Genomic DNA, 72,089 nt, shown 5'->3' with positions numbered 1-72,089 from the left:
AAACGGATGGCCCAACACAGAAGGCCAAACTCTTCAGGACAAGACTCAGCAGTCTATCTACCCCTAAAGGAGAAGACACACTCCTTCAAGGACAGCAACGTACACACTTTGGACAGAGAAGATAGATGGTTTGAAAGAGGGGTGAAGGAAGCCATCTATGCGAAACTGGAAAAACCATCCCTCAACAGAGGAGGAGGTCTGCGACACCACCTATCTCCCACTTACAATGCCGTCCTTTAATCTCTACCCAGGAGACTCAAGAAGCCTAGCCTCCAAGAACAACAGTCAGTCACTAACGGCTCCAACGACTCTCATGACCACTGAACAATGAAGTCAAAACTAACACCCCCAACGACCGTCGCTGCTAAACAAAAGCAAATCAATAGCTCCGATGGCGACGGGCATGGCTGGACATCGGTACACAAAAGAGCCACTCATATCTATGGCTCGGTTAGCGACGGGTGTTGGTAAACATCGGGACACAAAGAGCCATGGACATCTATAGCTCTGACAACGACTCCTAGAGGAAAAATTCTGAGTCTCATCACCAGCCAGTCAGACTAGCTTGGTCTAGTCAGAAAGGCACGAACTGAGGAAGCCTCTTGGATGAGAGGCGAAACGTCTTCACGGATATATACCAAGTCCAGTTGCACTTGATTCAACTCCTTTGGATAGATGGCCTATGACGAGGGAACGACTATACCTCTAGTTAATGGTCACGTCCATATTTGCATATGAAACCGACCGTTGGCTTCAGTCGTTATGCTGTTGTATTGTTTATAAGGGTTGGGATACCTGCATTCAGTTGATACTGAAGAGGTCACTTAGATGAGTGATGAAACGTTTCTCTCAATAAATGTTGTGTCCAGATGAACTGATTCAACTTTCTTTGAGTTTCCAATGACTATTATTAATTAATTAATTAATTCATTCATTCATTCATTCACTTTCTGTACCTGCTTAATCAAATTCGGTGTCACAGGTGGTTGGAGTCCAACCTAGCAGACCGCAGGTGGAAGGCAGAAAGACCTGGACATGTCCCCAGTCCATGGCAGTGCCCATACACAAATGGTTCCCACATGCCCATAAGCAGGCTTGAACCCTTTTTGCGGTGGGATAATAGTGCAAACCGCTAAGCCGCACCACTTGGACTGCCGCTGCCGGCCTTTATCTGTTCCTTTATTTGGCCGAACTCCTGCTGTCATGAGCAGGTTGAGTGCGTGTGGTTCCTAGCGCGCCTCTGAGCTAATGTTCCACAGTGACGCGTGTCTGTATGTGTTAATCACAGATGTCTGTTTCTCTCCCCGCTTGAACTCGTTCCAGACCTCCCACAGCTCCCTCTCTCTCCCTGTCTCCCTGCCCAGAGCGATCGAGGCCCTAGTGACACCAGGCGGCATGACTAGCATGTCACACATCCATCAGACCATGGCAATCAGTGGGGGGAGCCAACTGAGGTGTGTGTTTGTGTATATATATATATATATATATATATATATATATATATATATATATATATATAGGAAATGAATACTAACTATGACCAGACTGCTCCGATTTAAGTTACGCCATGAGAGGGTAGCTCATTGCTCACCAAGTTCAAGGGAAAACAAAGCGATTGGAGACAATTGTGAATTGTGCCACTTCCATCAGTAAGTGTAAGACAACCTTTTGTGTGTTTCTCCCAATTTTTATATTTGCTTACCACATTACTTTTGCTCTCTTCATTATCAACAATATGTCTGTGTGTTAATGTCTGTGCGATTACGTCCTGTATGAAATGCCCTATCCTGTAAAGCGTGGGCGTAAAGCCGAGGTTACCGTCTCCTTTTTGACACGCGCCCTCTCCAGTACTGTAATGTAACACACACACACACACACACACACCTACCGTCATGAGAGTCACGTGGTCTCAGCTGACTGCCACCCACGCTTCCAACAGGCAGGGTTTTTTTTTCTTCCGGAATATGAAAATTCTTCTACTTTGGAAAGTTCTGCATATCAAACACATTTGGTATCTTTTTTTTCTTTTCTTCAAAGGAATCTGTTGAGCTGTTTTATTCCGTGCTCTTCATTCATTTGTTTTCTGGCCCTGTTTGATTATAATCACCTCTTCATTGTATGATTGCATTTTGTGTTAAACCAACTAGCATGTGAATTTCCATATAAAGTTTATCATTTATAGGGCGTCCATGTAGCGTAGCGGTGTATTCCGTTGCCTACCAATACGGGGATCGCCGGTTCGAATCCCCGTGTTACCTCCGGCTTGGACGGGTATACGGACACAATTGGCCGTGTCTGCGGGTTGGACGCCGGATATGGGTATGTGTCCTGGTCGCTGCACTAGCGCCTCCTCCGGTCGGTCGGGGCTCTTGTTCGGGGGGGCGGACTGGGGGGAATAGCGTGATCCTCCCATGCGCTACATCCCCCTGGTGAAACTCCTCACTGTCAGGTGAAAAGAAGCAGCTGGCGACTCCACATGTATCGGAGGAAGCATGTGGTAGTCTGCAGCCCTCCCCGGATCGGCAGAGGTGGTGGACCAACAACCAGGATGGCTCGGAAGAGTGGGGTAATTGGCCAAATACAACTGGGGAGAGAAAGGGGTAAAAAAAATGTTTTTTAAAAAGTTTAGCAGTTATGAATAACAACTGTGACATAACAGTGGGGCTAACCTTTACAAAACTATCCACCCTGCCTTCACAACCTTTGGAAATATCCATGTCAGGGATGATGGAGATTATAGGGCTATTTAGAACAGGGCACAAAATGCATAACAAATGCTGTGTAGTGATGCTGCAGCAGACAGCTGCCACTGCCTCCCTGGTACACAAGAGTCTGAATCTCAACTAATGTTTTGTGTCTTCAGCTGTTGTTTGATATGTGGTGCTGCCGACACTGCAGACTGAGTTAAGTACAGACCTTTATGATTACTGATGTCTGTTTTTACATTTCCATTTCGAATGTGTCAGGGAGAATATATTGAATTTGTGCCGGGCCTGTTGCCATGCAAAGCCTATTTCCAGAGGAATGTGGGCTTTGTACATGAACTGTCCAAATAGGTGTTCAGACAGCCTGAGACCAGACACTGCTTAAACCAACGAATTTACACCGAGGAAGAGGATGGGCAACTCTTAACTCAGTAATGAAATATAGACGTGGTCTTTCATAGTGCTTTTGATATTAGAAATATGTAGTCTTTTTTAAGTGTTTTAATATTAAGAAATTCATTGTTTTTTATGGTGTTTCTATGTTAAAAGTATTTAGTCATTATCTTTTCAAACTATTTTTTCCCACTGAGCGAGTTTTGCATTCTGTGTTTATATATATATATATATATATATATATATATATATATATATATATATATATATATATATATATTTTTTTTTACCATGTGTTTCAGCCATTCTTCCTCTGTGCACTTAGCGACAGAGCATCATTAATTTAAACATGACCTTTGCAGCTATCCCTATGTCTGGAAAGGCATTCATGAATTTAAAAATTGAAATGGTCTAAGCGGATTATGCTCAGTTGCTAGGATCTGTTGATAGTGTATGCATGTGGAGGGTGGGTAATAACGTAGGGTTGCCAACCTCCCTGTAAAATACAGAATCATCCTGTAATTTGAAACTAAAATACATGTCCTATATTGAACTGATAGAGAACGTGCTTTGTTCCTCTTGTTTTGTTTTTTTTCTTCCAATTTTCCCTTTTTTTCTCCCCAATTATATCTGGCCAATTACCCCGCTCTTTTTGAGCCATCTCGGTCGCTACTCCACCCCCTCTCTGCCGATCCGGGGGGGCGCCCCGACCGACCAGAGGAGGCGCTAGTGCAGCGACCAGGACAAATACCCACATCCGATTTCCCACCCACAGACACGGCCAATTGTGTCTGTAGAAACGCCCGACCAAGCCGGAGGTAACACGGGGATTCGAAACGCCGCTCCCTGTGTTGGTAGGCAACAGAATAGACCGCTACGGTACCCGAGCGCCCGTGTTCCACATTTCTGAGAATGAATTCAGTGCAAATCTATGGGAGAGAAATATTACAGGTTAAGACTATTAAGACAGGGTGATTTGTATGAGATAGAAGGGAACCGTCCTGTTCTGTTGTCCCACAGCCTGTCTGTCATATTCTGTTCCACTATCAAACGGAGAGTGTCAGTCATGACTCGTGAGGGACAGCGCTATGATACGACTGACAGCGACACGAGATTTAAAAAAATGGCAACCGGACGCAGACCTCTCTCGTCACTGCCAGTTGTTTCCGGCTTCCGCCTTCGTGGATTCGGCTTTGTGAGATCGATAACTGTTGTTTATTTTCTTACTCTTGCTTCCTCTCCTCTATAGTCCGCATAAACTGTCTCAATTTCCTGTTTTGAATTCAGATAAAACTGAGATGCTGGTCGTTGGCCCTGCTAGACACAGACAGCAGTTAGATCAAGTAACAACAATCGACAACTCGGATTTCACAAAGTGTCAAATGACAAAATGTCAAAGCAGCCAAAAATCTTGGTGTTACGTTTGATCCCGGCCTTTCCTTTGATAAGCACATTAAATAAATCACCAAGACTGCCCTTTTTCACGTACATAACATAGCTAAAATTCGGTCTTTCCTGTCCATGGCTGATGCAGAGACTCTTAATACATGCATTTGTTTCATCCAGGCTTGATTATTGTAATGTTCTGTTTTCAGGTCTGCCACATGCTAGTGTAAACTACTAATAAGACACGTTAGCCCCTAGCTAACGGGTCTGACCCTTTAGCCGAGCGGTTAGTGATGTCGCCTTGTGGTGCAGTACACTCCGTATCGAATCCCGCACCGGGCAAGAAAATAACCGGTTACATTGGTGGCAGCGGTGGGATCCGGAAGTGTGCAGATCCTCAGAAGTCTCTTCGGAGCGCGGGAATAACAAAGCGCGAGGGCGCGCTTCCGGGAGAGGGTGACGACTGTAAACTACTAATAAGTCACGTTAGCCCCTAGCTAACGGGTCTGACCCTTTAGCCGAGCGGTTAGTGATGTGGCCTTGTGGTGCAGTACACTCGTATCGAATCCCGCACCGGGCAAGAAAATAACCGGTTACACTAGTATGAAAAAAGTCTTCAGATGGTTCAAAATGCTGCAGCTGGAATCCTAACTAAAACTAGAAAATTTGACCAAATTACCCAATTCCTGCCTCCCTTAATTGCAGCATTATCTTTCTACTCTCAAAATACAGGGCTTCTGTGTGTAATCCAGACTTAAAACTCATCTTTTTGCCTAAACCTACAATTAGTTACGTTTAAGTTTATTTATTTAACTTTTATTACTCTATTAATCCCTGTGGGGAAATTCTTCCTCTGCATTTAACCCATCCTAGCTGTGTAGCTAGGAGCAGTGGGCAGGCGCCATGAAGCACCCGGGGACCAACTCCAGTTCATATTGCCATGCCTCAGTCAGGGGCACAGACAGGAGTACTAACCCTAACATACATGTCTTTTTGATGGTGGGGGAAACCGGAGCACACCCACGCAGACATGAGGAGAACATGCAAACTCCACACAGAAAGGACCTGGGATGACCCCCCCCCCCCCCAAGGTTGGACAACCCCGGGATTCGAACCTAGGACCTTCTTGCTGTGAGGCGACAACGCTAACCACTGCGCCACCATGCGGCCCAAAGTTGAGTGCTTCACAACCTGTACTGCATGGTGGGTCGGTTTTTGTCTCAATGAATTTACCATTCACTGTTCTGCCGATGAGATTATAGCGTATAGATTATTAACTATTGCAAATTGTTCTCTCCTCTCATGTCCTTTCTCTCTCTGAATGATGTCTTCTCCTTTCTTTTCTTCTGTTTGTGTGAATGGTGTGATGTGAGTCTCCCCCATGTGCACGTGTAATCTGTCCTCCTCCCAGGTCTCCATTGTGATGTTGGTTGCCACCTTTACACAGCTTGGCATACTCTTCATAACAATTTTTATATATCTTATAAATCCAATCCTGTTTCAATGTTATATACTTCTCTCACTCCGATGTGTGACTAATGTGTTTTCTTGTCTCATCTCCCATGTATGTGAATGGTATGATGTTAGTCTCCTGTGGGTGCGTGTGTAGTCTGTCCTCCTGTCAGGTCTCCATGGTGATGCTGGTCACATAACTCGGGTCCTGGGCTGTTCCGGTGACATCTGGACACCTCTTGGCATCCTCCTCATCATATTCTTCATTTATCTTATAATTCCATTATAATCCTGTTATTCTCTTTCAATGTTGTATCCTGTAAATTGTGTAAACACAACATCCATTGCACGTTGTCCATCTTGGGAGAGAGAGCCCTCCTCTGTTGCTCTCCCTGAGGTTTCTTCCTATTTTTTCTCCCTGTTAAAGGGCTTTTTTAGGGAATTGTTCCTTATCCGATGCAAGGATCTAAGGACAGGAACTTGTATTGCTGTAAAGCCCACTGAGGCAAATTTGTAATTTGTGATAATGGGCTATACAAATAAAACTGACTTGACTGGAATTTACAACCTGTGAGTATAGTCCCAAAAAAACAAATAAATAAATAAAAAGAAGCGATGACAAAAATACAGAAGGGGATGGGAAAATGATTTCCAATGACTGGGATGCATGAGTGAGAATGTGTACAAGGCCAACTGCATCATCTGCTACCGGGTTTTCTCCACTAGTTATGGAGGAGCTATTGTAATTTCCTTGAAGTGATTATGTATGGTATGGCTAGGACTTTTCACAACCAAGTCTTCTTTCGGCTGCTCCCTTTAGGGGTTGCCACAGCGGATCATCTGTTTCCATAGCTTCCTGTCCTCTACATCATCCTCTGTGAGGCCAACCACCTTCATTCATGTCCTCCCTCACTTCATTCATAAACCTCCTCTTTGGCCTTCCTCTTATTATCTTGCCTGGAAGCTCCATATTCAGCATCCTCCTCCCAATATACCCAACATCTCTCCTCTGCACATGGCCAAACCCTCTTAATCTCTCCTTTCTTGGTTTGTCTCCAAACTGTCCAACCTGAACTGTCCCTCTAATATACTCATTCCTAACCATGTTCATCTTCATCAATCCCATTGAAAATCTTAGCATCTTCAACTCTGCCACCTCCAGCTCCACCTCCTGTCTTTTCATCAGTGCCACCATCTCTAAACTATGCAACATAGCTGGTCTCACTACCATCTTGTAAACCTTCCCTTTCATTCTCGCTGGTACCCTTCTGTCGCAAATCACTCCTGACACTCTTCTCCACCCACTCCACCCTGCCTGCACTCTCTTCTTCATCTCTCTTCTGCACTCTCTGTTACTTTGAATATTTGGCCCCAAGTATTTAAAATCATCCACCATCATCACCTCTACTCCTTGCATCCTCACCATTCCATTGTCCTCCCTCTTATTCACGTATATTTATTCTGTTTTGCTCCTACTGACTTTCATTCCTCTTCTCTCCAGTGCATACCTCTACGGGCTCTCCTCAACCTGCTCCCTACCCTCACTACAGATCACAATGTCATCCCCGAACATCATAGTCCACGGAGACTCCTGCCTGATCTCGTCCGTCAACCTGTCCATCACCATTGCAAACAAGTAAGGGGTAAGGGCTCAGACCTGATCCTTGATGTAATCCCACCTCCACTTTAATCCATCTGTCATTCCAACCGCACACCTCACTACTGTCACACTGCCCTCATACATAGTATTTTGCACCACTCTTACATATTTCGCTGCCACTCCCGACTTCCTCATCCAAAACCATACCTCCTCTCTTGGCATCCTGTCATATGCTTTCTCTGAATCCTCAAAGACAAAATGTAGCTCCTTCTGACCTTCTCTGTATGTATCCATCAACATTTTCAAAGCAAACATCGCATCTGTAGTGCTCTTTCCTGGCATGAAACCATACTGCTACTCAGTAATCATCACCTCACCTCTTAACCTAGCTTCCAATATCTTGATGCTGTTTCTGATCAACTTTATACCTCTGTAGTTACTACAGCACCCTTATTCTGGAAAATCAGTACGAGTACATTCCTTCTGTATTTCTTACTTTTCAAGATTGTGTTAAACAATCTAGTTAAAAACTCGACTGCCATCTCTCCTAAACATCTCCATGCCTCCACAGGTATGTCCTCTTGACCAACCACTTTTCCACTCTTCATCTCTTCATAGCTGCACTCACTTCCTCCTTACTAATCCACCACACTTCCTGATTCACTATCCCCACCTCATCCAACCCTCTGTCTCTCTCATTTTCTTTATTTATCAGCCCCTCAAAGTACTCCTTCCAGCCTCTCAACACACTCACTCTCCTCACTTGTCAGCACATTTCCATCTCTATCCTTCATCACACTAACCTGCTGCACATCCTTTCCAGCTCAGTCCCTCTGTCTTTCCAATCAGCACAAGTCATTTTCTCCTTCCTTATTGTCCAACCTCTCATACAACTCGCTATATGTGTTTTCCTTTGCCTTCACTACCTCTCTCTTCACTTTGCATTGCATCTTCATGCACTGCTGTCTACTTTCTTCATCTATCTGACTAGCCCACTTCTTTGCCAACTTCTTCCACTTTGCTGTACATTGTCATTCCACTACCAAATGTCCTTGTCTTCCTTTCTCTTTCCAGATGACACACCAAGTACCTTCTTAGCTGTCTCCCTCAACATTACTACAGTAGTTGCCCAGCCATCCGGCAACTCTTCACTACCTACCACCCAATGCCTGTCTTCACGCCTCTCTGAACTCGACACAACAGTCTTCATTCTTCAGCTTCCACCATTTGATCCTTGGCTCTGCCTTCACTCTCTTCCTCTTCTTGATCTCCAAAATCAACCTACACCAACATCTGATGCTTCCTAGTTACGTTCTCCCCTGTCACCACCTTGCAGTCTCCAATCTCTCTCAGATTGCACCTCCCACATAAAATATAGTCCACCTGTGTGCACCTCCCTCCGCTCTTGTGTTCCTCCCTCTTCTTGAAATGTGTATCCTCACAGCCATTTTCATCCTTTTTGCAAAATCCACCACCATCTGTCCTTCCACATTCCTCTCATTGACACCATACCTACCCATTAACTCCGCATTACCTCTATTCCCTTCACCAGCATGACCATAGAACTTCTCACAACCAAGTATGTGGGCATTTTTATGTTACATCTTTAGATAAGTCTACTACTGAAGGGTAATGCAGGTGTAAGAGCAAGACCCGTCATTTTGGACAAAATGAGCATGATGCAATAATCAAATATTTGTTATAGGTCGACAGTAGTTGGAGCTCTTCAGTCTAAGGTAATATAGTACCCCCCCCCCCCGCCGTTCCTTATTTCCATTTCTGAAAGTTAGCCACACTATAGTAACGGGGTACAAATAATGCAAATGAGTGAAAAAAAATTTTACAAGTTTTGTTTTTCACATTCCTCATTAAAAATTATACTTTGACTCTACTCAAGTATTTTTATGAGCTGGTAATCTACTTTTTACTTCACTACATTTTTCATCTCTGCCTTCATTATCTCAGCCTCTGCTGTCTCTGCGTTATCATTGTCATTAGACCTTTTTTCTCCCCCTACCTCTTCCGAAGAAACTCTCAAGCGACGTCTGTTTTTTTACCTGTACTCATGGTAGCTAACTAGCTGCTAGTATCGAGTTGACTGCGTGCATCTCTTGAGTTATGAAGTCAGTTACCATTAGTCTGCCGAATGCCATGCGAATGAGTGATAAAATTACATCATTGTACATACTTCAAGTTTCCATTTCAAATTAAAAGCCCTCTAGCATTACACAGTCCAACCTGGACCGGGCGTTTATTTGAATATTGTATATCATATTGTTTCCTTGCGGCCCGGTAGCAAATGCTTTGCGGCCCAGTGCCGGTCCGTAGCCCGGTGGTTGGGGACCCCTGCTGTATGCTATATGCTGTATCTTGTGTGGTATGGAGACGTAGCGGTTGACGTCACAAACCTTATCCCGGCCATACTGGCAGGAAAAATTTCCGTGCAGCACCAGTCTGTCAGCTGTAGTTCAATCAGCTGATTTGTAGCAACACGGTATCATAAACATGATAGACAGTTGCTGTGCCCCATGGTGTAAATATAAACGTACTAAAGGCAATGGGAAGTCGTTTTACCGTCTTCTTAGGCATCCACAAAGAAGAAGTCAATGGATTGCTGCCATCAAACGGGCGAAGAGTGCGAGTGATGAAAACAAAAGATGGGACCCGACTGCCAATGGAAATCGCTTGTGGAGTGATCATTTTATATCAGGCAAGCTTGCTAGCTTACAGTTAATAATGATAATGATAAAAGTAGGCTACTTTTTTGTGATAGTAGGCCTAAACAATTTAAAAACAGCACCTGGGGAAAACGGCACCTGTGGAAAATTTTAGCCAATGGCACGAGTGCTTGTTATCATGTATCATCTTTTTGGAAACCACAACATATAATCTGTCTAGTTGCCTGTTTTCTGGTGACTGACATTCTCTTAAACGCAATTTCCACTTGGTCCTGCAACTCTGCTAAGCTGATGTTTCTTGCTTCGTTGTCATACAGACTTGTGAGCAGCTGTGGCAGATCTAATGTAAGGCATTTCGGTTGACAACACCACAGGTTTTATGACCTTCCCGTCTTTTTTACAGCAGTTTGCAAGGGTGTCATACAACTGAGCTCTTTCAGCGTTGGTCATGGATTGAAAATCTGAGCTGCTGGTTGTCTGCTTTTTGCTGTGTTGAGAGTCGTTAAAAAGTATGTTCTTTGCCTTCTGGTAAGGCACTTTTGTCACAGGTCCCTCGCTTGGTATTGACCATTTGCTTTTTTTTTTTTTATGTCACTGCTATCTCTTCTGTGGCATGGTTGCGCTGCCAAAGCAAAACAGCACAGCTGAAGCATGAGAGCAACTCTCACCTAAACCAGCTGTGCAGTTACAGTGAGCACCCAGCACAACCCCATCCTTACCAGTGACAACCCACGGCTTCAGCTGCAGTTCATTAAGCCTCTGTGAATGATTCACCTGTTGTAGAAATTAGATTGAAACATTTATGTAGAATACATTCATTGAAAATACCGATATGGTTTGATCAACGGTTTTAAGGGGGTGGGGGGTGAGGGAGGCTGCTGAATTATTCTTTACTACAGCTAACGTTAGCCTCAAGGGCTAATGTTTTTAGCCACAATGCTAACCTAACCAAGGTAATCTAACAAAGTGCTTCGTTTCGAGATTACGTCACACTTACTTGTCCTGTAACAACAGAGAGGCCTTTTGCGCGGTTATTCCAAAATTGGATCCCTGACACAAACCCCGATTTTGTCCATTTACAGCCTTCCAGACTTTTTTAAGCCTTTTAAAGAGCTGCCGGTGCAGACGGAGGGGTAGTTGATCAAGTAATTGTATGTCAGGGTATTGGAGGTCGGGAACGTCATTTGTAACCTCAGTCGATTTAAAAAGGATGCTAGGAAGGTTATAGGGATCGGGTATTTGTAATTTTTTTATAATATAGTTCAATTTCGTGACTTTCAAAATGGGAAGTGTACTCAGACGCCATCTTCTTGGCGCCGTCCATTGTACTGCTCTGTCAGTCGTTTTTTCCTGCCAGTGGGTTAAAATTATATTTTTTGTGACGTAACCACTACAGCTCTATGGATTGCCATTTTATTTAGGCCTGTGGTGTTTCAATTCTATTTTTGCAAGGTGTTGTACAAAAGTGTGATGGGTACTGTATTATGGTGTATTATCATAGTGAAGTTGCCTTCAGCCAGTGGCGGCTGGCCAGTACAGGACGCTGGGGTGCCGCCCCTTCAAATATCAAGAGATGAAAACCTACTTAAACATCCATCCATCCATTATCTGAACCGCTTATCGTGCTCTCAGGGTCACGGGAGCCTATTCCAGCAGTCATTAGGCGGCAGGTGGGTAAACACCCTGGATAGGCCGCCAGGCCATCACAGCCCCCCCCCCCACACACACACACACACACACACACACACACACACACCTAGGGACAATTTAGTATGGCCGATTCACCTAACTTACATGTCTTTGGACTGTGGGAGGAAATCGGAGCCCCCGGAGGAAACCCACACAGACACAGGGAGAACATGCAAACTCCACACAGAGGACGACCCGGGATGACCCACCATGGTTGGACTACCCCGGGGCTTGAACCCAGGAACCTTCTTGCTGTGAGGCGACCGCGCTAACTGCGCCTCCGTGTACTTAAACATGATAAATATAATTTAGTTGTATAATGCAAATAATTATGAAATTAAAGTGTTTTTCAGTCTGTGAGCACCTGCCAGCAACCATTAAATATTGGTTCCAAATGGTATTTGGTTGATTTCTGCCTGAATACATACACTTCCTGGGTGAGGGGCGCCAGCCAAACGATATCTTATGTAAGCCCTCAAACCTTTGGCGAGCAGGTGACCTGAGGCTGCTGTCTAATTGGTTTCTTCAGATTTTCCATGGGGCGCAGACACTCCCAGTTTTATTGGCAGTGAATTGGTAGTGTTTTAATGTTTTTTGATCTAATGTGATTGGACAATTCTCGTGGCTGTCAATCATGTTCACATCCACAACCACGCCTCGTCTCGACTGTCAGTCATCCACCGTCTACGGACCCTAATAAAATCTATAGGCTACATTGTCCTTCTTAATAACTCTGTGACTGTGTGGACATTAAAGCAGCTGTCAGGCATGCTGTACCAAGGTAAACTGCGCCCCCCCCCAAAAAAAACAAAAAAACAAACAAACAAAAAAAAAATTTTTTAGCACCAGCCGCCACTGCCTCCAGCATGTTTTTCTATCCAGTAGGCATTTCCGTGTTGTGTTTTAGAGTGTGGCTGTTGTCTTGCTAGACTATGTTTTGTGTAAGACCAACAGCTGAGGCTGTGAGCATGTTCCCATGTTGTCATGTGATATAGCCTAGGCCTGGTCTGTTTAGAAGCGTAGCGCAAACAACTGGCTGATCCACTGTGGATTTTTTGTTGTTCGAGTGATATAAAAACATTGCAACAGGGAATTATTTTTTCTGTCACTTTGTGTTACTTGCATGACTAGATTTTCTCTGTATGCAGTTAAATGTTATCGACAGAATTAAGTGTATGTCGTAACAGTAGAATGCTTTTAACAGTAACCCTGCAATTGGACCGTGCATGCGCGTGCATGTGACACGTGTAGTAGCGCACTGGCAGTGCTCCCCTGAATGCCACTGTGTAACCCAAACCCTGCTAGCTCGTACAGTGAAAATGTAGGCTAGTTAACATTAACTAGCTAGACACGTAACTTTAGTTATGCTAATCTTTAACTTTAGACTAACTCCTTAACTAGATGCTAATAGTCCGGTTGCTTTTTGCATCCATGCGCCTTAACAAACGTCAGCCAGTCGAGCCATGATAAGCTTTAGCTAACATTAGCTAGATAGCACTGTGGTTAGGAATAAGGTTAACTGATATTCAAGGTGCAAGTTCATGTGAAAGCAGTAAACATCCCTACTGTCAGTGCTGGTAGACCTTCATAACAACAGATTTTTTTTTACATTTCATAGAAATATAAACATGGGTGAAGCTAACAACATTAATTCTGGATTGTTTTAATTTAGCCTGTGAGTTTCTATGTGTCAGCATGGACAGCTCCTGTAACGGTGACCTCATGCTGGCACACAGCGACTCCTAAATGAGCCAGAGCTCCAATCCATGTCATATCTTCAGGAGCTTCATAATCCTGCTATTGAATGTCACAATGTCTGCTGGGAAAAACGGTATTTTACGGGAAGGTACTGGCGATGAAACATAGGTACTGTTAATGTAGTGTAATGACCATGAATGACTAGACTTGCTAGCCAGTTGGCTTGGATGGGATCATTTAGTCGACTGGCTAACGTAGTTGCCTGTGGTGCGTGAGACCCGAGTTCGCGTCCCGGCTGCGTCGGTTCCCGGCTGCCCCCCTGCCCCCCCATGGATGCTACTCGTCTTATTAAAAAAGTGTTATGGAGTGCTTTTGCACTGGCCCACATGCAAGCAATATTAAAATGCATAGTAACTTGTACTACGAGTGGTTTATTAACAAAATATTGTTTAATTTAACTCGAGTTGGTTTCTCATTTGGTGCCTTTTAGTTCAGTAATTTTTTTATTGTAGTTCTTTTGCAAATTTGCAGTACTATACCTAACCCTGGTTTATGTCAAGTGTGATGTTCATCAATTTCACAATCAGCAAAGTTGTGTTTGTCTTGATCTGTTGCAGTTGTGTCTCTTTGATCTTGTTGTGAATGACTGAATTGGATGAGCAGAGGTTACACAAGTAAATTCAGGCGAGATGTTGGCACGTAGAAATGTGCAGAAAGTTGCAGAATCTTTGCTAGCAGTAATGAGAAACACACTAGTAGTGAATTCTGCATATGTTACATTTGAAAAGAAATTCTGCATTCATGTTCTTTCATTTGTAAACAGATTTTTTTGGGGGCCCTTATCTTGCACAAACTTTCACAAAATTGGCTGCCGATGTTTACCCACAGACATGTTTGTGTGGCAACATAATTGAATGCCATTAATTCAGCAAGTGCTGCCTCTAAGCTAAAAAAAAAACCCAGTTTGATCTTTGATTAAAGTGTGTCAGCTTTTTAGCCCTCTAATAGTTAGTTCTTCTTCGGGGTTTGTGCAAAACACTAGGGAGACATGGCTTTGAAAGGTCATTAATGTACTCAGCCTGCTGAAGAGAAAAAAAAGAGGCAAGTTGGATGTTTGTTTATGCGTTTGTTTGTTTTTTTAGCTGCCTTTTCACTGGATTCCCGGGAGATCTAGCTGTGCATCATGTAAGAGAGAGCGATGGAGTTTTCACTCTGAGAGGAGCTGCAGAGACAGAGAAAGTGAAAAAAATGTTCACTGTGCTGCATCTTGACCTTCCATGATCTGCTCTATCTCCTGTCTCCACGCCTGCAGCGGCATGCGAGGACCAGGACAGACTGTGATCAGACATTTATAAAGAAGAAAGTCATGGAGAGAGAAGCTGAAATTCTGCGGAGGCGCACATGGCGAAGGCAGAGACAGAAACCCATCCACTAAGGTTAGAGGCGTCTGATGTTCTTTGAGTAAACTCATTGGTGCTTTGGCTGTGAATTCATTTGTATAACGCTGACCAGTGTTGAAAATGTAGGGACACCCGGAGGAGGGGATGGGTGGGTGAGTTTGGGGGTGTCACCGCATCACACAGGTCGAGGCCAGCCCTGTGGATGATTGCCGCGGCCGTTGCTAGGACCACTCGGCGCCGGCGCCTCTCTAGAGCACCGAGTGACTACAGAGTACACCTGGTTTGGCAGCTTCAGATTGTCCGGAGACAACTGGAAAAGGCTTGCTCCTCGGCTGTGACCCAAAATGACAAAAGTAATCATGGGTGGCAGCAGGACCCAACAGAGCAAGGTTGATGGTGTTAATGTGTGACTACACTACCATGTAGTGTTGTTGAGTGCGGGACTACTGCACTGTGCTGTACTGTGTGTGTGTAGGTTATTGTGCTTCGGGGCAGGCCAGTCTTCTAACAGCGGACTGCTTTCCTAACCTTCATGTTTGTCATTGCAGGTTAAACTCTGGCCACAGTGGGAACAGAAAAGAGGCAAAAACCAACAAAACAAAAAAAAGGAAGTTTGAGGAGAAAGGTCAGAGTCCAGGGTTAAACACAGAGTTTTAAATGGAACCGTAGATGTGAATCTGAGTTCTGAAATACAATGGCAGCCCGTATGGTAAATGTTAAAGCCCTCAAGTTGCAGGGACGATCAAGGTCAGGGAAGTGAGCAAGTGCTCTCCACTACCTTATCAGCTGCTGTTAGCGTGCTTTTGAGCAAGGGAGTTGGACCCTTAAATCTTCCTGCCCGTGCAACTATTCCCCCAGCCTGCTGTCTTTTAATGGGAGTATATTTTGAGTCAGCATGTGCAGTTAGATAAGAGTTAAATAGTGTTCACCGGCCACTCGGGTGCACTTTATTTTTTTGGGCGGGTGCTCAAGGGAGTGGTGTAAAATGATAGAGTTCAGCGAGTCGCTCCTCGGGGAGCAGCAGGCCGAGCGCTCTGACATGCTAGCGAGTGTCACATCCCGTTCTTGCCAGGTCTGAGGACTGTCCAGCTGGTGACACTTTTCCAATCCCGGCCATCTCAGGCTCTGTCTCCCCCAGCCTCGAGCCCGCTAATCTCTCCTGACACCCCACATAGTCGCCGACAGGAACTCACTCGCCAGTCTGAAAACAATCCAGCCCCCCTCCCCCCTCCCCCCTACATCGTGTAATAGCCTACCTATTCCTCTGCCTCTCCTTATATTTCTTCTATACCGTCTCTCGCTTCCTATCTATCTCTTTCCTGGGTAAACGTCTCTTTGTGGTACACTCTTTCTTTCTCGTCTCCATCCATCTCTGTCAGACCGTATCCCGCTCCCCCTCTATCTCCTTCACCCTGCCCTATTCTCCCCTCCTCCTTTCTGTCTCTCGTCTCTCCTCGCCGGGTAAAGCACTCCCCTGTTGATGAGTATCTGTAAATAGCCGCCGCGATTGAGGGATGTGCCTTTTCCTACAGGAGTCATTGGCATTCAGAATGGGCATTATATTTACTGCTCCACTGGTGGACGCCGCTGGAGTCGGAGGCGGTTTTATCTCCGAGCACACCTTTCCAGATGGAGAGAGGCTCAACAGGATAGCATTAGGACGGAACAAGAGAGGGTGTAAATACACCCCCCCCCCACTCCCCGACTATCCCCGATACTTTATCACACCAAATACACTCTTTAGGTTTCAGAGGTTCAAGTGTTTAGGGAGTCGCTGATAGGATCTTTGTTTCAGTTTTTGCACTGACAGGCAGTTGCTGAAAAATCTCATTTTAAACAGAGCAAGAGATGCACCACTGAAGTCACAACATTTGCAGTGCCGCTCGTTAGTCTCACATATTAAGTGAAATGCTTCCCACGTCGTTTTCCCAATTAGCGTATGTTGGGCACAAAACTTCTCCCGAGACGAGTGACTCAAAAAATCCCATTTATTATTTAAATGTATTCAACAATTCAAAAAGAGAAGATAAGATAGACAAACATAGCATAGATTTCATTTACAAGCTGTTTGTTCTTCTCGTCATATCTATAGAAGGTTCCCACCCTACAGAGCACAATCTCATTGGCTGAGTAAAATATATGTCATTGGCTGTCGCACAGAAGAACTCTGGGAAGAAAAAAAAACAGAACTGTAGCTATGGCACAGCACATGCTTAAATGCAAACACACACACAGATGTAAACAGATACATATACACTTGTGTGCACACGCACACACACACACACACACACACACACACACACACACACACACACACACACACATATATGCACAGGGACAAACGAGCTATCATAATAGGCCAAGTCGCTTGCCCAATCAGTTTCATTCTCCAGCAAGCTGTCAGGCCGCCATGTTGAGTAAATATTACCATAATGCCTGCGTGTCAGTGAATATGTGGCTAATGAGTGGATGACATCCAGTGAAGCTTCGAGACACTGAAACGGAAAAATCTGCCCGCTCGCTGTCACTCTGCTCCTCTCGCCCCACCGTCCCTCCTTCATCTGCCTCAGTCTGAACTCGGCAGCGTTTCCGCCATTTCCTCCACACAGTAGGGCTGGAGGGGAGCACAGCTGAGACCGCCGGGTCCTTCTTATGTAGACGGTTGATCTGAAGGGTTGCTTTTTCACAAGGCCGGGTGAGCCTGGTGAAATACGTCTACGTATAACTAGAACATCTAATTGAGGTTCAAACTCTTTTATCCGGGTCTATACAGCAGGACACAGAGGGTGCACAAATGTGGAGCAATTTGGGTAAAGGGATTGGGTCACAGTATAATGAGCCTTTTCGGATACATCAGAAGATATAGTGCAAAATGAATCATTGTGCGTTTGACGAAATTCTCCACATGAACAATTAAATGTCTGGTTTTTTGTTTTGTTTTGGGTTTTTTTGTTGTGTTTTTCTTTTCTTTTCTGTGAACTGTAGATGAAGTCAAACACCACCTGCCGTGAAATAGCCACAGCCTTGATTTATGGACTTTCAGCCTGTTAGATCTCTGAAGTCGCCTCACAAGTAACGTCTCACAAGTTCACTCTCTCAGCCGCACAGGATATCTTCACAAGGGACAAATATATCTTTAAAATCTGTTTCGTTTTTTGTTTTTTGTCTATGTTATGCATCTTACCAAAAATTAAAACACAATCTAAGGAGAAGCACGTAACACCACTACAAATTTCAGTCAACTCAGCTGAGTCCAACAGTGCAGCTGACGGCGGCCGTCGTGGAGAGAGGAGGTGATCGAGGTCATCCACTTTTGCAGGGATTTTTCATTTGTTGTTGTTTCCGTCTGATGGAGTGATTTGGGGGGAAGGAACACTGGAAGCAAGAAGCAATCAGACAATTTGGAAATCTGGCGATGGCAGGTCCCGCCCCATCAATACCATCCTCCACCCCAACCTTACCCCCCCACCCCACCCCCGTCTCAGTCCATTCCCTGGCAGCTCACAGCTGGGCTTGGCAAGGGAACACAAATGATTGGCTGATGGATGCAAAGCAGAGGTGTCCATCGTGATGGAGCGAATCAAGGAAACTAGAAAGCGTTTCTTTCGGCTTTGAACAACCAACTCTCCCCCATTAGACAAATCCCTCTCTCTCAACATCTTCTCTGTACATCTTTCTGTCTGTGTGTCTGTCTATCTCTGTCCTGTGCCTTGTGTGTCTGGGCTGCTGTGTGTTCTCAGTCTGCGTAGAGGATGAAGCCAGAGAAGGTGCTGTACTTGTTGTTGTTGCCCCCATGGGCCTTGCCCCCGTCCAGTTTGATATATACCTCGTCCCCAGCGTCAAGATGGAGGATGACGCTGTTGGAGGCATAGTCATAGTTCTGGTCCGCATCCTGGGCGATGGCACTAGCACGGACCTGTGGGACACAGGGGGTGGGAGATTTTTTGATTTTTAAAGGTAACTTTTTTTTTTTTAAAATACAATCATATTCAAAACACAAGTAAATAAATAGATACTTAAAAATAAATAAATCACATCAGCTCTCCAGAAAAAAACAAGTTGGTTGTCTTTTAGCGAGTACAGCACATCCCCATGAGCCCAGATAACACGGAACTGCTTGATGGCTTTCATTTCTCTGTAATAACTAAAATCAATCATCATCCTGGCTTTCACCATTCTAGTGAACAGCAGTTTTACATCAATGTCTACCGAGTTGTCGATCTTCCTCTTTCTGCTTACATAAATAGCCATTTTTTGCTTCTCCCAAGATAAAGTTCATTAGTTGACATTTTTTCTTTTACAGTTTGTTTATACGTATTTAAACCCCGGAATGAACATGTGCTTGGAGAAAACCTCCCCTACCTTCCTGAATAAACTCTCCAGCACATGAACAGTGGCATCAGGCACATGCAGTCTAGGTAACAGTGGAAAACAGTTTCTTTATAAGAACAAAAATGACTTTTTTTTTGACTGTGTTACACTGAGTAGACTGTGTTGTTAACTGTTTGTATGTTTTTGTGTCTTTTGTTTGGTTTTTTTGCTCTGTTTTTATATGTTTTTGGTGGTGTGGTTTTTGGAAATTTTGGATATGTTTTTTTTTTTATCTTTTAGGTTGTACTGCTGTGGGCTGGGTGAAACAAAATTTTGTTTCTTTTGTGTTACGCAAGGTACATGATAGAAATGACAATAAATTGTTCTTGATTGATTCTTGATTTATCACTCACACCTTGACTAATAATGGAAAGAAAAGCATTAACTGCTGCTGTCCCATGTACAATTCTCCACTGTAAGTCAGCAACCTTCTTTGTTAATGGTGGTTTGCATAAACCCCTCCAAGCAGGTTTGACATCAACTCCCAAGCCCACATGATTTCGCCAAGGTGTGTCAACATGATTGTTTAGTTTACTCATGTTTAGACACTAAACCATCATTCCATATAGTAATTTGCCTTTTACCTCTTCCAAATTTCTCATCTAAAGAAGAACCTGAACAATCACCAAAACTGGGGTGAATACTTAAACAAGGAAAAGGATCATCTGTATTAGGCACGATCAAACCATTGCTGGATTCATGTAACAGGAGGGATCCATGTCCCGTCAGACAGCGTTTCTAGTGGTCAAGCAGCTTGTTGATGATCCTCACAGAACGCACTCCCAGACCAGCCGCTAGAGCAGCTGCATTGTCCAAGTCGGGCCCCCGAGCCAAGGGTTAGAATCCCTGCTCTGCAAAACACTTCTGTGACTGCTGATCCTGCCCAGCAGGGGGTGTTCAGATGTCCTCCATGCACAACAGGCTCCCTCAACAACCAGTACAGGGAGTCACTTTGCATTTTTCTCTCTTTCGCCACCATTTTCCACACTGTGAAAACTCCGCGGTAGACAGGTGGCAAGGTGTGGAACTTCAGGGTCTTTAGCTCCATGAGGAACAGTGAGTCATGCAGTCCCAGACCACTGAACTTCTGCAAAACTGTGCATGCCAGTGGTCTCCACACCAAGTCTTTTAAGCCATAAAGCAGTCTCTGGATAAACAAGGCGAAACACGTCACCTCTACTGGCCAAATGTACAAGTCCTGTCCTCCTTCTCCCATTGGGAGAAAAAAGAACAGCCTGGGCAATCTAATGTAATTTATCCCAAAAAAAATCAACTAAAACACCTTGAATTCATGAAAGTAAATTTGAAGGTGGATCAACACAAACTAATCTGTGCCATAATGAAGAGAACACTAGGTTGTTGATTACACGTGTCCTCCCTCTGTAAGACATGCTTGGTAAGAGCCATTTCCATTTTTTAAGCCGGCCTTCTATTTTTTCTAAAACATTCTCCCAGTTCTTTTCTAACACAGATCCTTCACCTAAAAATACTCCCAAGTACTTTATCCCTCCTTTTTTCCAAGTTAGCCCTCCTGGTAGAATTAAATTGTCTAGTTGCCTTTTCCCAACCATCACAGCTTCCCTTTTTTTCCAGTTCACAGTTAGCAGATGAAATATTATTACAAAGATCAACAGTCCCTTCCAGGATATCGATATCTCTCTGTTTGTTAATCAATACCATAGCATCATCTGTGTATACTGAAATTTTTACAGCTGAAGTACAACCTGGAAAATAATAATAATAATAAAAAAAAGAAAACACCTGAGAGTTATTTTCTGATCTTGTGAAGAAAAGGCTCGATGGAAAGGGAGTACAGCATCTCAGAAAGTGAGCATCCTCGACGTATTCTCCTCTGTACAATAAAAGGTGCAGCCAAACCACCATTAATTTTTAGTATACTCACAATTTCCCAAAATGCCCAATTTCCCCTCAGAGATGAATAAAGTATTCTGATTCTGAATATCACGGTACAGTACCTCGATCTTGGCTATGAAACCTGGGCTGAACCCAAAAGCATTTAGCGTCTGCCACAGATACTTGTGTTCAACCCGGTCAAAAGCCCTTTCCTGGTCTATGGAAATGAGACCAGTATCTATACCCAATGAGTCAGAGATTTCCAAAACGTGCCCAATTAGGATGATATTATCACTTATTAACCTACAAGGCACACAGCAAGTCTGGTCAACATGAATGGCCTTACTCATCACCTCTAAGTCTAGAGGCTAAACCTTTAGAGGGGATTTTATAGTCCCCACACAGCAGAGATACAGGTCTCCAGTTCTTCAGGTCTTGTAGATCTCCCTTTTCTGGCAGCAAAGTGATAACTACCCTTCTGCAGCTCAGCGGTAGTTGTCCTTTGCACAAACTGTCCTAAAGCACCTTCAGCAGATCTTTACCAATCACAGACCAAAAATACTTATAAATCTCAACTGGCAGTCCATCAATGCCAGGTGCTTTTCCATTTCCCAGGCTCATGAGAGCGGTAAACCGTTCATTCAGAGACAGTTCTGCATCCAACACCGCATTAGTATTAGTGTCCACCTGAGGTAGCCCAGCCTAAAAATAACTAGCCAACTCTGAATCCTCCACATATTCACTTTTAAAGAGTTCGTCATAGAAGGAGGTGGCATATCTGTGGGTCTCAGGGGTTCCCATGACTGTGGTTCCATCTTCGGAGCGTAATGAATGAAGGATCGTCTTCTGACCATTTTTTTGCTCCAAACCAAAAAAAAAAAGAAAAAAACTGTGATGGGGCATGGCATCCATTTGAGACACATTCATGAAACGTGAGCGGACCAGAGCTCCCTGTGTTGTAGTGCCCAACAGGTTGGCTAAGGCAGCCTTTTTAGCTTTAAGAGCTTCAGTATGCCCTTGATTTCCTGTAGAATCCACCAAACTCTGTAATTCTACTACTTCAATTTCCAGTTATTTAAGAGATCTGGTAATGTGCTTGGTGACATTGTGAGTACACTGCTAACATAATTGTTTTATTTTGCTCTTTCCTATATCCCACCATTGCTGTACTGAAGAAGAAGTACATTTACTTTTTCTATGTAAAACCCATAGAAATTCAAAAGCCTCTCTGAAAGATCTACCATGTAAAAGGCCAGTATTAAAATGTCAATATGCACTCTGTACCTTAACATTCTGAATGAAAAAGGAGAACTGAACAAAGCAATGGTCAGAAAAACTAACAGGCATTAATTGATGTGTTTTAAAGATACCAATTGATATTTAAAACAATAAAAACGATCAAGTCTGGCCAGAGATAACAAATTGTCCTTGGAGTGACTCCAGGTGTACTGCCTGTCATTCCTGTTAAAACATCTCCAAACATCTTTCAGGCCATGGGTTTCAATCAACCGCTTAAGTTTGGCAGATGAAGCGGGATGAGGTTCAAGATGGTTCCTGTCTAGTTTGGCATTTTCTGTACAATTAAAATCCCCTTTCAGGAAAAAAACACAAAAAAATCAGTACAATTGGGAATTACATCACATAAGATGTTCAACATTCTCATTCTCTCAATGCCCGAAACAGGAGCATAAACATTCACAAAAATCATTTTCACAGCTTCATATTGTACTGTGACTTTTAAAATATGACCACACATTATTTCTTCAACCTCAAAAGAAGGACTAAAACTCTGAAAAAGCATACCATCACCACCATTGTTAGCTCATTTATGGCTTTAGAATGACCTCCCCAGGCCACTCCTTCTTCCAGCCACTTCCATTCACAGCGTCACTGAAAACCACATCTAACCTTTTCATTTCTACCAATTTGAAAAGAGAAGCTCTTTCCACATCGCTCCTTGCCCCATTTATATTTAAAGACCCTATTTTCAAATCATCCATGAAAAGGAAAGAAGTTGTCTCCATAACAAGGGGGGGGTAAAAACATACAAACAATACGTGGAGAATCAATTTTGTCTTAATCATGATCAATTAGTTGTGCTTTGACTTTTGTCATAATTTTCTTGAGCTGGTAAACCTCTAGGTCACTAAAAGCCCCCTCCTCCTTCCTCAGCCATGCCACAGACCTGACAAAAGATCTTCAATCAGGGGGAGAAAAAAACCTTTTCAGTTTTAGCTGCCCTTTGCCCTTTAGTTTCAGTTTGTTTGTTTTTTCTCAAGGGGATAAAAAAATGGTTTCATCCTCTTGTGATGGTGTCCACTCACATTCCTCATCAGATGAATCACCTTACACTTTCTTAGCGTTGAAACCACCCTGTTCTTTGTCAGACATTTTCCTTTTACGACATTTAATTGTTAGACCATTCTCCCCCGTAGACTGTCATCTATCAGTTCATCACTGACCACACTTTCCAAACTTTGACTGCAGCTTTTCTTAATCTTTGTTACATTTCTTTTCCTCTGTCAGCTTGCGTTTTTCTAATTTCTCTCTGGTCTGGGAATTATCGACTTCATTTCTACTCTTAGCTCGAACCTGTTTCACAATCTGCTCCCTATCTGCGTGTCTGCCTTGGCCTCGTCTACTTTCTATGCAGACTGCTGTACACCGGGCGAGTCAGACTGAGCTGCAGGCTGCGGTGCTTCAGGCGGGCTCGAGCTGATCTGCTTTCCGGCCTCAGGTCAAGACTGAACCTTGGACTGTGTCCATATAAGCAAGGTAAGAAGTGCTTACCCAATGAAAAAAGAAAAAAAAAGAAAAAATAATACTGTGAAATATTGAAATAAAAGTGCTAATATAAACCGTTTGTTTGTCTTCATTAAAAGAGTCGTCATCTTTGGTTCCAGTGCAGCAGCGGTCATTAAGTTTGTCTTAGCTTTTTGGCGACACCTGCAGGTGTAAGCGCTCTCTCTGCTTTCTCTAGCGTCGATTCGAATGCATTAGAAGAATGCATTATTCACCACGGGCGTTGAACTTGTTCCTGTAGCCCACTACTAATATGTCCAGGGTAAGCATGCTTACAAACCATTCAGTAGCTCTTTCGTTATCAACGTCATCACGTCCACGTTCACGCAACAGATCTGTACATTAGCTCCTAGCTAACCACTGCCGACTCATTTTAACGCTACAGTGAAAACGGACTGTAGTACTGTAAACATCAGCAACCTTCGGGGGTTTCGCAAATTGGATTTCACGGGAAAAAACTGAGTTACTTTCTAAAAGCCGCCCGAAACCGGCGCTGAAAGGCCTTCACACTAAAAAGGGAAGGATCGTGAGGGGATTCCAACAAGGTACGAACGTAATAAATGGCCATGTGGCTGTGCAGCGACTAGCCGCCTCTTTTGCTGCTCCTGTACGTTGTTTTCAACGGGTGATTATAGTGTGTGGACTCAGGCAGGCTACGGGCACCTTAATAACCCGACAGACGCGCTCAGTAAACACGAGAAGACCGCAGTCCACATCAGAAGCCAAGTAGCACTGAAAACATATGGCACCAGCCATATCGATTTAGCTCTCGATGAGCAAACGAGATTATCAATCAAGCTTCACAATCGAAAGGTTAGGGATATTGTGAACAAAAGAGATACTCTAAACAAATAGAATGGGGATATTCTAAACATAGACATATTCTAAACAAATTGATTGATGTCACCTGCTATTTCGCTAGGCAAGAAATGGCATTCCGGGGCTATGAGAAAGGCAAGGACTCTGAACCGTGGTAACTACGTGGAACTCATTATCTCATTGCAAAGCAGGGGCGGATCTACAGGGTGGCAAGGGGTGGCAGCTGCCACCTCTGGGACACAGTCTTGCCACCCCTTTGCCACCCCAGGAAAAAATCTCTAGATCCACTACTGTTGCAAAGTATGATGTGAATTTAGCCACCAATTTAAGCTCTTCTACTGTTTTCTCTGGCTTTTCCAATAACACCCAAAACGATCTGATTGAGGCAATCAAAGACGTTATCATCAACAACATTAAAAATTAGACTTCTGAAGCCCCCTTTGTTGCTGTAGAAGTTGATGAATCAACAGACCTAACAAATAGATCACAGGCATCAGTCATTCTGCGCTACGTGCTGAATCAAGAGGTGAAAGAAGCATTTTTAAGGTTTGATGACATGAGCAGTGATAGGACTACTGAGGCTATCGCTGGTTATGTTTGAGCACTTAGGAGAAATTTAACTGCTTTGAAAAATTAGTTACATAAACACACGACGGAGCTGCCGTTATGGCATCTAGTTTAAATGGAGTTCAGGCCAAATACCAGAGGCTATGTTCGCGCATTGTTACGCTCAAAAATTAAATCTCGTATTATCACAATCGGCGAGGTCTATTTCAGAATGCCAGGTATTTTTCCAAACAGTGAAAGGGCTTTCATCATTCTTCAACATATCGACAAAGCGCACGAAACTCCTGGATGAGGTCGTCAAACGACGGATACCAAGAGTTGCACCGACACGGTGGTTTCGCACTCATGCCTCGTTCAGACAATTAGTCACCACTACTCGGACCATGTTTCAGTCGATGATCGATAATCCTACTGACTGGGATAATGAAACCCTGATGATGGCTACAGGCTGTGATGCCTGGCTGGCAAAGGCCTCAACGTGCTTTCTCCTTGACACCTATGAGGACATGGTCAATGTCACTGATGCGCGGTTTAATGTGCTGCAAAACAAGGGAATGGACATCGGTTATTGATGTTCTGGAATACAAGACACAATGACAGCTTTGGAAAACAGACGGCAGGGCTTTAATGCGCACTATGCGCAACTTGACCAGAAATGCAGCCAGCAAAACCTCACGGAGGGGCGAGCAAAACCCAACCAATCCATCAAAGAAGAGAGAAAGACACTTTTTCACAGAATTTTGAATGACACGCTCGTACAAATGAAGGCTAGATTTAGCAACTTCGACAGATTGAATTTCATCAGCCTCGTTGACAACAAGCAATTTAACCAAATGTCAAAGAAATTTGATAATGACAAAGTTGAGAGCCTGGCGGTGTACGCTTTACACTTCGATTTCATCAGACTTAAGGCAGACTTAGTTGGACTTCAGCAAATACAGGAGGTGAGAGAGAAGACACTTGGGGAGATGTTTGGATGGCTCATTCAGCATGATTTGGTTGAAACCGTTCCCAAGGCAACAAAGTTGCTAAAATTAGTCAGCAGCAACGGTATCTGTTGAGAGGTCATTTCCAACGATGAAGAGAGTGAAGAACCTCAGTCGAAATCGCACCGGACAAGGACACCTTCTGTTGCTGGCCATGATTTGTCTGTGAATGTTCTCATTCATCCAGGTCATGGTTATCCAATGTCCTCCTGCACCGTGCCTTTCTGACTAGACCAAGCTAGTCAGAAAGGCACGAACTGAGGAAGCCTCTTGGATGAGAGGCGAAACGTCTTCACGGATATATACCAGTCCATTTGCACTTGATTCAACTCCTTTTGATGGCCATGATTTCAATTGAGAAGGAGAGACTTTCGAAACTCCAACATGCGGGAGACTTTTACAGTGAAGTCACGGAGGTGTTCATTCGCAAGGAGAGACGCATGGATTTCGCGTTCAAGTAAAGTAAGATAACATATTTCTATAACTCTATGCTATGGCTGCTGGTTCATACTGTTGGCTAGCCTGATAAGCTGATGGCGTTCTGATTTAACTGCTCTGCTGCACTGGATACTTTATTAATTTAAGACCGCCGTGTCTAATTTACATGTGAATGTATGCCTTGTCCTATGAAGTTTGGATCTGAGTTGACCGCTGTGCTGCACTTGTTATACTTTATTTAAGACCGCCTTCTTTACCTTTTGAATGTAGGCCTATGTGTTGTGCATTGATGTTGAGGACGTTGTATTTGGAAAGATATTAGTTAGGCCAGAGCAGATTGTCTGTCAACGGCTCTGAGTTAAGCTAACTGTCGCTTTCCATCCAGGTGGTTCTTAATCAATCGATGCTTAACCAATCTCAAAGCTCACGGCACGGGTTTGGACCGAACCAAATGTCCTCCTGCACCGCAACCGAAGCATTTCATCGCTTCATAAGCGGCAAACACTTTGTAATTAAAACCGTCAGCTTTGAAAGTGAAAGTCAAGTTCAAATAACCCGTGCTATCCTTGAGGATCGTAAAGACCTGTCTTCTGTGACACACAACGTGTCTTAGCTTTGACGTGTGGTGATACACAATTGAGGGTAGATTCACAAGGGGCTGCTGCTCCTTTAAGGCAGACGTTCAGAGTGCTGACGTAGGCCCTGCTTAGAGTTTCCGGGGTGGAGGCATGTTTGCCGCAGCCTAGCGGTTAGCTGGTTGCCACGAGAGATTGTGCTGTATCGGTGTCGTTTTGTGTGGCGAGTAAACGGAATCGACTCGACTCGACTCGATCTCTCCGTCTCCTCATTCCTGCACTCCCACCGACGACTTAGACCCCATCAGAACCAATTTAATGGGAGACACCAGCTGCCCGAAACGTGACAGCTCCGTGGCCAACACTTCATTTTTAATAAACGGTGGTTGCGTTTGAAATCGTCAGCTTCTTTGGCGGGTTCACCAGCGGGAGAACAGGGGTGAAAGAATCGCGAATCACTGCGCCATTTTAGACGACTTGTCGACTTTGGCCGCCACATCGTCTAGGACAATGGCAATAGCTTTGTTCATGCGAGAAGCAGACTTTACACTTTCAAAACCGACAACCTCTCCGACAGCATGGCTGGCAGGCCTCCTCCACCCAACAGCCGACACTCGGTAATGTTTTAACCGCATGTCGGTGTGTCAGCTTCTCCAGCTCTGCACTCCTACTATACTGGCAACGGGCATAGTGCTCAAAACTTAACCACCGTAACCGAATCACAAACTAAACCCCAAAACGTAACCACCATAACCTAATCACAAACTAAACCCCAAAACTTAACCACCATAACTTAATCACAAACTAAACCCCAAAAATTAACCACCATAACCTAATCACAAACTAAACCCCAAAATGTAACCACCATAACCTAATCACAAACTAAATCCCAACACTTAACCACCATAACCTAATCACAAACTAAACCCCAAAACTTAACCACCACCACGTAATAACAACAAACTAAACACGAAAATAAACAGACAGATAAAGAGAAAGCATGGGATTTTCACTCACACCGAAGCGAAAAACACTGTCACTCCGTTCACTCACACGCACTTCCGCTCGAGAGCGAGAGAGAGAGAGAGAAAGACTGAGAGAGACAGAGAGAGAGAATGTGTTAGCTACTTAAACACCATGACTCTACAACAACATGAGACATGGGGACACAACAGCTTTTAAACGAAGTTTAACAGTCTGTGAATACTCAGAATAATTGCTGATTCCGAAACAAACAAATACAAGCTGTATGTAGCAAGTCAGGGACAACTGACTCTTGTTCCAGTTGCACAGAGGTTACGTAACCTTTTAAAATGTGGTCCAATAGGAGAAAAACAAACATCTAATGGTCAAGTAGGCGACTGCTGGGTTTGATGAAATGTATTATTATCAAGCTGTTTGTCTACGCTGAGCATGCCCATCTCTTCTCCCACCACATCTTCATCGCAGTCCTTCATTCACCGGCCTCTGGTCTTGCAGGGCGGCAGAAGACACAACATGTCGTTTTATGGTAGCTTTCTTGCTTATTATTGATGAAGCTATTTCATTCACCTCCCTGTTTATGATTTCTATTTTTATGCACTTTATTTGTTCCTCAAATACACAATTATTTCATCCTGTCGTCCTTCACTCCCTCCCTGAGACATGGCTCCAGAGGAAGAATAATTAATGGATATCTTCATCATTATATTGCATTATATCACTATATATGCATTATATAGCACGTTGGTGGTACGTCAAAGTGTTCACATCAACCCCCCTAGTGCAAACTAGCAACCCGCAGGCTCCACATCAGTTTCCATACCAAAAGACCACATAATGACAACCAAGAGAATGACGATGAGGAGAAACGTCACAGAGGGTTCCCATGAATGAGACTATAAGCCCTGTGAACAAACATTGTTTTCAACAAATTATATAAATTTGTGGGAACACATTAAGGGGCGTCTAGGTGGCGTAGCGGTCTATTCCGTTGCCTACCAACACGGGGCTCGCCGGTTCGAATCCCCGTGTTACCTCCGGCTTGGTCGCGCGTCCCTACAGACACAATTGGCCGTGTCTGTGGGTGGGAAGCCGGATGTGGGTATGTGTCCTGGTCGCTGCACTAGCGCCTCCTCTCGTCGGTCGGGGGTGCCTGTTCGGGAGGGACTGGGAGGAATAGCGTGATCCTTCTACGCGCCCCGTCCCCCTGGCGAAACTCCTCGTTGTCAGGGGAAAAGAAGCGTCTGGCGACTCCACATGTATCAGAGGAGACGTGGTAGTCTGCAGCCCTCCCCGGATCGGCAGAGGGAGTGGGGCAGCGACCGGAACGGGTCGAAAGAGTGGGGTAATTGGCCGGATACAATTGGGGAGAAAAAGGGGGTAAAAAAATTTTTAAACACACAGCCGCATAGCACAGAATGAAAAAGAGAGGGAAGAGAAAAAACGAAAGTATTTTACAGAAGCGTTCAGATATGCTTCTGTAGCGGAGAGATATTGATGCAGAGGGGAAGTGCCATGTCCGAACCAGCATCATGTTTATTGGCCATTTAGGATACATGGAATTCGCGGTTTCGTGGCTCTCTCAGTGTATTTAACATAGAATAACACTACAACACAACAATCTTCAAATATATACACACAAGGATTGATTTATACAGGCAAAATAAGAGGTGATAAAGTGCAATGGTGCACAGAGTATATCAGAGACGCTGAAATAGATATGTGATAGTCTTATGGCTATCTCAGACCATCTGCATGGTATCGGGGACTGGTGTGGAGGAGAGGCGCTGTGTGGTAGGTAAGCTGGTTTTGAGCTTTTTCTACAAATTTACCTTGCTAGTTGCCCCCCTTTTTTCTCCCCAATTGTACTTGGCCAATTACCCTATTTTCCGAGCCGTCTCGGTCGCCGCTCCACCCCCTCTGCCGATCCGGGGAGGGCTGCAGACTACCACGTGTCTCCTCCGACACATGTGGAGTCGCCAGCCGCTTCTTCTCACCTCACAGTGAGGAGTTTCGCCAGGGGGACGTAGCGCGTGGGAGGATCACACTCTTCCTCCCAGTTCCCCCTCACCCCGAACAGGCGCCCCGACTGACCAGAGGAGTCGCTAGTGCAGCGACCAGGACATACACACACATCCGGCTTCCCACCCGCAGACACGGCCAGTTGTCTCTGTAGGGACGCCCGACCGACCAAGCTGGAGGTAACACGGAGATTCGAACCGCCGATCCCTGTGTTGGTAGGCAACGTAATTGATCGATACACCCGGACGCCCCTATCTTGCTAGTTTTTGAGTGAGTTGTAATGGTAACATGGCTCTATACTGTAGTGAAATCAGGGGGCAGCTCGGGAACCGCCGCATCCGGGATGCGAACCCGGATCTCCCGCACCACGGGCGACAACGTTAACCAGTCGACTAAAGGGTCTGACCCGTTAGCCAAGGGCTACCGAGCCTATTCATTCATGATCGTTACATTGCCCCCAGAGCATTTAGCCGACTAGTTAACGTTGTCGCCCGCGGTGCGGAATACACGAGTTCGCGTCCCGGCTGTGACGGGCTGGCCCCGAATTTGCTGCATTGTACTGCACAGTGCTGTACAAAAGAGAAAGACAATCAAATGTAATGATTTTTAAGGGTATGTACTCCAACAAAACTAACAATTCATTCAAATGCAACAGCGAAAATTGTTCGTGCAGGACACTTTGTCTAGGTACTCTAGAATGCACAATAAATAGCTTTAACATGAATATAATATTTGTTTTTTTGTGTTCTTTATCTGGCCACTTCTCACCCATTTTCGTATTTCGAGCTATTAAATGCGAAGATTGAATGATTTGCCTGTATAAATATATAACGATTTCCTTGTTTTGCTTTTCAAGCCACAGGGTCAGTGAAACCTTGACCACTGGAAGAAAAAAGAAATAGCTGTGTGATTTCAGTCAAGCTGTGATTAATCTTTCAGAGGCCCAAACGGTTCACCTTGAAACACGAGGGTCCACAAACAGTCTTAGAAACTCAACTACAAAGCTTGCGCCGGGGCTGGTCGGGCCTAAATGTGGAGGAAATTAATTACTGAAAAAATGAAATAAAATCCCATCAAGGACAGCGACTGCAGAAGAACAGCAGTACTGAATAAAACATGGTGAGGGACTGTCGGGGCCAAGGAAAGGATTTTGCATGAGAAAGTGACAGAAAAGTGCATCACCTTGTGTTTCTTTGTCCATCATCCATATACATTCACATGAAAGTTGCATGTGTCTCCAATTAATCTATCTATCTATCTATCTATCTATCTATCTATCTATCTATCTATCTATCTATCTATCTATCTATCTATCTATCTATCTGTCTATCTGTCTGTCTAAAACATGAAACAACTATTCATAAGTACTTTGGGTAAATCTATTGATAATTATGCATCGCTCAGCCTTATCTTCATCAAAGTGTCTTTGGTATGAAGAGTTGGTTTTGCCTAATTAATGATTTGGCCGTTTTTTCCTCAAGCTATAGTTAAAAGCAAATATTGAAAACCTTTGTCTTGCTTTTGGGGAGTGTGTGTGTGTGTGTGAGTGTGTGTGTGTGTGTGTGTGTGTGTGTGTGTGTGTGTGTGTGTGTGTGTGTGTGTGTGTGTGTGTGTGTGTGTGTGTGTGTGTGTGTGTGTGTGTTTACAGATTCCATGTTGACCAGTAAATTGTCGAGGGTGATGGAAGGGGAAGGATGAGATAGAGAACCTGACATGTAGCAGAAGTCACTGACCAGACACGCTGTGGCGTGATACTGGGTTGTGACATTAGCTGAGCCACCAGAGCACCTTATCTAATCAAACAGTGTGATTTAAAAGTTATAATGGGTATGTCTTACACGTGGTTCAGAAAGCTGCCTCTAATTGGAATAATTACGAAAAAGGAGAATCGCACCTCGCATGAATTGAAACACAACGAGAGGACCGCTGTTCTATTTCTGTATCTTCCCTCATCAGGCTCCTCACCACCACCACCACAGATACAGGAGAGAAGGAAGAGCTTCGCCTACAGCAACACTCGACGGCAATAGCTTCAAGTTGTCATCGTACTGCTGTCACAGTATTTCTCCAACTACAATACAACAGATGTCCAAACATGTGAGAAAAGAGTTTTCTTTTTCATTTTTTTTATTCATTTTATTTTTTTATTTTTTGGCCAAATATGTCAGAGAAACTGAACATTCTTCACACTTGATTTCAGCTGTTCGATTGATTTTTCCTGAAGTGCATTAATTTACCCACAACGGGGGCGTCCGGGTAGCGCAGCGGTCTATTCCGTTGCCTACCAACACGGGAATCTCCGGGGATTCGAACCGGAGATTCCCGTGTTACCTCCGGCTTGGTCGGGCGTCCCTGCAGACACAAATGGCCGTATCTGAGGGTGGGAAGCCAGATGTGGGCAGGGGCGTGTCCACGTGGGGGCTAGGGGGGGCCACGGCCCTCATTGGTCAAAGCATGCCCCCCCGCCCCCACCCCCTTCCCCTGTCCCGACTGGGTAAAAACAAAAAACGCCTACACAGAAACAGTCAAATGGAAGCTGAAATACATGCATTATTATCATTAGCCTATTGTTATTAAGTCTTGTCCTTTGCCACTAAAGTTATGAGCCCAATGGGCTCATATCTGTGTAAATCCAAGTGTAAAAGCAAGAGTGTGTAAGTGCAGCATGGCAAGTCCAAGGGATGTAGTTTATTTAGTTGTGTGTGTTCAGGATATGGAAATGTTGGCTTTATTGTGTACATTTTCCCTTCATGTAATTGAAATTGCAATTGAAATACTAAATGACATTTCTGTCGTCGGTCTTTACACTTTACAACACTTAAACCATACCCCTTGCATTAACAACCGTGCATGGGACATGTAGATTAGATGAATGATACCATTCCATACCCTTTGACTATACACAATCCATGGCATTGTTAAAAGGGCTATCATAATCTTAGAAAGTAGTTTTAAAATAGTAGTTTTGACAAGTGCCACCCTAATTAAATGGCTGGCCCCAGCTGCCCCTCCCCCAGTAAAAAAGTCCTGGCTACGCCCCTGGATGTGGGTATGTGTCCTAATCGCTGCACTGGCGCCTCCTCCGGTCGGTCGGGGCGATTGTTCGGGGGGAAAGGGGGGGAACTGGGGGAAATAGCGTGATCCTCCCACGCGCTACGTCCCCCAGACGAAACTCCCCCCTTTCAGGTGAAAAGAAGCGGCTAGCAACTCCACATGTATTGAAGGAGGCATGTGGTAGTCTGCAGCCCTCCGCGGATCGGCAGAGGGGGTGGAGCAGCGACCGGGACAACTCGGAGGAGTGAGGTAATTGGCCAAGTGCAATTGAGGAGAAAAAGGGGGGGGGATAGCGACAATGTAACGGTCCCACGTTTTTGTCCAGCAGAAAGAGTAAGCTTTATTGAACTTGACCCTAATTCTACTGGTTTGGACACGGTGATGTTACTTGTATCTTTGTTTTTGGCTTGTGTGATGCTGGTTAGTTTGGCTGCAGCGCCTCGGAGACCGAGCGTGCAAGAGTCCATGTCTCTGTGAATGAGCGATGAAGGCGTCTCTCTTACTGTATCACTGTCCCTCCTCCAGTCCTCTGCTAGCGAGTCGCCACGTCACACAGACTCACACAAAACATGGGTCACACTGGATTTCTGCCACTCAACACACAGTAGTCAACATCTTGTGTAAATGAAACTAAAATTAACTAGAACGACCGGGATTTCACTCCTACCTAAAACGACCATGGCCGGTTAAAAAGACGGCCGGCTTTTAAGCTCTATATTCTCTCAAGATAAATACCCAGCTGAGATATTAATGCATTGCATATGTTATTATGTCTGTTAGGAAACGACTGACACCAAAATTAACATTTTAACAACTATAATACTATTTTTAAACAATTTAAAATTCAGAAAGACATGATACTCGAATAGCAAAATGTAAGCGAAAATATTACCTGAAAAACAAAACGGAAACATAACGAGACCATAACACGTGAAATGCAAAAAAAAAAAACGGAAAAAAACTATTGAAACAACGACCGGAACTGAAAAACTACTAGAACGACCATGGGCCGTCAAAATGACTGTCAACGGTTTTTAAAATCTATATTCTGTCAAAATGAATGCCCAGTTCAAATATTGATTCGTTTCATATGTTAGTATGTCTGTTAAGAAACGACTTACACCAAAATTAACATTTTAATAACTTTAATACTATGTTTCAAACAATTTAAAATCGCTGCCTCAGTGGTAGTCATGGTGCGTCTGAAACGGCGTCTGTAACCAGACATATTGGAAATAATCAGAACTCAAGTTTAGACTACTACTCTGCACTGGAGAACGCTAGTGTGTTTCTAGGACAGAGCAGTGAACTTCGCGAAGGAAATGACGCGACCAACACACGTCATAGATAGCGACATGACGCTCAAATTACCCGCGGCCATTTTGACCGGTCATGGTCATTTTAAGTAGATCTTATAATATTTTTTTGTGCCATTGATCTAAAACTCATTTTAATGCAAATATATGCAATTTCAGGGGAATTTAGGGAGCGGCAGGTCTGTATCTTTGTTCTTTTTTCCACAAAGACATTAAACTTTGAAAATCCAAAACGGTCGAAATAACGGCCTTGGTCGTTCTAGTGTTAACTGACAGCTGATTTTTTATTTTTATTTTTTAAGTTTTTCGCCATAGACCACATCTTTATACGATTGCCTGTCTAGTGTTCTGGCCATATACTGGAAACTGAGTATGATTTTCAGATAATTAAGTGAAAGTGATGTGTTGCCCTCGCCTCACTAACACGAATGACTAAGGCAGCGAGGAACAAGGCTTATGTTTCTTCTGCCCCTTTATTAAGGTGCGATTGTCAGTGATGAGAAACAATATTTTGGGATGAATGAAATGAAAGACTGTATGAGCGTGATATTGAAGCCAGTTATTAATTAATGGAATCCAATTTAAGACAGTTCGCTGTGCTTAGCAGGCCTTTTCAAAACAGTCAGCTGATCCTATTTTTCTCTTTTTAATTCCTTTCCTTTTTTTCTCCCTAAAGTCCCACCATTGCATGACCCTTATGATAGTGGTTGGGGGTTGACACGACCACATTCAACCCCCACCTGTCATTTCACCTGTAGGTTTCCCCCTGGGGGGATGAAACACACGTGGAGATTCACATTATTTCACCCCAAAACCTCTCCCAGCTGTAAAGGCATCTCACGCGCTGCAGTGCTGAAACTTGCTTGCTCCTATCCACGTACGATGTCCATCACGTTTCACAGAGCTGCCTGGCCGAGCCAGGGACAATGCTGAGGTCTGAACTGTGAGCCTCACCATGAGGGGGACTACAGGCGTATTAGACACGCAAGCACCCTTTACAGTTCCACTAGTGAGACTAGCAGCTTGACTTGAAATTATTGGGTGTAATATTGAATGCAAGATGTACACCCAGGTGCAGAACTATGGGTAGTGTGGAGAGTATTAGAGGGAGTCATTAGAGTAATTAGATGCAGTCTTGATGGCTTTATTTGGGCGTTATTATGTCCCTAACTCAGTTAAAGTGTCAGTCTCGACGTTTCTCACTCAAATAAATGTCTGTTAACTTTCTATCTTTGCGCTGAACGAGGTGACACAATGACGATTCAGCCTATCGGCACCTGATGAGGGTCCTGGCAGTTACAGCATTACGGAAAAACACAAGCGCGTCTGCGGCGATAACCCTGCCCAAAATCCCAAGCGTCACACAGGAAGTGATGTGTTTTACATCGCTCTGTCGCTCTGTCCTCCGGTGGACAAACTAACCAGCTGTTTCAACATGACACATGGGAAATGTATGCCAAAAGATAAGACAACAAGAATCCTCCAGATTTACACTTTAAAACTTCAGTGATAGAATGGTGCCCACTTGACACCTCCGCTAATATTCACCCACACACACACACTCGTTTCACTATCCTAATGAGGACCCCTCATTGACTACATACATTTCCTAGCCCTTAACCCTAACCTTAACCACGCAAACTACATGCCTAACCCTTACCCAAACCGTAACCTAACCCTAATTCTAACCTGAACTCTAGAACCAAGTCCTAACCCTAAAATAGACCCTTGTCCTTGTGAGGACCCATAAAATGGCCACACAAGGTAGGTGGTCTCTGGTTTTTCTATCCTAATGGGGACATTTGGTCCCCACTAGGATAGTTAAATGTGTACACACACACACACAGCCCTATGGCAGCTAGTGCAGGTCTCCGACGAAAAGTCTAACATGTTAGATTTTTTTGCATTTTCCTGCCTAGTCTGACGTCTCCAACGACGTGTTCCTTGACGCTGACCAATAGGATGACAGAGTTCTCTCTGGTGCACATAGGTAAACATGGCAAAGAGAAAGTGATGCCGCTGTTGCTGTTGTCAGGTGGAACGACGAAACCAAGGGAAGGTTCGTTTAGCAGCGGCAACGATCTACTACCACTTCTGGCTGCTCCCGTCAGGGGTCGCCACAGCAGATCATCCGTTTCCATCTCTTCCTGTCCTCTCCTCTGTCACATCAGCCACCTGCATGTCCTCCCTCACCACATCCATAAACCTCCTCTTTGGCCTTGCTCTTTTCCTTTACCCTGGTAGCTCCATATTCACCATCCTTCTCCTAAATAATAATAATAACAATAACAATAAATCAATCGTATATAGCGCTCAAAGTCGCGTTACAATAAACGGGATGAAATAAGACAACAGATAAACATAACACAGACATGCAGGGGTGGAGGGAAAGGGGGAGGGCGGCTGCGAGAGGGAGAAGTGGCAGCCACACACGACGCCAGCAGTACTCTCCGACTTAAACAGATACAAAAGGGCAGTATGCAGCATCTCTCCTCCACACATGTCCAAACCATCTCAATCTTGCCTCTCTTGCTTTGTCTCCAGACCTTCTAATATAATCATTCCTAATCCTTTCCTTCTTCGTCACTCCCAATGAAAATCTTAGCATCTTCAACACTGCCACCTCCAGCTCCGCCTCCTGTCTTTTCGTCAGTGCCACTGTCTCCAAACCATATAACAAAGCTGGTCTCACAACCATCTTGTAAACCTTCCCTTTCACTCTTGCTGGTACCCCTCTGTCGCAAATCACTCCTGACACTCTTCTCCACCCACTCCACCCTGCCTGCACTCTCTTCTTCACCTCTCTTCCGCACGCCCCTTTACTTTGAACAGCTGACTCCAAGTATTAAACTCATACACCTTCGTCACCTCTACTCCTTACATCCTCAACATTCCGCTCTCCTCCCTCTGGTTCATGCATAGGTATTCTGTCTTGCTCCTATACTGACTTTCATTCCTCTTCTCTCCAGTGCATACCTCCACTTCTCCAGGCTCTCCTCAACCTGCACCCTACTCTCGCTACAGATCACATAGTCCACGGAGACTCCTGCCTGATCTTATCCGTCAACTTGTGCATCACCATTGCAAACAAGAAAGGGCTCAGAGCCGTGAGCAGTGGCAACCCCAGCAGGCCTTTTTGACGCTTCCTCGTTGGAGTGCCATAACAAAGTCAAAAAATATAGGCTAAATGTTGGCCGGAAATAGCGGAGGCTCTTCAGCAATCCAGCGAGTATCTGGTTAAGCTATGCTAACCTATGCTATGCTAGGTTATCCTTCCCCAAGTCAAGTCGATTTTATTTGTATAGCCCAATATCACAAATTACAAATTTGCTTCAAGGGGCTTTACAGCAACACAACATCCTGTCCTTAGACCCTTGCATCGGATAAGGAACAACTCCCTAACAAAAAAACCTTTAACAGGGAGAAAAAAATAGGAAGAAACCTCAGGGAGAGCAACAGAGGAGGGATCTCTCTCCCAAGACGGACAACATGCAATGGATGTTGTGTTTACACAATTCACAGAATACAACATTGAAAGAGGATAACACAATTATAATGGACTTATACAATGTATGAAGAATTCCCCAGTAGCACTAGCTGCAACAGCATCCACAATGTTTGGTTTTGTTTTTTCGGAACACAACCACCAGCATCACACATAGCGTTTCTGTAGCCATGATTGACAAATTCTTGATCCGCCTCCCCGACGACCTATGAGCTCGTGCAAGATCGTGAAAGGCAGCATACTGATGGTTGGTCGGGGTCACACTTGTAGTGTTGCCAGTCTCCTGGCCAGAATGTATGGCACTATGATTACCTAATCTGACACAGTGACCATCGTGAAAGACAAAAAATATTGTGTAGTCTGATCCCGGCACAAGTCACTGGTAGCAGCGGTAAAATAGGCCAGTCTATTCACGATGACTAACTCTGATGTCCTCAATGGTAAACACTCACACTTAGCAGACGTGGATCCGTGTATTACCTTGCTGTCCAAATTGCATATTGCAGAAGTATAGTTTGCATCCTATCTCGTCTATCAGTTGATTTACACAAAAAAGATAAAGTTAGGTTTAAAGAGATGAATGGTGAACAGGAAAAAAAGAAGAAGCAAGACGTGCCCTATCTGTCAGAACAGGGGGGCAAATCAGAGTTATCAGTATATTGTGGACTCAGCTATAGACGACCACAGTCACACTGGTATGAGAAGTAAAGGGGAATCTGCATAATGAAATGCTACGGAAAGGTGTCGAGTTGCAGGGATAACATATGGGATATTTTACTTTTCTTTCTTTTTTTTATTGTTTATCCTCTTGATTAAATCTTGCAAGGCTCATATCGATGTGCAAACAAAGCCTCCTGTCCCGATGCTGAGAGGCAGGCGTCCAGTGCATATTAATATGGTATGATCCGCGCTGAGCCCACAAAGTCAACACAGTCTTATTAGAGGGTTACTGCTTTGGACTGGTGAGGGGAAGTGGGTGAAGGTGGCTCAGTAGGATTTGTCTGTGGGGGTTTTAATGAAACTTTATGAAAATGTTTGCTCTATTGTTCACGTAGAGCCCATGTGCCTCTAACATTGCCAGCAATGTCTAATACAGCTCAAGTTATTAAGAGGTAATGAAAATGAAATGTGATTTTTTTATGAAGCGCACAGTCATTTATTTTAGTTAAGCGACTGTAAATACCACATACTTTTTCCCTGGCAGAAACACAAGGCACGAAGCTTAACTGAACTTGCCCCAGATTCTGCTGGACATTAGTTTCATTTATTATCATTTTGGCTATAGTTTAGCTTTGGCTAGCATAACTACAGCGCCTCAGCTGTTAGCATGCCCGAGTGAGCTGTCCACCCCACTGTTTTTGAATTAGCAATGACTCTCTTACTGTATTACTGGGCCCCTTTTACCCCTCCGCTAACAAAGCCCTTATTAGGGATGTGAGCCCGAGGTTCACGCTCAGACTAAGGGGGGGGTGAGTGGGGGGGTTTATAGCTATATTGAGAAAGGCTCGGGGCAAACAGCCGACTGGCATGGCGCGACCTTGACACAGACGACAGAGCGGGACTCTGACATGACAAACAAAGCGTGAGGCCGCAGCGATGGCAAATGAGCTGTCAGGCGACGCCATCCTCCTCGTGGCTGCTCGCGCGTGTTCGCGCCCGTCATATCACCGCCCTGATGGCTCTGATTGAACAATACTCCGCGAGCGGCCGCGGAGGGGGAACCCAGGCGGCACGGGAGCTTAATAGATGACGCGCGCCTCCCAAAGTGAAGCGTGGCTTCCTTTCTCTTTCACTTGCACGTCCGCTAACGGTGACGCGCTGATCAATAACGACGCCAGTTAACTTCGTAAGCGGCCCCTAACACGGATGTATGACATGTTTATGTTTCTTTTCTTTTTTCTTTTTTTTTCATATTGACTTCTCAACCGTGTTATTTTGCTCCCTTGGAGCTGTAAATCACTCTTAATTAAAATGACGTTTTTATTATCCTCACCCTACAGCTGAGGCGTGACGCACTGCCTTTGTTGGCTTTATTGTCCATGAACAATACTGAAGAAAAAAATATTGAAATACTTGTTTTTTTGTTTGTTTGTTTGTTTTTGTTTTTGTGAAGTGTGGCAATTTGATCGATTTTTATCTGGTGCAGCTGCCTTGAGAGCTGCCTGTAATGTCTCATTGGGGCAGTGCTATGAGAGGCATCATCAGTGTGAGTCGTCATATCCGGAGTGGACATGTCAAGTACGTATCTGGAGAGAGGAGACTTTCTCTGACTGAAAGTCATTGACACGGTGTGAAGCCTTAATTTCTATAAACTATTTCCTTTCGCCCTCTCTAGATGTGAGAGCACGGCCCTCTCCTTGTATTTAAATGTGTCAGACCGCCTTCTGAACAGATGCTCTGCTAGCTTTCCAGTTATGTTGGAGCTCGACAATTTAGCACACACGTGCATTAGCGCGTGAAGTGGGGGGGCTGCAGCCGCCCCCCCCCCCAAGTAGTGGCAGGTGACTGTGTAACATCTTAGACCCAACAGTATACCTGACTTTTCTTAACGTACAAGTGCAACAAAATAAAACATGCCTTTATTGTACATGTACATTGTTAATACTAAAGCGAGTAAACACTCCATTCCAAAATCTGCTACACACGCACCTCAGAAACCAAACAATGACGTCATACAGTAGCGACCGGGGGAGGCGGTCGCTCTGACTGTCGGCGGTTCTGCGCTGGGGGTGGGGGGCGCAATGGCTGATGGGACTGTTAATGTTAGATTTAAAATTGTTTTTTAATGATGCGGTGTTCATGTTGTGGTTCTTCTTGTGTTGTTGTTTTGGGGGTTCGACTTAGAATAAGTAGGAGACCGTTTACTGACTGACTGACTGTAGGACCGTGACTGGGACTGATGTCGCTATTTGCGACACGAGGGGAGCGGGGAGGGGGTCCTTACGTTGTTGTTAGTTCTGGTACGTTCTGGCCGGTGTGAATAAAAGAGCATTTCCGGGGTCGTGCGGTGTATGGGGCACGGGAGTGGCGTCAGTTTGCAGCCCCCCCACTTAAAAGATTTTCCCGCGCGCCTGCACACGTGCAAAACAAATTAAAATGAATAACATTAGTTGTGACAAAGATGTCACTGTGTCGCGATCCCGTGGCTGCGCTTGTTTTATGGCTTTATTGTCAGAGGAACCTGCATGGAAAGAAGGCAGGAGGAAAAGAAAGAGTAACGGGACATGTGCCATCTGTCTGGAAGAGCTCGCGAAAGCGTCCTGAATTAACTCCACCAGCTGTTGGTGTTCGCGCCTCCGCAGCCTCCTCCTTCCAAATGAAACGGCTTCACCGCGCGAGCCCCTTGTGTTTTATGAGCGGGGCTCGTGTAGCTTTTGGGCTTTATTCGGAGTCTGGCACTTGTACCGTGGCATTGTTCCCTCTGTTCACATAGCAGCCTGTAAGGGGAAGGAGGGGGGGGGGAGTCACGGCGTCTAGATTTAACTGGGATGACAATGAAACCGGAATAAAGGAAGCTCCTCTGGGTTTGTTGTGGAGAAGCGACGGAAAAAGATTTGCCAGTGGAAAAAGGGGCGAGAGGAAAAAGAAAAAGAGAGAGGCATAATCTCTGACCTGTATTCCAGCCAGTCTTTCTGTCTCGCGTCTGACTCATCACAGCCAGTCAATTACTGAGACACAGCGCTGTCTGCCTGCTAGCGCAGCGCTGAAACCCCAATCAGCGCCCGGCCTCCGTCTGAAAAGAGGCTGCAAACCGAAAACTCTCCAACCTTTGTTCACGCAAGTTGGCCTTCCCACTGAGGCGATCTTGAGCGGATCCTGAACGGATCCTGAGCGGACCCGCGTCACTCTCTTATACAACTGTACAGCGCCAGGCACTGACATTTGTTATGGTTAACAAAAAGACAGAGGATAAACACGAGTAAAACGAGTTTCTGTCTCACGGCCGTGGGTGAGAGGCAGGCTCTCATTTTGTTTTATTATTATTATTATTATTTTGTTTTTGTTTTTGTTTTTTTGACGTGCACTTTAAACGTTTAAATGAACTAATTCACCTTTGGGTTGGGAGGGTTGTTGACGTCTCCCCAACATCCCTTTTAAGAGGGGGGCTAGCTGTGCTATGCTAACTGGGCTACTTAGCAGACTCAGTCACTTCAGTGGTGTGACTTGTTTTCCACCCAAAGCGGGGGGGGGGGACTTGTGGGCATCGCTGTGGACCGCATTTGGAGAAGAGTTAAATGTCAAGGACAACAAAGGGGGAAGACCAGTTGTTTACATGAGAGGAGCGGGGACACGCCCCTGTCTCCCATACGGTTCTGTATTATAAGGAGGAGACCTTGTGAATCAACAGCACAGCGGTCCTGAGTCAGCCAGCCCCGTCTGCGCACCCAGAGCCCTGTTCAGACCACATGCTCTCAGTTCTGCAGCAGACGAGACAAACCATACCACGTGTTCCAGAATTGCGTCGTCGGACATCTATATATCATTTGTGAGTTTATATTTTGATGTTTTACAGTTTTTTGTTTTTTTATCTCCCACAGTTGTATCTCTCTCGTTTTTAATTTTCATTTTTGAGAGCATCTCATTGCACCGACCGCGTAAGTGCTGCAAACGTCAATAGATGTGGAAATTGAACTCAAAACGGAGGCGTCGATCTGTCTTGGAGCAGGTGGGGAAGTCTTAAGAAGGGAAGGATTAACACGCGTTTCAGCTTTAGAGATGGTTCTGGACACTTCGCCGGTAAAATGACAGAATGTCTCCTCTCCTGATCGCAGATGACAGCCCGGCGTCATCTTGACATTTCCGATCTGTGCGGTATTTCCTCACAACATGGCCAAATCTTCGTTTAATAGCTCTCGCGACTAATTAGGCCAGCCCTAATGTTCTACTCAGCAAAGTGTCAGACTCGATGTCCAGTTACAGAGCGGATCCAAGGCCAAGAAGGTCCACCTCCACTACCTCTCCAGCTAATTATAGCAGACATGCCATGGTATGCATCACGCAGAGACGTGGGTCTGTCGGAGGAGGCCACACACACACACACACACACACACACACACACACACACACACACACACACACACACACACACACACACACACACACACACACACATTGACGCCCACTTCCACCTCCATAAGGACATCAGTACCTAGCGCTAAGCGACTGGGGGTGGCTCTCCTAGGCGTAGACACGCGGTCTGTCGAGTCCAGACAGAGTCTCTCTGTTACACAGGACACACAGAGCCTTCTCAGACCAGACCACATCACGTCAGACCGGGATAAAACACACGATGGCAGGTCTCAACATTACCAGAATGTTAAAATCAAAAAGTCAGGTCGTCAAGTCAATTTTATTTGTATAGCCCAATATCAACGTATCTTTTTTTTCCTGTATGTGCACTTTACATTGAAGCATTATAATTATGTTTTTTCAGATGCTCCCCTCACCAAACTCACTTGTACATTTCTGTTTTTAATTCTTTTTTTTTCATTTTTAAGCTTTAATGATGTTTTCTCTATGGTGCGAATACTAATCCACTCATCCACTATCCGAGCTTATTCGAATTCGAGTCGCGGGGATGGTGGAGCCTATCCCAGCAGCCACTGCGCGGCAGGCGGGGAGACACCCTAGACAGGCCGCCAGACCATCACAGGGCACACACACACACACACACACACACACACACACACACACACACACACACACACCTAGGGACAATTTAGTACAGCCGATTCACCTGACTTACATGTCTTTGGACTGTGGAAGGAAACCGGAGCACCCGGAGGAAACCCAAGCAGACACGGGGAGAACATGCAGACTCCACACAGAGGACCACCCGGGACGACCCCCAAGGTTGGACTACCCCGGGGCTCGAACCCAGGACCTTCTTGCTACGAGGTGACCGTGCTAACCACTGCGCATCTGACAGTCCTTTGGCAGCGATCTTGCACCAGCAGGGATGGAACAAACGTGAAGCAAAGAATGAAAACGGGGAAGAGGAGCAGTTTGGCTGTTGGCAGATCAGACATCTTTGTTGCTCTTAATGAGAAATGAGAATACTTATGAATGAATGCTATGACTACGCTGTTGCAGGTATTTGTCAATGTGCAGCATCAACAATGAATATTACCTATAGCCTTTTTCTCTTTCCGATGTTTCCCCCCTTTTTCTCCCCAATTGTATCCTGCCAATTACCTCGCTCTTCCGAGTTGTCCCGGTCGCTGCTCCACCCCCTCTGCCGATCCGGGGGAGGGCTGCAGACTACCACATGCGTGCATGTGGAGTCGCCAGCCATTTTTTTTTCACCTGACAGTGAGGAGTTTCACAAAGCGCGTGGGAGGATCACGCCACCCCCCCCCCCCAAACAGGCACCCCCTACCGACCAGAGGAGGCGCTAGTGCAGCGACCAGGACACATACCACATCCGGCTTCCCACCCGCAGACACGGCCAATTGTGTCTGTAGGGACGCCCGACAAGCTGGAGGTAACACGGGGATTCGAACCGGCGATGGTAGGCAATGGAATAGACTGCCACGCCACCCGGACGCCCCAATATTACCACTCCTAAATGGTAAATGATGTTATGAAGTCTCTTCCGATTTACACCTTGGTTTAGAGCGTATCTCATATCCCACCAAGTTGCAGCAGTCTACAGCATGCAGGTGGCTCACTGCTGAACACATCTGTACTGTACGTATGAACAACTTACAAGCATCTCGGGTATTGGGACAAGCAGTCCAGGGCTCACACGCACTTGTCTGAAACTGAGGAACCCTCCCGGGACGTCTTCATGTGAAGAGGTGGAAAGAGAGGCATGGTCTGACAGGGATGTGGCATGCAGCAAAACCAGCACGAGCCACGCTGTGCCTCAACCACCCTCGACGTAATGAGCGAGCTGCGTTCGAGAACGAGGCAGGTCGACACATCATCTAGGACCAGATGTGACGGTGACAGGATGTTGGGCGATTCAAAAACATTAGCCTTTCCCCTCACACGCCCGACAAATCGTCTCTCAATATTTATGAATGGAGCCATGCTGATTAATTCACACGGTGTGCTTTACTTTAGAACAAAGGAAAGCCTTGATAATTGTTCTCCTTGTTAGTCGTCGAAAGCGAAAGGGAGCTAGGAGGATTTTGGGTGCGTCACACGTTATTGTCTAGCCCTTAGACCAGGGAGGTTTGATAAATGAAAATACTAGTAGCTGCTCCTCCATCTTTGACGTGTGCGTCACACACGGCTCTGTTATCTAACTGGACACCTTGAATGATCAGCTGCAAACTCGGGCAAAGTGTGTACATTTTGAGAGGTGTGCACAGCACCAGGCACCACTGACTCTAAGTTATTTCCCCTGACAGTGAGGAGTTACACCAGGGGGACGTAGCGCGTGGGAGGATCACGCTATTCCCCCCAGTTCCCCCAACCCCGAACAGGCGCCCCGACCTACCAGAGGAGGCGCTAGTGCTTCAAGAGTACAGAGAACCATGTTGCTTAGAACTAGTTAACATACAAAACAGATACACAGATGCACTTTGTTTTCTTTTCTTTCTTTTTTGATTTTCCCCCCCTCTTCCCCCCTGTTGTACCCGGCCAATTACCCCACTCTTCCGAAACGTCGCTGTTCCAACCCCTCTACCGATCCGGGGAGGGCTGCAGACTATCATATGCCTCCTCCGATCCTTTTGGAGTCGCCAGCCGCTTCTTTTCCCCTGACAGTGAGGAGTTTCACCAGGGGGATGTAGTGCGTGGGAGGATCACGCTATTCCCCTCCCCCCCCCGAACAGGCACCACGAACGACCAGAGGAGGCGCTAGTGCAGCGACCGGGACACACACCCACATCCGGCTTCCCACCCGCAGACACGGCCAATTGTACCTGTAGGGACGCCCGACCAAGCCGGAGGTAACACGGGGATTCGAACCGGAGATCCCCGTGTTGGTAATGGAATAGACCGCTACGCTACCCGGACGCCCCCCCCCCCCACTTTGTTTCTCTTTAGGGGTGTGAACGAGAGTAGACATAACATGGCAGAGGAGCGTGTAAAGATGGGTTGGGGAGTGTGTGTAGGGTGCAAAAACTACAAGTCCTTCAACCCATACGACCACGTGGGTTGTAATACGACCCACAGGAGCGTTTCCTAAATTAGCGCCCCTAACGGCAGCAGGCGATGTGCCGCAGATACTTTTCGCCTCTTTGCATCGTGGATTTGTATCTACTTGTTGACATCCTTTTTACAGCGCCTCATAGACGGGCTAATAAAGGCAAGTAGTCACTAAATAGTGATAAAAAACAATTTGAGAACAATAGAATATGTTGTCAGCGCGTTTTTGTGTTGTTTCGCCGTCTAGTATAGTAACTAGTAACCCGAAACAAATCCTATACTCCGAACTGACTGAAGGGCAAGGAAAAAGAGGAGCTCCCAAAAACCGCTACAAGGACTGGGGAAAGCTGATCACCTTCAGCATCGACCCTAAGAACTGGGAAAAGCAGCGGAAAGTCGAAAGCACCGGGGAGCTGCCTGCCTGCCTGCCTGCCTGCCTGCCTGCCTGGCTGGCTGCCTGGCTGCCTGGCTGCTTCCATCAAGGCCGAAACTGACAAACGAACACATGCGGAAGAAAAGCGCCGCCGCCGAAAAACCCGCCAAGAACAGAGAGCCGCAGGAACGGGTCCACCCCCCTACTATCTCCTGTACACGCTTTTCCCGTCTCTTCTATTCTCACCTTGGACTGTCAAGCCATCTTCGTTTCAAGCACACACCTTAACCTCTTGGGATGGACCTTCGGACACGAGGGACGATGACGATGATAGTAACTAAGCTTGCTATTGGCAGCACGACCGCTAGAGGTCGCTTAACTTTAAAACGTAACTATATCAACGAATCAATCAAGTTACATTTTATATAGCGCTTTTCGAGCTGCAACAGACACTCAAAACGCTTTACAAAAACTATAGGTCGTATTAAGCTGCTTCTATAAAAGACCTATGGGATCGTTTTTGGTGGAGGACCGTCGCAAAAGCGCTGTATAATTGGAATCCATTTATTTATGTGTATTCGGGTGAACATGTTCTGACGTACATACAGTACACACACTTTTGCACACAACGCACGCGCACGCACGCGCGCACACAATGCCTTTATGTGCATTCTGGTAAGCATGTTCACATGTGCACCTCTATGTACATGTGCTAAAGTGTGTGTACTGTATGTGTGTGGGAACATGTTCACCCGAATACACATAAATACATGGATTGCATTTCTACAGCGCTTTTCTAGCTGCAACAGCCACTGAAAGCACTTTACAATCAATGAATGCCTCACATTCACCCATGCACACACGAACACACTCACACACTGACGGCGGTGTCAAACCAGTTAGGGGTTAGGCGTCTTGCTCAAGGACACCTTGCAAGGAGGAGCCGAGGATCGAACCAGCAACACTCCAGTTACCAGACAACCTGCTCTGTCTCTGAGCCACTGTCGTGCCAAAAAATGCATTCTTTGTGTGTGTGCGCGTGCGCATGCGTGCGCGTGCCAAAGAGGACGCAGGAATTGCTGGGGAAGAGCCATGTGCACGAAGGACATTGAAGCTTATTAAAGAAGGAGACAGAGTGATTATTCACTATTGTCCTCTGGAGAGACTGACGCTGAAGTCATTGCTTTTAATTAACTCTAAAACGGTTTTGCGGATTAATAACAATATTAGGAAGGGAACAGAGAGGAGGACCACAAAGACATCCTGGATCTGGTTCCAGATTTTTAATTATAATTAAAAAATACTCAATACCACAATATACGCGCGCGCGTGCAGACACATACACACACACACACACACACACACACACACACACACACACACACACACACACACACACACACACACACACACACACACGCACACACAAAGCTTTCCACAGTGTAGCAAAGAATTGATCTTCATGGTCACCACCTTGCCTGCTAGAATGTGTCCAAAGCAGAAAAGTGAGAAAGACACACACACATACAAAGGCTTGGGGTCGGCTGTAGAAATCTGGTTCACCGGGAAAATAACAGGTGATGATGAAGAAACCAAGGCGGGAATGGAGGAGTGGGAGAAGAAGAACTCGGAGAGCAGATGAAATGGAATGGAAATAGATTGGTGGTTTGTTTATCAAGGGCAGCTCACTATTTGGTCGAGGCTGTCAAGTGTCAAGGTTATGGGGGACAGTGTTGGGATTACTGTGCCGCGCCCCGCTCAGCAAAAAGCGGAAGAAGAAATTGAGGAAAATAATCATGGCTCTATACGGCTATACACACACACACACACACACACACACACACACACACACACACACACACACACACACACACACACACACACACACACACACACACACACACACACACATATATATGGGCGTCCAGGTAGCGTAGCGGTTTATTCCATTGCCTACTAACTCGGGGATTGCCGGATCGAATCCCCGTGTTACTCTCGGCTTGGTCGGGGGTCCCTACAGACACAATTGGCCGTGTCGGCGGGTGGGAAGGCGGATGTGGGTATGTGTCCTGGTCGCTGCACTAGTGCCTCCTCTGGCACTAGTGCACGTGTGTACGGGGGGGGGGGAACTGGGAGGAATAGCGTGATCCTCCCCTACGTCCCCCTGCATGATGAAACTCCTCACTGTCAGGTGAAAAGAAGCGGCTGGCGACTCCACATGTATCGGAGGAGGCATGTGGTAGTCTGCAGCCCTCCCCGGATTGGCAGAGGGGGTGGAGCAGCGACCGGGACGGCTCGGAAGAGTGGGGTAATTGGCCGGATACAACTGGGGGGGAAAAGGGGGAAAATTAAAAAAAATAAAAAAATAAAAAAATAAATATATATATATGTATATATGTGTATGTATGTATATATAAATATATAATCCAGTTAGTCAAGTAAATTCTCTATGAGACAATACAAGCCTGTTTCATGCTATAAGCAATCATCAGCGTGTATATAATATAATACAATATAACATAAACTGATGATTGCTTATATAGCACGAAACAGGCTTGTATTGTCTCATGGAGAATTTACTTAACTAACGGGATCATTTTGCTCCTTATTTGTTGAGCCCTTCACTGCCGTTGAGTGTTTCTTTTACAAAGTTTAAATAAATAAATATATATATATATATATATATATATATATATATATATATATATATATATATATATATATATAACACACACACACATTTATGTATATATATATATATGTGTGTGTGTGTGTGTGCGTTATAAGAACCCCACCCCACCCCGAGTGGGGGCAGTGCAGCTGGAGCAAAACAGCATTGCGGGGCCTGGAGACCCCATGTTTCACCATGACCAAAGGATGATAAAATACTAGTATTGTCTGCAATTCCCCAGCCTAGCCTAGCCGAAACTCACGGCAAAGCTTTTCCTACAGCTTTTTAAATGAGCTGAGGAGAGCAGCGGCTTGGCTGGAGGACCATCACGTTGCCTCGTAGCACTTTATCAATGACATAGCACAAGTTGGCCTAACATTTATAACAATCGGTCATTTATACAGACAGGAGCTCTGAGGCCCTCGCAGGCTCACCAACCACACAAGAGAGGAAGAGGAAACTATCCCAAGGTTGTTTCCCTCTGCCTCTCTCTACCGCAGGTGGAGAAAGAACGTGAGAGAGAGAGGAGATAGACAGAAAGAAAGTGAGGGAGACGGAGACTGGGGGTGAGCGAGAGACAGGAGATAGAGAGAAGGAAAGTGAGAGAGACAGAGAGTGGGGGTGAGCGAGAGAGAGAGAGCGAGAGGGAGAGAGAGAAAGAAAGTGAGAGAGAGGGAGAGAGAGAGAGAGCAAAAGAGAGGGAGCGAGCGCGAAGGTGGGAGAGAGAAAGAAAGTGAAAGAGAGGGAAAGAGAATGAGTGAGACATAGATCGAGAGAGATTGAGCGAGAGGGAGAGAAAGTGAGATAGAGAGGGAGGGCGAAACAGAAAGAGCGAGAGAGAGAGAGAAAGAAAGAAAGTGAAGGAGAGGGAGAGAGAGAATGTGAGAGAGGGAGCGAGAGATACAGAGAGATTGAGCGAGAGGGAGAGAAAGTGAGATAGAGAGGAAGGTCGAAACAGAGAGAGGGAGACAGAGAGGGAGAGAGAGAGAGAGGAGTCGAGAGAGGGATGGAAAGAGAGCGAGAGAAAGAGAGAGAGAGAGAAAGAGAGAGAGAGGGCCGTCGCCACTTCATAAACATTAGCGGGGTCTCGGGGGATGAGCTCTGCGTGTGTCTAACTTAAGTGCCTCTGCAACCTCCTCATGGGAGCACAATGAAGCCGGAACATAAGGTGTTTTATGGGAGCATATGTTCTCCTTCGCCTATTATGTATCAATGTTTTTACACCCACCCATAAACATTACTGCAGAGTGAGATATTATGTATAGCAGGGCCTTCGCGTCGCTTCATCACTTTCAGCAGGTTTGCTGTGTGTGTGATATTGGACATTAAGGAGTTTAACCTCTAGCTGTCTCGGGGAGGCCGCAGGTTTATTCGGGAGCGTTGATGCCGGCTGTCCTCATCTTAAATGTCTCCGACGTACCCAAAGACGAGCTACAGCTCATTAACGTTTACATTGCGGTTGTGTAGGTGCGACACTGTTTTTCCACAATACATTTCACTCATGAAGCAATAGCATAAATTTCAGTACCACCTTCTGCAAAAATGGCAAGTCATGAATAATTATCTGGGAGTTCAAAGGTCAGGGCGAGCGGGACATTGCAGTGTTCCTCTGAGCACAGACCCGTCATTTGTAAGTAAAGTTGGGGAAAGGATAACCTAAGGGAGGTTTTTTATATATATATATTGAAATAACTTGAGATGGCATCTGACATTTCACTGAATAATGTCAGATACCAATAGTTATTTTACACAGACTGGCTTCCCCATTAGCATAATCAGGTGGCTGTACCCTACCGAGCGGGAAGATGGCGGCGTGAATTCGCGTGTGCCGCGGCCTCACCCAGCGCCGGTGTGGGAAGATGGCGGAGCAAACTTAGTTTGCGGCGGCCTCACCCAGTAACTAAGTTTGCTCCGCCATCTTCCCACACCGGCCCTGGGTGAGGCCGCGGCACACGCGAATTCACGCCGCCATCTTCCCAGTGTTTTTCCACGTCTGCGTTTGTCTTGTCTTCGTTTGATGGCTGGCAAAGCTGGATGGCAGAGGATGATGAGGCTGCTCAGCCTTCATCATAAGGCCATGATCCTATTCGGTCTCACGTATGTATCGTCTCGCTCGCTCACAGAAGAACTAGTTAACGTTGCCTCTGGCGGAACAAGCAGGTACATTGCCAGACACAAATGGAGCGGAAGTAAATGGGACTGTCATATTGTTTACTTTTTCCTCTTGCCGTGTGATAAAAGTGATGGACTACAAGTAGAGTAGCATACAATGAAGAGCGGTGTTTCAGGTTACGGCCTGACATGCTGCGGACCTCAGATGAGCTGAATGCGTTAAGCTGCGTAGCAGCACAGCGACTACCTGTAAGCACCTTAGTAGCGTGCAATACCAAGACGTGAGCAGCCCCGCATGCGGGGCCGACACTCCCCTTCACTTCCAGCACCTGCTGAAGTCTAGCTGGCGTATTTAAAGCACCACCCGACAGGGCTCTTTTGTTTTATAGTACTTATCACTGACACCATTGTTTTCCGCGAATAAAATGGGAAATCTGTGACAAACGTCACATAAGTGCCTCGTGGTTTGCTTAACTTTGTGTATGTCTTCCCAGTGGTGAAGGCTGATGGGGAAACATGGGACTTCTGAACAGCACCTCATACGGACAGCTCGAACTACCGAGTGCTCTAATCTCCCGGCAGCGCTGAAGCTGTGAAGGAACAACCTCAGTGGCAAAGTGCACTTTACCAAGCTGACGGATAAAAAAGCATCTCCCCGGCTCCCAATGAAATTACACACCTATTAAACTGATGCATCACGCAAGCCAAGAATAGATCATGTCCATGCTGTCTGTCTGCAAACCGACTGACAAAAGGGAACGTCGCTCTTCGTGTGGCAAGGACAACATCGTTCATTAACACATGTTGTTACACACACACACACACACACACACACACACACACACACACACACACACACACACACACACACACACACACACATAGTGTTTAAGTCACTGAAGCTTTAATTGCCAATGTATTTAAATTGATTGGAGGGTTAACCTGTCATTAGCATCACAAACACAGGAACTGGAGAGACACGCTACTGACTGACTGACACTAAAATGCATGAGACTTCTTAACAGAATCACATTCGCTTATTTGTTATCAGTTATTACTGAAATATCAATTACTTTATATTTATTATTATAATTATTATTATTGTTGTTGTTTTTATTATGATCATTAATGATGATCCCAATAAAACAAAAAATAATAATGATAACAACAACAACAAATTGGGACAACAACAACAATAATAATAATAATTAAATACTACTACTACTACTAATAATAATAATAGTAATAATAAATGTAAAAAAATGTAAATGATAAACATGTGGTACAAAGAGTTCCACCAACAAATAATCCGAGCTCATTTGTTTTGTTTCTCATCCTCAGTCATGTTTAGCTTTTAGAAATTCCGACGACTGGACCACGCAACTTTTGCTTCTTATCAATAGGAATCAGGCGAAGTCGACCGCGGATAATCACACCTGTGGCCGTCCCACCGTGCAGGAGGACATCTTGGAGAGAGGGAGCGCGCCTGGTGCCAAAGCCGTGTTGGCTGCGCGCTCTGGCCATTTCACTGGCCAGATGTTTCCGATAGCTTAGCAACGTGAGTTTTACCTGACGCTGTTAGCTTTTTACTACTGTTTATTAAACTGTATGGAGTTGGGTGGAAAAAAGCATGTAAACGGATTGTAAAGGAGAAAGACAAAGAGGGGGAGGGAGAGAGAGAGCGAGAGAGAGAGAGAGAGCGAGAGAGAGAGAGAGAGAGAGAGAGAGAGAGAGAGAGAGAGAGAGAGAGAGAGAGAGAGAGAGAGAGAGAGAGAGAGAGAAGTGCCTCAAGTTGATCAGCTGTTTTCCGTCGATGTGGGCTAACTCGGAATAAAACGCTGCAGAGCGGTATAAAGGGCACTAACCTGACCATTTTTGCAGAGGTCTGCCCACATGCTGGTGCCGTCCCCTCCTCTCATTAGCACGTGGTAGATGAAGAAATACGTGCCTGGGATGCTGCAGATGAACTTTCCGGAGATTCCGTCGTAGTTATTGCCGAGATTGGTGACTACGTCGTCAAACTTGAGAATCTCGTAGCCTTCATGGGGATTCTTAAGCCCTGCATAGAAGGCCACCCGGGGCACCGTGCTGTAGGTCGCTGTGCTGATAGCTCCGTTTCCCCCCAATCCCAAAATCCCTGTCCTTCCTCTGTCTCCTCGGTCACCAGGAGGTCCCACCGGTCCCGGCGGCCCTGGCTCTCCTGGCGGTCCGGGGGGTCCAGGCTTGCCCGGCTTGCCCGGCTTTCCCTGCGGACCCTGCAGGAGCGTGGAAGGCGGTGGCATATTGCTGTGGTCACTCAACGCCTCCGCCTCGGCCTGGAGACCCGTGGAGCTGGTGCTGCTGGCAGGGGTGCCCTTGTTCAAGTAGGGGTCACACACCATGCGACAGGTGCCCAGCATCTCATAGTGGCTGGCATCTGTGCCCACGGAGCTGACCAGCACGGGGATGAGGACCACCAGCACCAGGACCAGCATAACCCCCACGGCAGCAGCCACCAGGGTCTTCCTCCCGAGGCTGAGTCGGGGAAGGGGCTGCGCGGCCAGCGTGGGTCTCCCGGGGGTGGAAATGGTGGCTACTTAGTGTGGGGAGCCTGCCTCCAAGGTAAGGGACCCAAAGATCCCAAAGAGTAGAGCTGTGAGAGGAGTGGCGAGTGCGTGAGGGTAAGAGAAAGACCCACATGCACCCGACACACTCGGCTACTTCGCTCCTACCGCGCCGAAGTAGGCAGACGCTCAGTCACTCGCTCAAACTCCCGGTGCACAAAGCAGACATGAGGAAGACTTAAACAGCCCGAGTAGACATTCAGAGCATACTCACAGACTCACTCACACACTGTCAACTGGGAGAAAGAGAAGGAGGAGGGATGGGATGCAGAGTGTGGAGGAGTCCTCAGCAAGAGCTGAATGAAGTAAGAGAGAACGGGAAAGAAGGAGAGAAAGAGAAAGAGAGAGAGAAAGCCCGGAGAGTGGTGATAGTGGAGTGAGAGAGGGGGGGGAGAGAGAGAGGAGAGGAGAGACACAGACAGAGACAGCAGTCACTGGGTGCATGCGCGGGGTGGTGTGGTGTGTTTGTGGTGGTGGATTCTCAGGCTTGGCTTTTTATACGGCGGTAGCAACAGAGCTGCCAACTCCCCCCCATCACCACCACCACCACCACCACCAGCCCCCGCCCCGCCCCGTCCCCCACCTCCCCCTCCTCCTCCTCCTCCTCCTCCTCCTCCTCCTCCTCTCGTCACCCGCTCTAGTGAAAGGCTGGCGTGGTTACATCCCCATCTCTCTCTCTTTCTCTCTCTCTCTCTCTCTCTCTCTCTCTCTCTCTCTCTCTCTCTCTCTCTCTCTCTCTCTCTCCCCGTCTCTCTCTCTGGCTCGCTGAGAGGAAGGGCTCTCATCACATCGCATTACTTTTCCACCACTCTGCAGTCCTTCTAAACTGTTGAGGAGCCAACACAGCCCCCCCCCCCCCATCACACACACACACAAAACACACATACACACACATGCACAAACACACAGACACACACTTCCTTCTGCTCCTTATCCCCTCTCCTCCTTCCTCCCCTCTCACTCTCCTTCATATGCACTACTTTTGATGCTGTTTTCCCTTTTTTTCCTCCTCACTCCCTAGCTCTTTCCTCTCCTCTCACTCATCAGCATCCAGCCTCTAAAAATAAAGATGGTGCTGTTGAAATGGAAACTGCCGTTTCCTTGAGGCGCATACGTTCCCAGAGAAATATATGCACACGCACATGTGTGAGGGCACGGAAACACTCAAGCAAACACAGGAAGTAGCCCAGACAATCCGAACCAAACACTGACAGCAGCCTGTGAGGCAGAAGGTGTACATTGTTAAAGCTAATGCCAAGAAGTTAAATGAGTCAACAACAAGTGTATAACTGATCAGTGATTAAGTCTGAAAACTCCTTTGTTCCTTCTGTTTCCCTGTAGACAGCTAAGGTGGCACGTGGAAAGAGTAAAGGTTAAAGGTCACTTGAGGGGTTCGAGTGGTCCAGTGTATTTTTGCTGCAACGACGGTGAGTCTCTACTGCTACATCATTCAATTTATTTCACTCCCTGCCTTCTCTCCGTGTCAAAACCCAGTTTCTCTGGCTGAACTCACGGACGTCATCTCTTATTGGTCTTCTTTTTTTCTTTCAGCTATTGATTTCATGGTTTATTTTATCAAATAAAGCTTCCTGCTTGGGAGAAGAAAAAATCTATGTGTGGCAGTAGTGTCATTTCTTTGACATATTCATCCCTTAGAGCGATGAATGGTACAGGCTTTGTAAGAGGCAATACGACAACGTTTGTATGTAAACAGCCACTCGTGATATGAAATATACTACTTATGCTGTGCTGCGTGTCTTGATGCATGCTCAATAACCCAGGTAAAAAAAGAAATCAAAGAAGGATGAATCAGTTCATCTGCATACAGCGTTTATTGACAGAGACATGTCGTGTCATCATTATATGCTATATTTTCCAAATGGAGCTGTTCTTCAGAATCAGGAATCAGAATCAGAACCACTTTATTTGTCGTTTCATTTCATGCACTTGTGCACATGAAATGAAATGAAATATCGTTTCCCCCAGCCCACAGCAGTGCAACACAAAGACAAAAACACATACCCAACAACGACAAGAACTACAAGAACACACATATCCAAACTAACACATATATCCAAACTAAAAAAAAAAATCACTGTCCAGGACAACAAACACCAGCCAGGATGACTGTCTGAACTGCCGGTCTGCACGGGCTAGCAGTTAGCTTAGCCTGCCCCGCTTTCCGCATCCTGTCAGAACGCCCTCGGTGTTTCCTCTTCGGGCGCAGCTTCGCGCAGGGCCGTGGTCCTTGGGCCCACAGGATGCAGCAGATCAGGCTCCCTCAGCCAATCCAACACTAGCTCTCCCAGACAGACACCTTCGACACACTTCCCTGCACTCCACAGCCAAGGCTAGCCGAGGCCGCCGCCAGACTGCCCTCGGTGTTATTGGAACTGCAGTTAGCAGCAGTTAGCTTAGCCTGCCCCGCTCCCGCGTCCTGTCAGACCGCCGTCGGTGTTACTTCTTTGGGCACAGCTCCAAGGAAGGGCCGTGGTCCCTGGGCCCACAGGACACAGCAGCCCAAGCTCTCCCAGCCGATCCAGCGCCAGCTCTCCTAGCCATCAAACGAAGACAAACTTAGACGCAGAGGTGGACAAAGACACTGCATGGACAGTACTGGGTGAGGCTGCTGCAAATGTGAATTTGCGCCGCCATCTTCCCACACCGGTACTGGGTGAGGCCGCTGCAAACATGAATTTGTGCCGCCATTTTCCCCACACCGGAGGTAGAAAATTATGACGATTATAAATTCTTGGTGCAGTGGGCCAATATTAGGGCTAAGATAACTATCACACTATTCTGTGGTTGGTATTTTAACACAGCCAGTATGTCCATGGGTTATTATTCACGATTCTGTTGTTGGTTTGTACATCGACATGGGACAGAAGGAGGAAGTGGGCTCCTTCAGACGGATGATGTAGTCTGAACGGCGCCCAAATGGAAAGCTTGGACAATGGGTTTTTTTTTTTTTGCTTTGGTTTTTTTTTTGGGGCTGGAGCTGGAACGAGCTGAGATGAAAGATTTAGATGGATCAATGCACAGGCTGACTGACTATTTGTCACCGCTACACTTGACGTGACACCAATTATTTCACCGCCTGTCTGTCGCTTCATCATCATTAAACTTCAGTGGCAAAGTTATGGCATTACCAGTTGGCTCTCTGATTCATCTCTGGATAAGAGTTTGTGAAACATGCAACCCAAATAACTTGAACAAAACAACAGGTTTGCCTGCGGTGCGTATTTACCTAGTTTGCTTCATGCCTCATCACAGTCGTGGAGTTTGCCTATATAAGGAAACACACAAGCCCTAAATTGCTTTTGGGCTTTGTTTAGGGGGGCCTTGTTTGTTCATTGCACCTGTTTGCTGTACCTGCCAGTGAGATAGCGCTGCCCCGAATCTCTAAATCTCTGAACTACAAAGATCAATGCCGGATAGAGCAAACGAGAGCGATAGAGATGAAAGAGAGGGCTGGGAAAGAGGGGGGGGGAGAGGCAATAGAGAGGCAGGTGGGTAACGGGAGGGAGTTAACTGATGTGGCAGCAGAGGCTTATGTCGGTGGAGTTGGTTTGTTTTCTTGGAGTGGTCTGGGAGAAAATCCATGTGTGTGTGTACTCACTGAGACAGGGGCTTTTCAGACTGATGTACACTGCTCAAAAAAAAAAAGGGAACACCTAAAAACACAATATAGACCTCGATGAATGAAATATTTCAGCTGAAAATCTTTATTTATTAGACAGAGGAATGTGTTTAGAGCAAAATAACCTAAGAATGATCAATGGAAATCAAAATCACTAGCCCATTAAGGTCTGGATTCAGAATCATACCCAAAATCAAAGTGGAAAATGAGAACATAGGCTGATCCAACTTCTGTGGAAATTCTTCAAGACGATTCAAAATTAGGCTCAGTAGTGTGTGTGGCCTCCACGTGCCTGTATGCACTCCCTACAACGTCTGGGCATGCTCCTGATGAGACGACGGGTGGTCTCCTGAGGGATCTCCTCCCAGACCTGGATCAGGGCATCGGTCAACTCCTGGACAGTCTGTGGTGCGACATCACGTTGGTGGATGGTACGAGACATGATGTCCCAGAGCTGCTCGATTGGATTCAGGTCTGGGGAACGTGCAGGCCAGTCCATAGCATCAATGCCCTCGACATACAGGAACTGCTGACACACTCTGGCCACATGAGGACGAGCATTGTCATGCATGAGTAGGAACCCAGGGCCCACTGCACCAGCATATGGTCTGACAATGGGTCTGAGAATCTCATCCCGGTACCTAATGGCAGTCATGGTACCTCTGGCTAGCACGTAGAGGTCTGTGCGGCGCTCTAAGGATATGCCTCCCCAGACCATCACTGACCCACCGCCAAACCGGTCATGCTGGAGGATGTTGCAGGCAGCAGAACGTTCTCCACAGCGTCTCCAGACTCTCTCACGTCTGTCACATGTGTTCAGTGTGAACCTGCTCTCATCTGTGAAGAGCACAGGGCACCAATGGCGAATCTGCCAACCAAGATGTTCTCTGGCAAAGGTCAATCGGGCTGCACGGTGTTGGGCTGTGAGCACAGGCCCCAATTGTGGACGTCGGGCCCTCATACCATCCTCATGCATTCTGTTTCTCACTGTTTGAGCAGAAACCTGCACATTAGTGGCCTGTTGAAGGTTGTTTTGTAGGGCTCCGGCAGTGCTCCTCCTGTTCCTCCTTGCACAAAGGACCAGATAGCGGTCCTGCTGCAGGGTTGTTGTCTTCCTGCGGCCCCCTCCACGTCTCCTGGTGTACTGGCCTATCTCCTGGTACCTCCTCCATGCTCTGGACACTGTGCTGGGAGACACATCAAATCTTCTTGCCACAGCACGCATTGATGTGCCATCCTGGATGAGCTGCACTACCTGAGCAACTTCTGTAGGTTGCAGATACCGCCTCATGCCACCTCTAGTGGTGAGGGCACTAGCAAAATGAAAAACTAACCAAAGATCGGCCAGAAAAGATGAGGACAGGCAAATGGTCTGTGGCCACCACCTGCAAATCCATTCCTTTTATAGGGGTTGTCTTGCAAATTGTCTAATTTCCACCTGGTGGAAATTAGACAATTTACCAACAGGTGAAATTGATTCACAAATCAGTGTTGCTTCCTAACTGGACAGGTTGATATCTCAAAAGTGTGATTGACTTGGAGCTACATAGCATTGCTTATGTGTTCCCTTTATTTTTTTGAGCAGTGTATTTCTCCATTCAACTGCACTTAATGTCATAGTTGTACTGCTGTCGACATGTCTTGAAATGAAGCCGAACACGGTTAAGAAATGTGGGGGTGATATGTTTTTTAAGGTAAGGGTTTACGTTCTCTGGGGATTTTTTTTCAGAAATGTTGGCCCTGGCACTGAAACCAGCCTTCTACTGAACATTAACTAACCAGTGTTTCACCCTGCTTGGATAAATGTGGAGATGAAGTCCAATTGTTTTTGTTTTTTGATTTTTATGTGTTTTTTAGGTTTCACGATTGGACACCAGTTTGAAAGTGATGTAATATGAAGGTTTCAGGCTTTTAACTAAAGGATATCCACGAATAAAAACTTGTGGATAGCTTTTGAAATCACGCTGTTTCAGAGATGTTTCAGTATTTCCCCAGCTAGCAGGGAATGTTCCCACAACATTAGCTACCATTCCCTACAGGTTCTGCTTAAGTTTTAAAGAAGATGTTTTCATCTAATGTTCAAAGAACATTTTAAGGATGTTTACCATTTCAAATAATGTTCCTGTGACGTCAAATGTTAACAAAGGAAGAACGTTTCAGATGCAACATTCTGAGGGTGTTTTGGGGATGTTGTTGAGGTAACAGATTCTAGAATGTTCTTCTATAAAACGTTCCTGCAATGTTACATGATAACAAAGGAAGAACATTTGCAAAGCAACATTTTGAAAATGTTTTCAGGATGTTTTTAAGGCCTGAAATTACAACACGTTTTTCTATAACACATTCCCAGAATGTTATCCTAGGACAGGGGTCAGGAACCTTTTTGACTGGGAGAGCCATAAAAGCCAAATATTTCTAAATATATTTCATTGAGAGCCATATAGTATTTTTAACGTATAATAAATGAAATATGTCTTACTTTTAATGCGACTTCTGGTGCTGCATGGCGTATCGAAGTGCCGCTTTATATGTGACCGTTTCATCGATGCAATGTTATCATTGCATATTAGACATACTGCAGATCCATCCTGCTCTCTCCACAAATGCAGATTCCTCTGCGCACGCAGCCTGGAATGCACGGTAACCACCGTCTTTTTTTCTTTTCGCCCTCTTTTCCCTTACAAGGGTTGAAGCGGATAAACTAGTTGGCTATCTGATCAAATTGATTTCTTCACCTTTACAATGACTCGGACATGCTCGCGAGCCATTGGTTCCCGACCCGACCCACGGGTGACCCGTGACCCGTGAAATTTATCTTCAAAACTAATTTCTGTTTACTTTAAAATGACACAGTATTATTAAGAAATATCACAAGTATTTTAAAATCAGTTCCAAACTGATTTTTTTTCAACTCAAAATTGTCTGGGAGCCATATGCCGTCACCGGAAGAGCCATATATGGCTCGCGAGCCATAGGTTCCCGACCGCTGTCCTAGGAGGTTCTGTGGACGCAACGAAAACTTCCTGCTGAAAACACTAAGAGAACATTCTTAGATTTATTTCCTAACATTGTCAGAACGTTTTTATAACAAAAAGATTGCCAGCTGGGTTTGTTCTTACAAACAATGTCTTTAAAGGATACCTCCGTGTTTTAACAGCCTAGGTCTTATTTTCGAAGTTTTTGCCATTGTACATAAAATGTGTGGTATATTTTGGCTGGACCAGGCCAGCGGGCCAGACCTAGACACATGAATGTCCCCGACTGACTGACTGACTGACTGAGTGATCATGTTTGTCACGATTGGGCCGCTGGGTCAGGTGACCAACAACGTCAATGAAGTTACATGATTGGTCGGCCGAGTGCCGAGAGGTATGAGGGAGAGCGCGCAGTTAAAGCACCCCAAATAACAACCACTATGACAGGGGTGGACAATCTTGTCCAGAAAGTTACACACCTGATCCCACAAATCAACCAGAAGAGTCTTTGCTGAGGAACTTGATTAGGACACAGGTGTGTAACTGCTTGGTTGGAACAAAAACCTGCACCCACACCGGCACCTTCTGGATACGATTGCCCACCCCTACACTATGGCAAAATACTCACTGGCGAACTCACAAAAGGTCGCGGGGCTTTTGCGGCTGCTAAACCTGCACAAATAAGACAAAAAAGAAACCGTGTAATTCTCAAAGCACCCGCAAAGGGTGAAATGTACCCCTTACTGTGCTGCCAAGCAAATAGTCTCTCAGTGCTATTTGCTCTGCACCATATGCATACATTTGGTGCAAAATTTGCCCTTTTCTATGCAAATGAGCATCATTACAAAAAAAGAAGAAGAAAAAAGGTCCTTTGACAAACACCAGTGCCAATAGCCACACGCAGTTACATGAAAGTTATTAGCATCTTCAGAGAGTTGGTGGTACCTGACGCCTGGACCTTCCAGTAATCATGGCAGCAGAGATTATAGCCAGGCGAAGGCAACGTCATGCCTGGTTTGCTCACGAGCGGATATTTCACTGGAGAATATTACTTTTCGGTTTTACTGAGACCAACATCATTCACATATACAGGTTGCAAGGTCAAACAATTCTTGTTATACTTGATGACGTCAAGGATGACACTGAACCTGCCTACCATTTATACTTTACCCATGGATAACTGCACTCGGCTGCAAAACGTTATGGGCGTGTTTGCGTTGTAATATCATTCACACAATATATTTTGTCAGTCGGACCTTGAGAAGGGGCAGATAGTGGTTGCAAGTGATGTGCCATTCATGGTGCTATCAGCGGCTGCAATTCGTTCTTTGTGAAATTGTCTGTCAATACAGTGTGAGTCTGAGAAGAACGAGACACATCCCCAGATGGAAACAAATGAAAGAGGGGGAGTTAACAGATAATTGGAATAGGTACAATTACAATTAAATCAAGTTCCCGTCCAAATTAAAATTCCCAAGATATGAGTGGAAAGTATTCTTCTTGCAGCTGCATTCATGATTTTTTTTTTTTACTCAAACCACATCATGTGATATGCTACTTCAGTACACTTTAACAATACATATTACTGGGACCACTACAGAAACTTGCAGATGAACATTTAATATCCAGGAATTCGTATTATAGACACTACCACTGACTATTCCTGTAACAAACTGGCCATAATTTCAAATATTGACCATACACGCTCCAGCCATGTACGAGGTTTTGACCTCGTCTTGTTATTAACTGGCTTCATTTTGGAGATTTGGGGGTCTTAAACCTGTCTTTTTAACAACAACAACAAAACCAAAAAAATCCTAGTGCCTCAGTTAGACTGTGTACATTATTTCCATTATGTATGACCTCTTATTAGTGCTGGCTGAGTAGTTTATTGGTGGTTACGACCACCTACAGTAAGTAAGATGGTCATTCCTGCTAGCTGAACTAGGAAGAAGCTCAGCAATGTGATCGACCATTGTTGATAACATTTGACGTTTTGGATTTTAACTTTTAATTTCCACTTTCATTTCCACTTCCCAAAACGGAGTTTAGATAATCAGCTTAAACTGGACTTGATTAAATATGTTTGGTGCTTGTGTTCAGTTGCCCCTGTTAGACGCTGTTGTAAAGCTGAGTCTGGTGGGGCTGTCATGTCCAACGTCTTCAACATTAAGCTGGTGAGTAAAATTATAGCAAACCTGATATGCAGTGACAAAATCTATGAAAATAAGACCCAGGTTGAAAATAATCAGAATTATTCTTTAGGCAGCAATACATCTATTACCATTTAAAGGCATTAGTGATAACTTTCAAAGGTCTTACAAACACTTAAAGAGGCTTAACTTTGTACTTTCTATTTGTTAGATTCCAGGTGGGTTAAAATGTAAACAGCTCACCATGCTATCATCATCCTTTGAAATATGACAGGCAATAAACTTTTATGTTTATGGATCCATTCCATCTGTGGGTTCCACAGCTCTGAGGTACGGGAGCTTAAATCTCAAGTATGACTGGGGTCCCTCTGGGTCTGTCTGGGTCCCTCTAGATCTTCAGGTGGGTGTAGAGGCCGATCCTGGAGCTGCATAGTGGGAGGACATCTGTGCGTGGCAGCTTTTTACGTGGAGTGGCTGATGCGCCTGCAGCCACCACACGGTCCTTGGCAGGGGGTGACCAGAGTCCAATGGCATGGAGAACCAAGATGATTGGGGACCACCCTCTGTTGCAGCCTTCATCCACCTTCACTGCCGTTGTGACCTGGAGACATCTTCTGCCAGTTCCAACACTGAGGTCTTTATTGGATCGCGCTTCATCTGGAACCTCCCCCTTGACCTATCCACCTTGGGTGACCCTACCAGAAGCCAAGGTCTGGACAGCATAGCTCTTGGGATCATTGGGACACGCAGGCGTCTCCACAACGGCAAGGTGGCAATCCAGGAGAAGTGAAAACTTGTTGTACATGATGGCTGCATTAATAGACTTGACTTCCATTAGTGTAGATGTCCCGAGTAAGAATCAGATCACTCACCCCGACAGTGTTATTGCCACTGAGCCCCCAATGAACAGAACAGGACCCTTATCTTGTGGTGCTGTCCTGTGGACACTCATTCAATCATTCATTCATTATCTAAACCGCTTATCCTGCTCTCAGGCTTATGGGGATGTTGGAGTCTATCCCAGCAGTCATTGGGCGGCAGGCGGGGAGAAACCCTGGACCACCAGACCATCACAGGACATGATAGCTGAAAATGCTGAATTCTAAAGATATAAGCTAGGCTAATGTTTAAGGCTCCTTAAATGAAGGAGTTTTTTTTTTACCTTAGCTTGTGTGTTAAAACCCATCGTTGGTTTGGTTGTATGTTGTATATTATTTATAATATTACATTTTTGACAATCACCAATAATTACTAGTAATCAATGTTATTGTGAATAGATCACAATAACAACAGCCTGTCAGCCCATGCTGACAGACAGTTCCGACAGTCATCCTGGCTGGTGTTCGTTCTCTTGGACAGGGATTTTTTTTTTTTTGGTTTGGATATATGTGTTAGTTTGGATGTGTGTTCTTGTAGTTCTTGTAGTTTTTGGACATGTGTTTTTGTCTTTGTGTTGCACTTCTGTGGGCTGGGGGAAATTATGTTTTCTTTCACCCACACAGGACATTTCATTAAATGAAAAATAAAGTATTCCTGACTCCTGATGGCTTGTTTCGCTGGTGGTTGGCTTTCGTTGCTACCTTAACTTTCGTTTAAGGAAAACTGAATGGAGTGATTTTTTTTGTTTCCTTCTGTCAGGCACTTTGCAATGGGGCAGTGCCAGGTGATAGCAGCATTGGAAACAACGAGCGGGCTGCAGAGAGGACGGGTCTCAGAACCGGAAGCTAGCATCTCCGTAGCACCGAGGCTGGGCGTCAGCACTCAATCACTCTGTTGTTCTCCGTGGGTAAAAAGGAAATGGGGATGTGCGGGGGGGGGGACAAAACGTCTTTCTAAGAGCTTCAGAGGTACACAAGGCAGAAACCACTTGCATACACGGGAAGGCAAACTTTTATTTGAAAACGTGGGCGGCTAAAAACAAAAGAAAACAACAGTCCAGACGCAAAGACAGTTGATGCCTCGTCTCCAGTTGGGTTGGCGTCTCTGATTGCCTCCCTTGTGTTCCTCCTGACCGGGGCTTATCAAAGAGCTCCTTTCATAAACCCCAGGATCAAGCAGCCGCTGTGGCCGCTTGGCGCCCACTGAAGTGGTTTGCCGGGGGGGGGGGGGGTTTAAAACAGCAGAGCAGAGGAAGTTAAAATAGAAGATGGGATGTGAAGGGTAGAGGGTGCATTTAAGGGTGATATGGGGAGGAAAACGCTAATATTTAGCGACGGGATTGTCTGCAAAGTGTATGCAGGGCAAGTGTGTGTGAGTGTGTGTGTGTGTGTGTGTGTGTGTGGAGGGGGGAGATCGAGAGCAAGTAAAAGATGAGGGGAGAGAGAGAGACATGGAGAGGGGTGGTGGTGAGGGAGGGCGTGCTTTGAGCCCAAGGGGAAGTTGTTGTTTTTTTCACATGTGCTGTAGAAAATTAATATGTATTTGCTTTAAGCCTCCTCTCCCTCCTTTTCTGCTGACACACGATTCAATGCACGGTTTATATCCAGGTGAATGCAGAAGTGGTGAAGGACACGACTCCTGGGAAAACAAGCCCCCCGAACACGGAGCATCCACAGACCGACTTCCTCCACACAACAGTACACACACACTCTCATTCACGCCTGGCGTGGGCCTTGTTTTACTATAGCATGTGACGGCACTGTTTTTTTTGGGGGGGGGGGGTTGTTTCTTTTTTTGGGAGGGGGGGCTGTTGTCATATAAAATTATGTCGACTTTGCCAGAGCAAAGTCACCCACACAGGACAAGTCACCTATGCATTCACTCACAGTCAGGCTCTAGGGATATTATACCGGATGTTATCACAGCCATGATTAGGTTACAAAGTGAACATGATGCGCATCTTCAATGCATCCATCTTTCAGCACTATGCGTTTAATGCATCATGACAATACAAGACTACAAAATATTGGGGGCGTCCGGGTAGCGTGGCGGTCTATTCCGTTGCCTACCAACACGGGGATCGCAGATTTGAATCCCAGTGTTACCTCCGGCTTGGTCGGATGTCCCTACAGACACAATTGATGAGGGTGGGAAGCCGGATGTGGGTGTGTGTCCTGGTCGCTGCACTAGCGCCTCCTCTGGTTGGTCGGGGCGCCTGTTCAGGGGGGAGGGGGAACTGGGGGAAATAGCATGATCCTCCCACGCGCTACGTCCCCCTGGTGAAACGCCTCAGAGGGGGTGGAGCAGCGACCGAGAGTAGGGTCAAATACAATTGGGGAGAAAAAAAAGGGGGAAATATCACCCATCCATCCATCCATCCATCCATTATCCAAACTGCTGAAGAAAAGAATAAAAAATTACAAAATACTCTCAAGTTGAATCCATGGAGACATGCGCTTCAGCCTTGGATTCATTCATGACAAGGTTCTTACTTTACCCTTCCAGATGTCTCATTTAATTCAGTACATTTGGGACAAACTATTGTAAAATAGGGGCAATATTAGTTTTAGCCGGGGTGAGGGTTTTACCTGCTTGTACATAGTATGTACAGAAAGCACGCAGAGCGCACTAATACAAAAACATAAAGCAAAGTCCTCCATACAGGAGTTAGAAGCAGATCTAACAGGTGGAAGACGGGATAGCGTTTAGTGAGCAGCCTTCAGCAGCAGTCGCCATAGCGTGGACCACTGTGCCTGGTGTATGTTTAAAATGTGGCTGAGGCCAACTGGGTCAGCAGTAGGGATGTGTATCGAGTACTAATGCTTTCAAGGTAGCAATGCCTTAGGAGGTCCCGACCAGACTGATAAGGTCAGTACTAGCGGTGACACAGGTCACATCACATAAACGCGCATAAGTAAATCCCAAAGCGTGCAATGCTATCAGCCGAGCGAGGTGACACATGCAACCCGAAAGTGCTGATATGCAGATTTTTCTGCATAAAAACTGTCAAAAGCCTGTGTCAGCCAGCAACTGCAATGCCTCAAAGCTGTTTCTCTACATGTTCCAGTACAGTAGTCAGTGTGCTGCTGTTATGCATATTATGTTGAGGTCAGGTTGTGGTCAACAATGAAAATATTATTTTTATCAAAATTGATGGTGTTAATAATATTTGGCAATTACCAGCAATAATAAACTGATTTTTTTTTGATGGGGGGGATACGACCCCCCCATCCTGGGAAAAATATGATATACCCCCCCTCCCCATATTTCGCCCCTGGTTACAGCACTACTTTTGGTGTCCCCCTCAGGAACTGCGCTTGAGAAAATGTCATGTAATTGTCCCCTCCAAAGTCGATATCAGATTTTCGCCCCTGACTAACAATACCTAACCCTCATTCAGTCAGCACGACTTTCCTAACTGAGCTTACTCTGCCAATTCTGATATGTCAAATTTGATTTTGCTCTTTCTTTACATGTTGACCTCTTTTCCCTGCAGGACCATCCCCCAGGAAGCCACCATGGGACTGCCGCATCCAGGCATTCAGATGGGTTCGAGATGGAGCGAAGGACAAGCTCTTGGAATAACATACTGGAAATCATTATGAGGTACTGCATATCTGCAATAAATGAGTCAGCCATGTCTTTAGGGCCCTGCACACAAGGCTGCGACAACTAAACCCCTGAATTCAGAACCTTATTATCTCTTATGGCTTGTGCCAAGCAAAGTGCAAAGTGCGCCAAGCAAAGTGCAAAAAAAAGAAAAGAATGGTGCATCATCAAAAACATTTTATAGTATCACTGACACATCGTGTAGATGAACATGTTTATTTTTTCCCTCTGTTTAGGACCTAGGGGAAGAACCAGGCTGGTGTTCTTCATCAAGGCACATGGAAAATTAGTCTTCCAAAAACCTCCAGCAAGGGTGCTTTACAGCCCAGCCCCCTAGCGTGGCTGGGCTGCAGTCATGGAGTTGTCCTTCCTTGCCCTGGATCAGACTGCCTCTCCGGAGACAGGATGGAGAGAAAAGTTGAGGAGGAGGTAAAACTCCTGTCCTCTATACTTCCATCTCATCAAACTGCCACCTGTCACCTCACCTGTCAGTATGGTTTCATTCTAAATATAAAGGTGAGAGAGAAGGCATCTGTGAAACTAGATTTTGTGATAGGCTATTTCTAATGTAGAATGATTTGTATGTAATTGTTGTAGTCAGACAGATGGACATGTACTATTAGGAATTTTTACTGACTCGTTCAGTTGACGCAACTTTTTCTGCAGTACCAAGCTATTCTTTATCATCCTTTGCTATGCCCGATCAAGTAACATCTGTCCTTAAATAGCTTGAATCTGTGAAGTTTGTTTTGAAAAGCATTTAGGGGCCAGGGCACTGTCGATGTACGCCATTTCAACAGTGCCCTGGCCTCTAAATGCTTTTCAAAACAAACCCTGGTCCCATTGGTTGTAATGTTTTCTACCCCTCCATTGGTTGCTGTGCATCATAAGTACACACCCCATTGGTTGTTATAGTTTGAATGTTTCCCCATCTGATTGGTCCCTGTCCAACTGAAATTAGGGGTGTGATCCTAGGCAATGGAAACTGTAGGATTCTTTGTGAAAATACATTAGCAGCGGAGGAGTGCGAGACGCACGAAACAGGCCTGTACCGCAATGTATTAAAATCTTTTTTCCTGTATCCGTGTTGATATATATATATATAGATCCATCTATCCATCCATTGTCTTAACCACTTATCCTGCTCTCAAGGTCGCAGGAATGCTGGAGCCTATTCCAGCAGTCATTGGACGGCAGGCGGGGAGACACCCTGGACAGGCCGCCAGGCTATCACAGGGCCGACATACACACACACACTCAACCATTCATTCATTCCTAGGGACCATTTAGTACCACCAATTCACCTGACCTACATGTCTTTGGACTGTGGGAGGAAACCGGAGTCCCCGGAGGAAACCCACGCAGACACGGGGAGAACATGCAAACTCCACACAGAGGATGACCTGGGATGACCCACCAAGGTTGGACTACCCCTGGCTCGAACCAAGGATCTTCTTGCTGTGAGGCAACCGCGCTAACCACTGCGCCATCGTGCCGCCATATATATATATATATATATATATATATATATATATATATATAAGATGTAGGAAAATAAAATGTAATGCATTACAGTACAAGCTTGTTTCGTGCGTCGCGCGCTCATCAGCTGCCAGTGTGATTAAGCAACAAAGAAAAACACAGTCAATAAAGTGTCACTTCCCTAATTTGGGTGGACAGCAACCAATGAGAGGATAGAAAACATTTGAAATATTACAACCGATGGGGTAGGTAGTTACAATGCACAGCAACCAATGGCGGGATAGACAACATTACAACCAATGGGGTAAGGGTTGGGGCTTGTTTTGAAAAAAAGCAAGGATTTAAAGGCCAAGGGCACTGTTGAAATAGTATACATTTAAGATATAAGAAGATAACGTCAAATGGCGTAATTTACATATATCATATAGTGGGGTGGTGTTAGGGCACAGTTGGAAAGGCAGACAGTTAAAATATAAAAATATAACATCTAATAAATGTCACATGTGTATCATCAAATGGGGGAGGAGGAGGAGGAAATAATAAAGACATTATTTTACTTGTATATATACATGTATACATATATATATATATATGTGTGTGTGTGTGTGTGTGTGTGTGTGTGTGTTTATATATATATATATATATATATATATATATATATATATATGTACACGGTTTGGGTTGCACGGAAAATAAATGTGGATGAATCCATATTCATGATGGTGCTATGTGGTGTAAGAGCTCTTGCCTAGTCTCTGTAGGCAGGAAGGCAGGCCCACAATCATCCATGACTTGACACCACCCTCAGTGTCACAGCAGGGACCCTTCATGTGCTTTCACTTCCATCCGATATCCATGCATCAGAAAGTAATGGAAATTAGTCATGAGCAGAATGAAAGGAAATCTTGTCAAGTTACTGTGAATTCAGTCAGCGCCATGAGCGTCCATGTAACACTGCGGGCATGTAACCACACTAAATTATATATCTGCCAGCAATCAGCAAAGGGCCTTAAGTACAAAATTGCGTTGATATGAAAATCATTACTATGGATCTTGAAGCATGGAGATCCGGTCCTAATAAAATAAGAAGGCCTATTAATCCTGTTCTGCTGCAGGAGAGCTATGAACTTTTACAGCAGCGCTGTTCAAATAACAGAATAAATAGATAAGCGACTGTCTTCTGTACCTATAGCATTTGGACAAAGGGGCATAGGATCTACATGCTGTGCCTTGTGTGACACACCGTCCAGGCCCGTTGACCTTGAATGTGTGTTTTGTTTTTTTCTTCCAGCGGCTGTTTGTGATTTTTACCTGCCAAGAAAATGTTTCTCATCTGACTGAACATTTTTCCAAGTGCAGTCCTCTGAGATCTGCAAGCGAGCTGACCACCTGACAACACACCTGGATCCAAAAAGTGATCCTAATTTATCCCATGGGAGAGGGAGAGAGAGAGATAGTAGATACACACAGAGAGAGAGAGAGAGAGAGAGAGAGAGAGAGAGAGAGAGAGAGAGAGAGAGAGAGAGAGAGAGAGAGAGAGAGAGAGAGAGAGAGAGAGAGAGAGAGAGAGAGAGAGATACAGTTATGAAGTGCAAAGGGGAGCAACCAAAAGGCAGTTGGCCCTTCCCTCGTCCCCATACAGCATAGCAGTTAATTTAAATTCTGCAAGGAGACAACCCATAAATCACCTCCATTCTGACTAATGGCTTTTGCACTAAGGGGAAAACTTGCCTCTGTACCTGGAGACATTTCGCACTGCGAAAAAATATAGGCTACACACACTCCAGTGTTTGTGCCTACACAGACTATACACACCTATATATATTATTTTTATATGCACTCATGAAAACACACACATTTGAGTGATTTACACAGACTGACATACAGTTTTAAGAGTCAGCAACAATACTGTTCCATGTGCACAGCAGCTTAAGCCCGAGGCAGAAATCCCCTAGTGTTGCTCCATAATTAGCCGCTTTAGCTGCAACCTCATGATGTCAGAAATGTGTGACATGAAACTAACCTTGGACTGGATTCCAAAATAACACCCAGGGTGTGTATCTCCACTCCACACTAGTCTCTACACAAGTAAAAAAAAAATCTGTACATTTGTCTTTTGGATGTATTCACGGCTGAACAGACTATATCTGATAACAGTTTCCAAAGGTTTTGGCTTTTTGGTTTGTGATAAAAGAATTGAAAATGCTTACTCGTAAGTTCCTTTGTACCAAATGTTCAGAAATACCGATTCATAATTCTCTTTATTATTATTATTATTATTATTATCAATAACATCTAAAAATATATGTTTAGTTAAAACTGACTTGTGCTATTTTTGCATTGTATACATTATATGCTTTTTGGTCTTCTATATTATAAATGTTGTACACAGTCATTATTTAGTTTGATTTCTCTTCAATATTTTATTAAAGTGGATATTTGCCTCAGTTTTTAATGAAGATATCGGCCAATCTACATCATGAATATATGAATATATATATATACACACACACACACACACACACACACACACACACATATATATTTAAATGTATTAAAATCTTTTTTCCTGTATCCGTACAGGAGCGGAATAGTTTATGTTGCCCAGCGTCACGCCCCTAATTTCGGTTGGACAGCAACCAATCAGCACTGCCTTTAATGAATAATAAGGTGGGACACGCTGCTTGCTAACGTCGACTTTAACGAGCTATAATTGAGGCTTATATGACGTCATACTGAAGTCCTAGAATTTTCTCGGTGCTTTTAATGCACAGTCCAAACAATTATCTTTCAGACTCCTGGTCGAAAAAGGCTGCATCTATTATGGTTTTCTCAAAATAAGGCCGCCCGTTTTGTTAAAAAAAAAACCTTCTATCCCGTCGTCGTCGTATATTCAAAATCTTACACTGAATTAAGGAAAATTTCGAGCGATCACTACACAGAAACTAAACATCCTAGGGGCTTGACATTTTGTGGGCTTGTAGAGGAGCTCAAGCAGGAGTCGTGACAACGTTCTTTTTCGGCTACACAACGTGCACCATTTATTCCTTCCACCATTACAACCGCCACAAAAACCCGCGCAGCGGAAGTGTGTCACTGTAAACCCGAACCGAGAAAACAGCAGCTGTAAACTAACGTTCCAACCAGCTCAATAAGGGGAATTATGTATCCCCATAACCACTACACACGTCCCCCCAGAAT

At 45.3% G+C, this 72,089-nt stretch overlaps 1 protein-coding gene across 1 annotated transcript; it reads right to left on the bottom strand.

The window, feature by feature from the left end:
• Window positions 1-18,737: 18,737 nt before the first annotated feature.
• LOC130119399 (C1q-related factor) lies at window positions 18,738-54,039 on the bottom strand. Its single transcript, XM_056287880.1, has 2 exons — window positions 53,413-54,039; window positions 18,738-18,917 (listed from the first exon to the last, which is right to left on the bottom strand). Exons 1-2 carry the CDS (start codon window positions 54,019-54,021, stop codon window positions 18,738-18,740), a joined length of 789 nt encoding a protein of 262 aa, XP_056143855.1. The 5' UTR covers window positions 54,022-54,039.
• Between the last annotated feature and the right edge of the window lie 18,050 nt (window positions 54,040-72,089).

The sequence above is a fragment of the Lampris incognitus genome, chromosome 10 (assembly GCF_029633865.1).
Source record: "Lampris incognitus isolate fLamInc1 chromosome 10, fLamInc1.hap2, whole genome shotgun sequence".
Taxonomy (NCBI): Eukaryota; Metazoa; Chordata; class Actinopteri; order Lampriformes; family Lampridae; genus Lampris; species Lampris incognitus.
This window is presented reverse-complemented; position numbering and strand designations above follow the sequence as displayed.

Excerpts from the sequence above, each read along its gene's own strand:
- LOC130119399 (XM_056287880.1), bottom strand. The coding sequence starts at position 54,021 with ATGCTGGTCCTGGTGCTGGTGGTCCTCATCCCCGTGCTGGTCAGCTCC. Across the intron at positions 18,918-53,412 it reads ACCTCTGCAAAAATGGTCAG|GTCCGTGCTAGTGCCATCGC; the intron begins GTTAGTGCCCTT and ends TGTGTCCCACAG.